This window comes from Castanea sativa, chromosome 12 (assembly GCF_040712315.1).
Source record: "Castanea sativa cultivar Marrone di Chiusa Pesio chromosome 12, ASM4071231v1".
Lineage (NCBI taxonomy): Eukaryota > Viridiplantae > Streptophyta > Magnoliopsida > Fagales > Fagaceae > Castanea > Castanea sativa.
The window spans coordinates 19,642,540-19,714,628 of NC_134024.1; the positions used below are offsets into that span (position 1 = coordinate 19,642,540).

Sequence of the window (72,089 nt, forward strand, 5' to 3'; positions counted from 1 at the left end):
AAAAGAAAGAAAAAAGAAGGAGGTATTTTTATTTTTTAGAAAGAAAAAGAAAAAGAATTCCAGGGCATCTTGGAAAAAATCCATGACTCCCTCCTATCTGCTTTGCTGAAAAGCAGGGTCAGCTTGGAAGACAATACAGAGGGCCCCTGATTGCTTCTGAAAAAGTTACCTATTACCTTTGACAGATTAAAGAAACAACCAGGGGGCACTTTTGTACATACACATGCACCTGAAAAATAAAAATAAAAATAAACCAACCCTCTGAGAAGAAAAGAAAAATATACAGAGAGAGAGAGAGTGAGTGTGTCTGTGTGTGGCCATTTAAGAGACAGGAAAACCAACCTAAATAATTTGGTTTCATTTCTGTAAATTCCTTTTCTTCTTCTTCTTCTACATCTGGTTCTACTTATTAACCCCAACTATCCCCATCTTCTTCTGCTGTTTCAGAAACAAAGAAACAAATTTATAATATCTTATGCTGATCCTAGAATTTGCACATTTTCTTACAATGTCAGCACTCTAGCCTCCCCTCAATATCCAACCCAACACACACTTCTGTCTCACTTTCTCTTCTTCTATTGCAAACAATTCCACACCACCACCAACCATGTCAACCAAATCCAAGTAAGTTCACTTGCCCATTTTTTCTCTCTAAATTTTCTCACTTTAGCACTTATCTTTAAAGATCTGATTTGGGTTTTTAATGTTCTCTTATATTTTCTATTTGGAAGAGTTGTGGGTGTTAAAAAATTGTGTTTTTTTTTTTTTTTTCAAGTTTTAATTTTTGGTTCTTATTTGGAAGATTAGTGGGTTGGATCTATTTTTTGTGGTCTCTAATGGGGTTTTTCCGGCTTCTTTGATTCAATTTTGGGCGAAATTCTTTCTCTATGGTGTCTATTTCTATCGTCTTTCACAGTTTGTCAGGTTCCTAATTTGTTTTGTTAAATGGGTTTTGTTTCAGTTTCTTGATTATTAGTCTTGATCTTGGCTCATTGGTGTTTTTTCTAGTGAAGTTGTACATGTTTAGTTGGATCTATTCTTAAACAATTTGTGCCCTGATCAACATATGTAGTTTCTTTCTCAAAAAAGAAAAGAAAAGTAGTTATCTCTGTGTACATGTTATCTCTGTGTGCCCGTGCGTGCGCTTCTATTGTTGTAGTAAGAATTTCATTGCTGTGTTTCTGATGCATAATTTATGCACAAAGTTTCTCATTTTTGGCTTAGATCCATCTTTCTTTTTCATTCCTATTTGGTTTACCTTTACATGATTAATGTTTATGTATATTTCATTGCCTGTCTCATTTAATGTATTTTTTTATATTTTTTTATATATACTATGGTTGCCATATTTATGAGACTCTGCATTTGAACAGATCCGCTTTGTCCGAAACTCCTAACAAGGCATCACCAGCAACTCCTAAAGTGAGTAAACCAGGCAGGGGAGTGGCTAAATCAGATTCTAATTCACCCTCTCATTTGCAAAATTCACGGCTTTCAGTTGATCGGTCCCCACGAACAGTTACCTCCAAGCCTGCCATTGAGCGTCGATCACCCAAAATTGCTACCCCACCTGAAGTAAGTATTACAAATGCACTTCAAATGCTATTTATCTTTACTAATTCAGTGCATAATTTGTTCCATTTCAAAACTTGGGATTTTGAACTTCTCAAAAGCATTGAAAATAAGGAGGAAAATTATTGCAAGATGTCATCATTAATAATTTGGGTCTTCTTAGACAGATACTGAAAATTAAATCCTGGACAAATTTGTTTTTGATATATTCTGGAATGAACGGTTAAAAAGGCAGTTTCCTAAAATAAACTTTCAAGTGTGATCTTCATCACATTTTCAGTTTGTTTGCTTCTTGAAACAGAAAGAGATGTTCCCTTTTTATGTTGTCTTGTGATAGGTGATTTGAGTTTTGATATGCATTGTTAATTTATCTTGTTTTTCAGAAACAACCTACGCGGATTGCGAAGGGGTCAGAACTGCAGGCGCAATTAAATGCTGTTCAGGAAGATTTAAAGAAAGCGAAAGAACAGATAGCTTTGGTTGAGAAAGAGAAGGTGAAAGCCATTGATGAATTAAAAGAAGCACAAAGAGTTTCTGAAGAAGCAAATGAGAAGCTCAAGGAGGCTTTGGTAGCTCAGAAGCGAGCTGAGGAGAATTCAGAGATTGAAAAGTTCCGGGCTGTTGAATTGGAGCAGGCAGGAATTGAGGCATCCCAGAAGAAGGAAGAGGAGTGGCAGAAAGAGGTTGAAGCTGTGAGGAATCAACATGCTTTGGATGTGGCTGCTCTTCTCTCTACCACTCAGGACCTCCAAAGAGTGAAGCAGGAACTAGCGATGACTTGCGATGCAAAGAACCAGGCAATGAGCCATGCTGATGACGCAACTAAGATTGCTGAGATTCATGTCGAGAAAGTGGAGATTCTCTCGGCTGAGTTAGCCAGGTTGAAGGCCTTGCTGGATTCAAAGCTTGAAACTGAGACCAGTGAAAACAACAAGATGGTGATGAAGCTTAAGTCTGAGATAGAATCCTTGAAACAAGAACTCGAGAAAGTGAAAAGTCTTGAAGAGAACTTGATAGAAAAGGAGGCCTCCATTGAACAGCTCAATGTTGAGCTAGAAGCCGCAAAGATGGCTGAATCTTATGCACGTAGTCTGGTGGAGGAGTGGAAAACCAGGGTTGAGGAATTAGAGATGCAGGTTGAGAAAGCAAATCAGTTGGAGAGATCTGCATCAGAATCTTTGAATTCAGTCATGAAACAACTAGAGGGAAACAATGATTTATTGCATGATGCAGAATCTGAAATTGCTGCTCTAAAAGAGAAGGTGGGGTTGTTGGAAATTACAATTGGAAGACAGAAAGGGGATCTTGAGGAATCAGAACGTCATCTTGATATGGCCAAGGAAGAAAGTTCTGAAATGGCCAAAAAGGTAGAATCTCTGAAGTCCGAGCTTGAAACTGTGAAGGAGGAAAAAACCCAGGCTTTGAACAATGAGAAGCTTGCAGCTTCTAGTGTTCAGACCCTATTAAAGGAGAAAAATGAACTTATTAATGAATTGGAGAATTCCAGGGGTGAAGAAGATAAGAGCAAGAAGGCAATGGAAAGCTTAGCTTCAGCCTTGCATGAGGTCTCTGCAGAAGCAAGAGAAGCTAAAGAAAAGCTGTTATCCATTCAAATTGAGCATGAAAATGATGAGACCCAGATACAAGATCTAAAGTTGGTTTTGAAAGCAACAAATGAGAAGTATGAAAGCATGCTTAATGACGCAAAACATGAGATTGATGTTCTTATGAATACAATTCAACAATCCAAGAACGAAATCGAAAACTCCAAGGCTGAGTGGGAGCAAAAGGAACTTCATTTGGTGAATTGTGTAAAGGAATCAGAAGAAGAGAACTCTTCTCTGGAAAAAGAAAAAAAAAGGCTGGTGAATTTGCTCAAGCAAACTGAGGAAGAAGCTTATGCCTCCAAGGAGGAAGAAGCTCAGCTGAAGGAAAGCCTACAGGAAGTTGAAGCTGAGGTAATTCATTTGCAGGAAACTCTTGGGAAAACAAAGGCTGAGAGCATGAAATTGAAGGAAAGCTTGCTGGACAAAGAAAATGAGTTACAGAGTATAATTCAAGAAAATGAGGAGCTCCGAACTAGGGAAGCTGCTTCCCTTAGGAAAGTTGAAGAGTTATCTATGTTGCTTGAAGAAGCTACGGCCAAAAAGCAAACTGAAGCAAATGGTGATCTTACAGACAGTGAGAAGGACTATGATATGCTTCCAAAGGTAGTTGAGTTCTCTGAAGAGAATGGACACGGAAGAGAAGAGAAGCCTAAATTGGAGCTTCCACTTAATCAATGTGAGGAACCCAGAAAAGAAAATTCACAGGAAGAGCATATTTTCTCGTTTGATGAGGCTGAAAAAATGGGTTCTGCCAAAATTGAGAACGTGAATGGAAAGCTGAAGGAAGATGAGAGCAAAGAAAAAGAAGATGACTCAGTGGAAGTTGAATTTAAGATGTGGGAGAGCTGCAAGATTGAAAAGAAAGAATTTTCACCGGAGAGAGAAACAGAGCAGGAAAGCTTTGAAGAGGAAGTGGACTCAAAGGAGGAAGGTGGTGAGAGCTTTGATCAGATAAATGGGGTATCTTCTACAGAAAACATTAACGATAGTGAAAACCCACCATCAAAGCAGCCGCAACAGAAAAAGAAGAAGAAGCCTTTGCTTGGAAAGTTTGGAAGCCTACTAAAGAAGAAGAGCACTAGCAACCATAAGTAGAGAAATAGACCAGTTTGGCCTAACTTGTGCTCTACTAGCATACAGGTATATTTGGTATTATTTTTCACCTAAATGTGTTTGCTTCATTGTTTATGCTTCCAGAATGCAGAATAGGTTAAAGAAATGAAGAGGCTTGTATTATCTTTTTAGTTTTTCCTTCTCTCTCTTTTGTTTTTTAATGTGATTCCTCATGGAGGACAGTATCTTGTATGTGATGGAGAATTTTTTCCCCCTTCATTTTCATTGTGTTCATTGCCCTTCTTAGCTAGATTTTATGAAAAGGAGTGGTAATTTGATTTTGTATCTTGACGTCTTGCTTCCAAGTCTGTATTCTAAATGGATATGATAGTTGTTGCAAAGAGCTGCAAAATTCTATCTCGATATGCAGTCGTCTATTAAATGGATATCACCTATCACTGTTAGTTGTTGCAGAGTATTTAAACTTCTTTACTGCATAGAGTTACTGTTTGCAAAAGGAAGCACACAATTTGATGCCTTTTGCTGAAACTGAATTTCATTTGATTTGGAAACAGTCTTATACATGTAGCCTACTTTACCATTCAAGTTATTTAATTGAAGTGTGCCAACTGATATTGGAAGTGATTTTCTATGTTGCCAAGTTCTGATGTGCCATGCATAAGTTTAATCTTAGGGAAATAGCCTTCTCCACCTCCAGCTGATTAACATTATCACATGGTAGGGAACAGCCACTTACCTTGCAAGTGCAATATCTTAAGATCAGGGCTGACTTGAGTTTAGATGGTAGCCTAGTGTCATGTCAGACTCAGAATCCAATAATTTTTTTGCTTTGTTGAAATTTAAAGAGAATTTCTCTGTTAGTTGTTGAGCTTGAAACAAGCGTGAGTGCTTCCTTTGTTCCCAACATATATGAGATATCCACAAACTGTCTTGTGTCAGCCTTTCGATGTATTGGAAACGCTGATTGCCTAAGTATTGGTGTATGAGATTGCTTATTTCACAAGTTGTGGTTAGTCCAAGAGTTCTGCAACATTGCTAATGTTACATGGACCTTTTTTTGTTGTTGGATGGAGTGTTACATGTACAGCTTGTTACTTTTTTGCTAAATGAAAAAGGGGGTCTCATTGTAGGGCCTCTGGGCTCATTGACCTTACGTCACATGACGTGACGATAATGAGTAATATCACGTGTACTATACGGGTTTTGTTGAAACTATCGCTCGAACCACTTCTTTCTGACTGTTGGAACAAGGACTCTTTACCATCAAGTCATACCTTGCAAGGTACATGTACAGTTTGTTGTTGTTATTGTGGTCAGCCATATAAAAAGTATACTGAAAATAAGTGTTGTGTTAGTATTATAAATAGGGAAATGTTAACAAGCACCGGGCGGTACTTGTTAAGGTTTTATTTTTTGTGTTTCACTTAAAAAAAAGAAAAAAAGTTGTCAAAAAAATTGTCAAAAAAGGTAAAAAAAAATTGCCAAAAATTGAAAGACTGCCAAAAGTTGAAAAAATTACTTAAAGTATGTTGTTAATGGGCGGTGTCCGTTAACACAACCCTTATAAAAAAGTATACTGAAAATAAGTGTTATGTGTTAGCATTATAAACAGGAAAATGTTAACAAGCACCGGGCGGTACTTATTAAGGTTTCATTTTTTGTGTTTCACTTAAAAAAAGAAAAAAAGTTATCAAAAAAATTGTCAAAAAAGGTAAAAAAAAAATTGCTAAAAATTGAAAGATTGCCAAAAGTTGAAAAAATTACTCAAAGTATGTTGTTAACTGGCGGTGTCTGTTAACACAACCCTTATAAATAAGTGGTCCCAATGCATACTTATAGCCGAAGGAAGGGGAAGCTTAGGTTAGTGGGAGACATGTTTTTTAGTACTGAGCCAGTGCCATTTTACCCAACAAAATTATCATTTGTAACATGAGGCACCTAGAAAGTCAAATTCTTAACTAATGGTTAATTTCACTTCAAGAAAAACAAACTAATGGTTAATTTTAAAGAAGCTTTGCTTTGAACAATCCCAAGCGTATAGATTTGGGTCAAAAAGAAGGGGACATGCTTTGGAAATTCTCCTCGGGATGAGTAATCAAACTCTTGCTAGTAAGTACTGCCTAGAAATTTCCAAAATACTAATGAAACAAAAATTGTAACAGTAGCTTGGTGATATTTGCACAACTTTTAATGCCATCATCAATTCGTTTCTCACGGATAATATTACTCTCTAGAGCATTCCAATAGCTCGTGAAATTTTTTATTTTTATTTTTATATTTTAACTTAAGAATTTGTTTCCCTATTTTACATAATTAATTTTCAAAAACACCTATATTACTTTTAAAAATACATTAAATTATCTATTTTACATTACATTTTATTAAAATATTATTTTTTTTATCAATTTTTTTATTACTCTCTCAAATTATCTCTCTTTTTGTGTATATGAGTAAAGAAATATAAAAAATTAAATTTGCATGTGAATAGTAATTGTGGGTAGGTGATCCAAGCACATTTTTAGGCTACGGGTCTTGTCCGAGAATGATCAAATACCTGAGGATGGCTAAAAGATACATACATACACGATCCGGAAGGCCGAAGAGCAAAGAGGAGCCAGACGTGGTAACCGAGGTTCTCGAGGAATAAATGCACCTCGGGAGCACTTTAGGAAGTCAACCACTCTGAAAGGATGAGCTCCAGGGGAAGTAGTAGAGCCGTATCAGTAATGGAAAGAAGAAATATCTGGGAAGATGACTCCCACTACCACATTAAATGTACTGTACCAACTGAATTGGCCACATTTATGGAGAAATGACACTTGGACAGTATTTTCCCAAGTCACAATCCTTCCTATTATCTATAGAGAGGCCTTGATGAGACAAGCATCTAAAGAATTTCCTAGAGATTGAATAGATGGAAGGCTGGGATGTATTAGGGGACTATATAAGGAAATTGCCTTCAAGAAAAATAGGCATGCAAGATTGAGAAAAAAAAGGAAGGAGAGAGAAAAGACTTATAAACAGAAAAACTTGATCAATATAAGAACACATTGTCCTCAGAGTGACCCGAGGAAGATGTTTTATTGAATTTGTGTGTCTAATTCTATCAGCTTGAACTTATGTGATTTTGTAGTTTGCTTATAAGATCTATTCTCTAACAAATTTATTGTTTTGGGTTTATTGGGCTGACCTTCACTTTTCTTAGTGGGCTTAGGTCACCACATTCCAGTCCCTACAGTAATCATGTATATTTATATGGTTATTGTAACTCACATCTTATTTTTAACAAGTTTACATGAATTGATGCGAGTGATTTTTAGAGTTAAATGTGCTAAATTTTATCCCTTACGCTATTTAATGACGGATGCAAGTAATCTAATATAATCATTTTGGATAAACTGGTTTATTAGACTTAGACTTTGTAGTACATGCAAACTAGTTAGGGGTGTGACCAATCCAAGAGATAAAGCTTTTCGGTTAATACTTAATAATAGTAGTAGGAGTACTAATAGAATTGACTAGATAAACTACATATTATAAGAAAAAATGTAATGTTTCAATCTTTTGCCAGAAAATTTGTTTCTCAAAGCCCATTGAGCTATTTCATGTGCTGCTCCATTTATATTTAACAGAGTAATGCTACACACACACACACACACAAAATTGCACACTAGTTGAATTGGTAAGATTTTATTGGTTTATCATTTGGGTCAACCGGTGATATCACTTTTTTTGTATACTATTAACCGTTTGCTACATTAGCAGGTGTCAAGTTATTTTTCTTTTTTTTACTTATTTATTTATTTATTTTTTGTATATCACTTTCTCGCACTTAACCTAGCAGAAGTTACAACTTGATAGCTTTGATTTTAAGCATTTGATTTTAACATCTTGAAGAATTGTTTCCAGCTCCTAACTGGGTAATGGTCCTGGTTTGTGTGTGCAATCATGTATTTTTGTTATTCTGAGGTCAAATGATCCAAGCCCACCTCATAGGTTCTCAGCGTGGCCCATTGAACAGCTTTTGTTTTCTGCTTCTTCTGGCTTGCAAAGAGGAAAGAGCCTATACTCTATAGTACAACACATGCTGCAATCAGGTCCTTAGACCTTACCAGTTACCACAGCTTCATTTTTCCCCAACTGCTGCATTACAATTAAGTTCGACAGATATTCTTCAAACATTTGGATGTCATGTCATATAGGGAATTCAGTGAAAGCCCTAATATCATATGACTGTATGCCTACTAGACATGGCTTTTGCTTTTGTTATAGTCAAGTTTTCCGATTCAGAAAATAAAAGAAAATTCAAGTAAGTTGAAAAGCATGTCCTAATTTACACCCAAAAAAAAAAAAACATAAAATACCAAGAAGATTTGGGGTTAAAAATCCTGTGGTTCAATGACTCTATTGATTATAAGTTGATTGTAATGAAATAAAATAACTCTTCATCCCGAGATTGTAAGGTGTATAGATTATTTTTAATGATTTATTTTATTTAAAAATAAGTTAGATAAAAATAGACTAAAGTACTGTATATTCTCAGCTCGTTCACTAAACTACCCATTATACTTTTGAATTTTACTATTGTACTTATGACATAAAAGTTCCACTTACTAAACAACCAAGTTGAATTTCATTGTCCCCCTCCCCTAATGTTTTTTTTTTTTTTTTTGATAAGCCCTCCCCTAATGTTTATTGGGAGTCATAACTCATAAGTTGAATATCAAATATATTTCAATGTTAATATTACTATCATCTACTAATAAAAAAATATTGGTGTAGCTAATAATACATTTATTTGTTAGCTTAATTACAATAAACAACGTCAGTTGTTAGGAAAATAAAAGAAAAGCGTTACATTCATAACATTTTCTCAATAAATCATAAGTGATAAATTATTATTGATTATAATTGAAATCTACAACTTAAATTACTTTTTTACTCACTTCTAATAACCAATAGCAACCAATACTTAAATTTTATTGTGAAAATGGTGTGAACATAGCATTTCTCAAAAGAAAAATCACATCACGTAAAAGATTTAAAAAACTAAAACCAAACATTTAAAAAAGCTAATCTCAAAAAAAAAAAAAAAAAAACTAATCTCCTTTATTTTCCTCCATTTTTTTGATAGCCAAAAAATATGAGAGCAAATTTAAGATGAGATCAAATATCCAAAAATTCAACTGATTATACATTTTTCTTTCTTTTCATTTTCAATTTTTGTTTCTTTTTCTTCACGTATCTTTTTTCATACCCTAAGTTAATTACTAGAACCATATTTAAGAATAAAAGAGAAGAAAAATATCATCATATATTTGTTTACTTCCATTATTTTAGATAAATATCCGCAATTTATAATATAAAAATGTCTAAAATGTAAAACCAATATTAACCCAAACGTGTTTGGCTTTCAAAAAAAAAAAAAAACACAATCTGACAATCTCTCTCCGTGTGTCTTTCGTTAGAGGATGTCCCAAAGGAGAAAAGCATGACCACCGATGATCCTCCGACGTAGGACAAACCATGATCTCCCGGACGAAATCGTGCTGGAAATACTAGCAAGGTTACCCGTGAAATCAGTCCTAAGATTCAGGTGCGTTGGCAAATCCTAGTACTCTTCCATAGCCAACCCCTATTTGATGATGCTTATTTCATACACAAGCCCAACCCTACTTCGTTTCGTTCTCACAGTCATGAAGTCTGTACTCTCGCTTCCAACTGCACGTTTGAAACCATATCTGAGTTTAGAATTCCATTCACTTTTCATTCTCTGTTTCCCAGAATACTGGGTTCGTGTACTGGCATATTGTGTTTCTCTGATTTTTTTTCATGTTAGCGTGTAATGATATTTACTTGCTGAACCCCAGTATTAGGAAATTTAAGAGGTTGCTAGATACTTGCTTGACCCAGTTAAGTAATGTGGCACTCGGATTTGGGTATGATTCCCTCCCTGAATAATGACTACAAGGTTGTCGGGATTTCACTGACTTGTGCCGAACCTATGGTTCCCCCTAAGGCTGAGGTGTACTCGTTAAGCTTGGATTCATAGAAAAGAATTGGAGTTGGATTCTTGTGGAGACCCAATCGTTGGCGCTCCAACTTTAATTATTGTTTGATATTCCCATTTGTTAGTGGACATGTGCATTGGCTGATAGAATTGGTAAAAGAAGGAAATGGGCAAGACAGGCATTATACCGATATGATTTTGTCATTTGATGTCAATAGTGAGAAATTCAAAGTGCTACCACTGCCTGATGAAGGAAGTTGAACCATAAAATGTCTTATGTCATTCAAGGAAAAACTGGCTTTGATTAAATGTGATATTCACTTCTCAATATGCAACATTTGGGTGATGAGGGAGTATAGTGTGTTCCATTCCTGGAATAAACTCTATGTTGTACCAGTTAAAAGCTTTCTTAATATCACTGGTTTCACCAAGTATGGTTTACTTCTAATTTGAAATATGCCCCCGCTGGTCTCCACCAACAGTCACTACAAAAAACGCGGGCTATAGCCGTGTTTTTTAGCCGCGTTTACAAAAAAAACACGGCTATACTTGATCTATAGCCGCTTTTCTAGGAAACGCGGCTTTAGACCTAACCTATAGCCGCGTTTTTTAAAACGCGGCCATAGGTTTGGTCTAAAGCCGCATTTCTAAGTGCCTTGAGCTGCGTTTTTATGACCGGCCTATAGCCGTGTTTTCAAAAACGTAGCTATAGGTCCTGCCAAAAAATATTTTTTAAAAGGATGGCATGTACAGCTGACCAAATATTTTTTTATAAAGGAGGAGCTATAGCTGCGTTTTTAAAATGCGGCCATAGGTTAGGTCTAAAGCCACATTTCTAAGTGCCTTGAGCTGCGGTTTTATGTCCGGCCTATAAAACGCGGCTGTGGGGAGTAAAAAGACCCAAATGGGCATATGGGCCTTTGGACTGTAGCATGAAGGGCCGACCTGCTCCAGAATTAAACTCTACGAATCGGCCTATATGCCAAGGTTCCGAGGATACAACCGAGGATGAATTCCTCCTCGGACCGATCCAAGAGAACTCAAGATTTCATTATGAAGGTCAAAGCACAACTCTGGAAAGACTAGTGGTTAAAGGGGGACACCCTGAACCTTCTAGATGTACCAGTGTTAAAGAAAATATCAAGGGCAAAGGCTGCCACCTCCGCATTAAAGGCACTGCACCTACCTCCCTGGCCGCATTAATGGGGAAGTGACCCCTGAACAGTAGGGCTGAAACTTCTAGTCACTGTCCAAAAAGTGTGACAAAAGGAAGTATTTAAGGGGGATGGAGGCCAGAGAGGAGGGGGATTGGTAACTAAGAAAGAAATTAAGAAATTGTAATCTTTAAGGAAGAAAGAGAAATAATAAAGAAGTAGTCCTCGGCTCGAGTCCGAGGAGATCCATTTGCAATTATCGTTCGTTATTTACCTGTATTTGTTTATAAAAGCCTGTTATCAAGCTCCCAGTACTTCTAACCTAGGTTTCAGGCCCACACTCTACAAATTTTATTGTTTAAGGTTCATTGGGCCTGAGCCCGTGATTATCTTTGGGTCCAGGTGCAATTGTGCACTTACAGCGGCTATAGGTCCTGCCAAAAAATATTTTTTAAAAGGATGGCATGTACAGTCGACCAAATATTTTTTATAAAGGAGGATCTATAGCCACGTTTTTAAAACACGGCCATAGGTTAGGCCTAAAGCCGCGTTTCTAAGTGTCTTGAGCCGCGTTTTATGTCCGGCCTATAGCCGTGTTTTCAAAAACGCGGCTATAGGTCCTGCCAAAAAATATTTTTTAAAAGGATGGCATGTACAGTCGACCAAATATTTTTTTTTATAAAGGAGGACCTATGGCCACTATAGCCTTTTTGGGTTTGTGTTTGATTTTGAATTTTCTGGGTTTGTGTTTAATTTTGAAATTTTTTTTGGTTTGAATTTTTGGGGGAAAAAAAACACCCAGAAATTTTTTTTTGTTTTTAAAAAAACATATTGCCGCAGTTATAAATGCAGCTTAAAGCGGGTTTGTAGCCGCGTTTTTACAAAACGTGGCTATAGGTCTCAGACTATGGCTGCGGTTAAAAACGCGGCTATAGGTCTGACCTTTAGCCGCAGTTATAAAAACACGGCTATAGAAAACGTGGCTATATCCTATAGTTGCATTTTTGGGGTCTATAGCCGCGTTTTTGAAACGCGGCTATAGACCCTTTTTTTTGTAGTGAAACTTCTATTTCAAAATATTGACAAGTTGACAATACACTTTTGCAAAGACACAAGTCACACTTACTTAGACTCACATGACAACTCTATTTTTGCCTTTGCACTTTTCCTTCACTTGACCTTTTATAAGGCACACCAACTCGTACAACAAACACACCAACTCACATAAATATACTTGCACACACCTCACTTCTGGACACCTAGGTACCGACACTAGCTAGGACTTCTTTTCTACTTTGAGACTTTGCTTCATACTACTCTCTAATTGAGCTCTAGCACTCCCTACTTTTGCATGGTTGAAGTCGGTTGAGTAACTGATTTTGAACTTCTAGCATCATCTATTACTGACAGTAAAAAATGTCTTTCACCTTGCCTCTAGACAACTTAAAAAGAAAATTGTGGCTGAAATTTACTTAGGGAAGGAAGTCTCTAAAAGAAAGATGAAAGATAACCCATAGAAAATTCTAGTGGAAGAGAGAGGGAATTTTTCTTGAATGAAGAAAGAAGTTTCTTTCTAGAGAGGGAGAGAGAAAATTGGGGGGAGGGGGGAGAAATGGTTCAGGAAATGTTATCTTTCTTGGAGGGGGAGGTTTGGTGGGAGAAGTAGTGGGGCGACTTGGAACGCGATCCCCTAGTGTCTTGTGGGGTGTTTATGGAGAGAAATGAATGCTTGTTGCTTTGACGGGTGGGAGTTAAGTGTGCTAAAGTTGAATTATTTATTGTTAAAGACCTTATATGATACTTTGTCTCCCATGTCCTCTCTCATTGGTCTTCTGAATTATCTGGATTCTCTAGTTTTACATTAATCCATTGTAGTAGTTTTTATTTCCTCTTTTTCCAAAGTCTCTTTTCTCTTCTTTTTCCCCCCTGTTTGTAGTTGTTGGGGTTTATGACCTAAAATCCAATTTATTGACATGTCATAAATAATTAAATTGTTTAATTATATGAGACTATCTATAAATGAACTAATGGAATATTATCTTAGTACATGAGATGCATTGTATGTGATTTATGTGATTTAGTCATAGAAGATGTAAATCACAAGTTCCTTGTAAACTCAAAATGTAGTTCGTAGTCGGTGATGAAATTGGGCGTTTCATCTGCGAAGACTATAACATATCAACTAAGATGATTTGTCTTGATCATGGAAGTGGAGACTTCTAGTTGATATGTTGATATGTTTTAAGAGTTAAGACATATTGAACTGGATCGCTGTGAGATTTATTATTTTCCTAACGACTGTCAAATGAATAATAAAGCTTACGACTTCTATTTACATCGACTCTAAATCCTGAGAAAATAATGGACCTGATCATGAGATGTAGGTTGCTTTGATATATCAGGAGTGAAATCTATTAGTCACGGTCAAAACCTCAATATGTTGGGCAGCCGCATTTAGTATTGATGGAACATATATTCTCAAGATGGAATTCATAGTCTCTTAACAGAGATATAAAATATTCCCTTGAGATAAGTTTAATGAGTTTGGTTATTCAGAGTATTGGGCCCAACCACTTTAGTAAGGAGTTATTAATGTATATATTTATGAAATTGGATTTCATAAATATATGATGAATAACATAAAGGATTAAACCGGGTACTCAAGGATTAAGATGTAGTAATCTTCAAAGTGGCAGTCAATATTCATGACTTTGTATTACTACGAATATTTTAATGAAAGGGTTGCATATATAATAAAGTCTTGAGATATAATTTATAGATAAGGCCTAGAGTGCAACTATATTTATATAGTGATATTAAATATAGTTAATGGTAACTTTGGATTTGTCAAGAGTTGACAGAAAAGTCCAAGATCCATTGGAGCTAGTGTCTTATTGGTCCCTTTTGGTCCCACTCCAAGCCACGCACAAAATCCCAATTGGAATGGCCCAAAAGGCTAGCCCAATTAGATAATCAGTTATATATATATATATATATATATATATAAGGAGAGGAACATACAAATTTTTATTAAGGTTTTCATAAGACATTTCATGAGGGTTTTCATGAAGATCATACAAGAAATGAAATGGTTTGTATATGAGTGTTGGACACTCTCTTATTCTCTCGTTAGAAACTGATTGAGAGACCACACTTCTTGGGCATCAAGTGGAATTGGAGTGAAGATTAAGAGTGTTCCCAAGTACTTATACTCAGATTGTTTTGAATTTCACCATACTAAGGTACGCTTTCTTGTTCTCAGATTCTGAAACTTACATAGCACATGTTATCAATTGCGAATGAAGTAGATTAGTTAATTTTCCGCTGTGTATGTTTAGTATGCGATACAAACATGTATTTTTCCCACAATAGCTATGCCCCATGTACACTTCCCGTCATCTTGTGTACTCAAGAAGTTTTACTCACTTTATTTTTAATGAAGTATTCACTTATCACTAAGATTACAACTATAATTGACTGATAATTGATTTGGTCCCAGTTTTTGTTCTCTTGAAAAAATGTTAGTTTTACTAACTTTTTCCGTATAACTGACAAAAAGTTGCTTTTTTAGAGCTTGATCTAGTTGGTGACATTGAGAGAACTTAGAGCTTAATAGAATTTGGAGAATTTGAGAAAAGGATGAAGGGGAAGAGTAAAAAAAAAAAAAAAGCAGAGAAAAAGGTTTAGTGTGCATTTGGATTGGGATGGAAAATTAAAATTATTTTACTATTCAGCTTATTTTTACTACTATTCATGGGCTCCACTGCACTTTTTGGTACTATTCATGGGTCTCACTGTACTATTTCAACTAACTTTTACTTTTATCTACAGTATTTTCAACAATAAGTTTTCAGTTTCAACAAAATAAGCGGTATTCAAACACACCCTTACTTGCCCGATTGTTGTGTGATTTTTAGAAGAGGTGGATTATGTGCCTTTCTACCATTGGGCCATCTCCAAATGCCATTGTCCATAGTTGCTGTCAACCCCATAGTAAGCAAGAGTGAATTATTCATGAGTAGAGAGCCAAAAATAAAACCCCCTTTTTGTATATCTCTCTCTCAAATAATTGTCAAGATTACTTTATATGCAAAATAAAGAAAAAGAAACCTATTAAAAGAAATTTAAAATAATAAATTTTATCATATTAAATAAAATTTAATATAAGAATAATAATTTAAACTTTACATTATTATTATAATTCAAAAATTATGGTAGGTTAGTCAAATAATAATTATAATATAGAATAAACACTAAAAATTATATTAAATTTCTAGAAAATCTGGGTTGTGTAATAATAAAATAATCATTAGAATAAGCCTATTAAAAAATATATAATAAGTAATAAAATGATTTTTATTGTATATTTTTCTGAAGGAAGATGATTTCAAAGAAAAAGATGACTGGGTAGAAATTGAATTTAAGATGTGGGAGAGCAGCAAGATTGATATGATGAATGGGGTATTTTTGCTAGAGATAGAAGCAGAGCGGGAATGTTTTGAAGAGGAAGTGGACTCAGAGATGGAAGGTGGTGAGAGCTTTGATAAGATGAATGGGGTATTTTCTACTAAAGATATTGACTGTGGCAAAAGCCCACCATGAAAGCAGCAGCAACATAAGAAGCAGGAGAAGCCTTTGCTTGGAAATTTTGGAAACCTACTCAAGGTCACTAGCAGCCATAAGTAGAGAAATAGACCTGTTTGGCTTAACTTGTGCCTACTAGCAGGAAGGTATATTTGGTATTAATTTGCACCTAAATGTGATTGAGATTTTTTTTTCCCTTCATTTTCATTGTGTTCGTCGCTCTTCTTATCTTAGATTTTATGAAAAAAAAAAGTAGTAATTCATGTCTGTATTTTGATTTGTTGCTTCTTGTTCTCTATTCTAAATGGATATGTTAGTTATTGCAAAGAGCTGCAAAATTCTATCTTAATGTGCTGTAGTCTATTAAATGGATATATCACATATCATTGTCAATTGTTGCAGAGTTTAAACATTATTATTGCCTAGGAAACTACTGTTTGCAAAGGGAACCACACAAATTGATGCCTTTTGCTGGAATTGAATTTCATTTGATCTGGAAACAGTCTTATAAATCTAGCCAAATTTACCATTTCATGTTATTTTTTTGAAGTATGGCCACTGATTTAGGAAGTGAATTTTATGTTTCCAAGCTTTGATGTGCCATGCATACCTTAAATCGTAGGGAAATAGCTGCCTCCATCTGCAATTGGTTAACATTATCACATGGTAGGGAACACTCACTTACCTTGCAAGTGCAATATTAAGATCAAGACTGACTTGAGTTTAGATGATAGCCTAGTTGCATGGTAAATAGGAAAAAGAAGATGAAAAGTGACTAGTTCATTTGGTATGAAATAATTACCTCCAAACTTCTCTCGATTCTTTTGTGTAGACAACATTTTTGTCTGATATCATTCTAACATGATTATGTATCTTATATGCTCTTCCTTGACTCTTATAATTTATTTTGGCTCTTTGGAACATTTGGGTAGCTTACAATAAATTGATTTTCCAACAGTTAAACAACTCTCTCCCAACTCGTTTCTCAAAAAGAATTTTACTATTATGCTTATAATACAAAAGTTTCTCCAACTAAATAGCCAAGTTAGATTTCATGGTTATAACACAAAAGTTTCACTCACTAAACAACCAAGTTGGATTTCATGGTGAAAGCTAGAATTTGTGTTAAAACACAAGAGCTTGTTTAGACCCCAAATTAACAAATTACGGCTAGATTGCTTTTATTCTAACTTATCTAAGTGTGGAAACAAGAGTAAATAAAGCACAAACAACTGATACTACTCTAGTGCATAAACATGAACAACAAGTAATAAAAGTAAAGCACAAGAGTAAGGGAAGAGAGATATAAACACAAGATAATACGCCGATGTGTTATCGAAGAGGAAACTGAAGAACTCGGCAAAAAACCTCTCCGCTGCCCTCCAAGCGGTAAATCGATCCACTAGAGAATGAAGTTGGAGTACATGAATAACAAAAGACCCTCCAAGCCTAGTCTACCCAATATACTCGAGCCCTCCAAGCTCCTGCTACCAATGTACTTCACAGAGTCATGTCTTCTCTAGCTTTCCGGATCCCGCAATACGCCCGATTGCATCCGCCAAGCCTCACCGACTTCTTTTGGCAAATCCCCAAAACTTCCCAATCTCCAAAACACTCTCTACACTCTGAAAGAGTGTGGGTTGTGTTTGGGTACAAATCTCCTCTCAAGGTATGACAATGGGAGAGAGAAGGAGAAGAGGCTAATATGATTTCTCACTAAGGATTAGTAGCTCTCTCTCTAAAAGATGAGTATGTGTGTTGTAGAAAATCTATCTAGGGTTTTTCTCTCTGAATGACCTCTCATACTTTTGTTGGAATGAGAGTATATATAGTATGGGTAAGGGTAATAAAATCACACTTAAAAATTCTCTAGGTAGAGAGTTTTGCTGGTATCTTGCGGGAATGCCTTACCTGTGAAATACTCTTGAAATTGACAGCCTAGCACGACTTTTCAGCTTCTAGTTATGTGCTTCTCACATGCCCTTTTCGTGGGAACCCTTCTCGCGAACTTCTTGTGAGCGAGTCGCAAAATGCATTGATCTTCAATTAAGCTTGAGTCTTCACCAACTTAATACTAAATCCAATACAATAAAATCCCACAAAATACAAGGAACAAATTAAAGCGAATATAACACTTTTTGTCATGGAATAAGGCCAACATAAAACATAGTTATAAATCACAACTTTACACATGGTTTCCTCCCCCTGTTGGCTATTGGAAATCATAAGTTGAATATAGATTGTAGCTCCAAAGAAATCCGTGATTCTTTGCGAGCTAATGGTATATTAAAGATTAATTTGGTTATTAGATTGTTGATTTCTTGATTAACATAGGATGTCAAAACAATTTTATGGGATTGGTGGTGGTGATTAACTGTGAAACAATACAAGTGTGGATTAATGGCTTTTATTTCAATATCTTAATTGATTGATGATATGAAATAATTTGGTCTTATTATAGAAAAAAAAAACTCTTCATCTAATAATTGTAATGGTTTATTTGGTATAGATTGTTTTTATTGATTTTTGTTTTTACTATTTATAAGTAAGCTAGATAAAAGTATGAGGTTGAAAGGTGTACATTCACCCTTAGATGGGGAAAATCATATGCTTTTTCACCTCAATTTTGTTGTTGTTGTTGTTGTCAATTTGGTACTTAATGTTTGCAAACATGTTTCAATGATATCATTACTGTCATCCACTAATAAAAAATTTATTTTTTTTCAATAAAGTAATAAAAAATATTGGTGTAGCTAGTGAAACATTTATTTGTTAGCTTAATTATAATAAACAATTTCATGTAAGTAGCTGGGAAAATAAAAGCCACATCAACTAAAAAAGATTTACTAAAAAAAGAACTAAAATCTCCATTCTCTTGGGTCTTAGTAACCAAAAAGTATGAAAGCAATTTAAGTTGAGATCAAATATAAAAAATATCAACCAATTCTTAGATCTTTTCATTTTTAGACATTTGTTTTTCTTTTCTTCACATTTTATTTCCTTACAACAAAGTTAATACTAAAAGAATATATATTTTTTGACTGAAAAGGTAGAAAATACTAAAAGAATATTTAAGGGAAAAAGAAAAGGAAAATAACCACAATTGATGTAAAAAAATTAATTATATTTTCAAAATTTACCCATTTTAATAAATGAAAGTGAATCTATATATAAATAGCGTGAATGCACAAACAGTGATTTGCTACAGTGTGTTTGGTTTGTTCAACCCGCACTGTTCATCAGCCTTTCTTTCTTTTTTCTTTGATGGTTTTGTTTTTGCTTTTTTGTCTTTTATTTTAAATATTTATTATTTAAATGTACATATACAGTTACACCGACTTAAAAAATTATTATAATATTTTCACAATTTTTTGACAATCTACACTGTTCATTAGCCTTTTTTTTTTTTTTTTTTTTTTTTCACAATATGCCTAGTTTTTTTACAATATTTTCACAATTATTGAAATGTCAATTTTTTAAAGATCAAAATAAAATATTAAAATAAGAGACTGAGAATTACTACCATCTAAAACTCAAAATATGTGAAGAAAATTTTTGGGATGTTAAAATTTAGTGGGAGTACTTTAGACATTACACAATAAATATTTTAAGAATTATAAGTTTTCATTACGGTTTAACTGAGAGAATAATAATATGACATATTTGCTATTTCCAAAATATTAAGGAAAAAATTGCTTGATTTTAAAGTTTAAGGAGTAATGCTATGTCCATAACATTTTCACAACAAATTTTATGTGGCAAGAAATTTTTGGTGGGTAAAAGAGTGATATCAGTAGCGGGCTTTGTTTAAAACCAATAACAACTTGTCATTTAGAAATTGTTCTAAAAATATTATGGATATAACATTTATCTCAAATAAAATAAAAAATATCTATTCGGATCCTAAAAATGAAAGTATTGTGATATTTTGTTGTATTCTTAGACTTCTTTTTTAGTATATAGTTAAATTGGGTAAGCCAAAATTCATGGTTTCACACACAATATTGTGTAGTCTTTTTGTTTGTTTTTTTTTTAATGCATAATTTTAAAACCAGTAATAATTTTTCATCTAAGATTTGTTGTGAAAATGCTGTGGACGTAAAAAATAAAATAATAAAATATCAAACTGAGACACACCACAGCTGGAAATAAAAAATATTGCGAAAATGTTGTGACATTTTGTTGTGTTCTTAGGATTCTTTTTTGTGTGACATTTTGTTGTGTTCCTAGGCTTCTTTTTTTGTTTAGTCAAATTTGGTGAGCCAAAATTCACTGTTTTAGGCGCAATTTTCTTCAATTGGCTTTTTATTTGTTTTTTTAATGCACGGTTAATAGTGGTTAGCTCAATTTAAAACCAATAACAATTTACCACCTAAGATTTATTATGAAAATATTGTGAACGTAATATTACTCTAAAATAAAATAATAAAATATCAGATTAGAATCCACCATAGCTATTGTAAAAATATTGTGAAATTTTGTTGTGTTCCTAGACTTCTTTTTTGGTTTAGTCAATTTGTTGAACCAAAATTCATTATTTTATGCATAGTTTTTTTAGGTTGATTTTTTTAACACATTGTGTCAAGTTTTTTTATTTTTATTTTATTATTATAAAAAGAAAAACACATTGTTTTACACACACACACACATACACACAAATTGACGAAGTAGCACTTTCCTCTTTTATGTTTGGGGTAGTTTCATTCCTCTCTAAACTAAAGTTGAATAATTCCCTCCTTTATATATATATATATATATATATATATTGTAAATGAGCATATACTCCTAAAATATTTTATTATGCAATGTCTAAAATACTCTTACTAAATTTTAATGTCCCAAAAAATTTCTTATTTTGAATATTATCTGGTAGACTGGTAGTCATGCTTAGAAAGTTAGAATGATGATATATGGTATTCTATTTGTTATCTAGAGAATACTAATTTATTAGGTTTAAATCTTCTAGACTTATAATCTATATATCTATATATCTATATATATAATAATAGGTAAAGTTGAGAGAAAATCCAATTAGATTTCAAATTGGAATTAAATTAGAGTCTAATTTTACACCATGTGTCCTATCTAGTCTAAATTTTTAAATTTTTCTACCAAGTGAATGAATTCAATGTAAAAATTGAATTTCAATTAAAGTTTAATTTTGTGCCATGTGTCCCATTTAATCTAATTTTTTTTTAAAAAATTTTTGTATCAAATGAGTTAATTTAGTGTAAAAAACGAGGAGTCCAATATAAGTAAACCATAAAAATATAATTTTTGAATGATTTTATATTTATGAGCCTTTATTTTTTATAACTAAAAACAATTCAAGTTTATAAGTCATATATATATATATATGTATGTATGTATGTATGTATGTATGTATGTATTAATAGCCAAAACTAAGAGAAAATTCAATTAAATTCTAAACTGGAGTCTAATTTTGCGCCATGTGTCTCATCTAATTTTTAAATTTATGTGTCAAGTGAATTATTAGGTACAAAAATTAAAGAGTCTAAATTCAATTAGTTTCTAAATTGAATTTTAATTGGAGTTCAATTTTGCGCATGTGTTCAATCTAATTTTTTAATTTTTGTGGCAAGTAAATTATTGAATGCTAAAACAGAAGAATCTAGATCTAATTAGATTCTAAATTATATATATATATATATATATATATATATATACACACACATATATATATATATATATATATATATATATATATATATATATATATATATAATTGAAATTGTTTTTAAATGTATTCGTGCATATGCACAGTGTTACACACTATTTTTATCTAATAGAAACTTTGATGATAGATGTCTTTTGTTATTTTGTTCTTTTTTTTTTCTTTCTTTTCCCACTTAAAAGAGTGTTCATTAAAAATAAGTAAGCTATAGTTAGACTCATAAAATAAGATGATAAAGAATGAAGTATGAATAACAATTTTTTTTTTGAGAAGGATGAATAATAAAATCTTCATTGTAGATGGTTGCAAGTATATAATTTGATGAAGATCTTCAAAAAAATTGTAGCATATATCATCATTCATTGCAAAAATTTAAATATTGTGGAAAGATTATGACATTCATTATAAATCTTTGTAACATTTTTTGGTGAGTAGATATTACATTTAGTAAATAGGTTATAAGAAATTGTCATAGTAAATAGATATTTAAATAGCTATTTTAAAGTTAAGTACATGATTTCATACTTCTTCAACAAAAAAAGAAAAAATTATATTAATTTTCTCACGAAAGGGCAGCACGTGCCTTGCACGTGCAATCCACACTAGTCTATATATAAAATGCCCCAATGCGCAAATAGTGTCTCTTTGGTTTGTTCAAGTGGCACTGTAGCTACAGTAGCTACAATGTTTTTATTTTTTATTTTTTTTTATTCAGTCGTCTGTTTGTACTTTTTTTCTTTAAATATTTATATGAATTGGCATATATATATATATATATTGTTATATTGACACAATAAATTTTACAATATTTTCACAATTATTAAGGTGTCAATTTCTTATAAGTCGAAATAAAATAATAAAATATGAGATTGTGACTAACCACAAATAAAAATAAATGTTTTGTGAAAATGTTGTAACACTTATTATTATCACAATATTTTTACAATTTTTGAGGTATAAGTTTCTTATAGATCAAATAAAAAAAATGCTAAGTTCACAACATTTTCACATTAATTTCACAACAAATCATAGGTAAGCTACTATTGATGAATAAAAAAGTGATATCAGTCGTGGGTCTATTTTAAAATCAGTAACAACTTGCCAACTAGAATTTTTTATGAAAATATTATAGAGATAGCATTTCTATAAAATAAATAATAATATATCAGAATGAAACTTAAAATGGTTGAAAATAAAGGTATTGTGAAAATATTGCGACAGTTTGTTGTGTTTTTAGACTTTTTTTTTAGTTTAGTCAAATTTGGTGAGCCAAAATTCATTGTTTCATGCACAATGTTCTTTTGTTGATTTTTTAATGCATAGTTTAAAGTGGTTGTCCCAATTAAAACCAATTACAATGTATCATCTAGGATTTGTTATGAAAATGTTGTGGATGTAACATTACTCTAAAATAAAATTATAAAATATCATATCAGGACCCACCATAGCTAAAATAAAAGTATTGAAAAAAAATGTTGTGACATTTATGGCATTTCTGACTTTTTTCTTTAGCCAATTTGTTGAGCCAAAATTCATAGTTTTACTAACACTTTTCTTGGGCTGAACATTTTTTTTAACACATTGTTTAAAGTAAGAAACACATAGTTTTACCAACAAAAAAGAATTATAGAAAAAAGTATTTTCTCCCTTTATGTTTGGAGTAGTTTCATCCCCTCCAATTTTAAAGCTGAATGATTTCCTCCTTTATATTTTGTAGATGAGTATATAGTTTCTACTATTATTCTCTTAGTTAAACCCTAACAAAATCTTATGATTCCTAGAATATTTCATTGTGCAATAACTAAAATGCCTCATTAAATTTTAATGTCCCAAAATTTTTCATGTATTTTAAGTTTTATATGTTAGTCATACTTAGAAAGTAAAAATGATGATGTATGGTATTCTATTTGTTACTTAGAGAACACTAATTTATTATTGGTTTAAATCTTCTAGATTTATAATTTTATCTAATAAATACTTTAATGACATATGTCGTTTGTTATTTTGTTCTTTTTTTATTTGTTTTCTTTCTTAAAAAGGTGTTTATTAAAAATTAAGTAAGCTAAGCATTGTAGTTAGGCTCATAAAATAAAATGATAAAGAAGGAAATATGAATAATAAAATATTCATTACAAACAGTTGTAGGTATTTAATTTGATGAAAAGTTTCAGTTGTAGCATATGTCATCATTTATTGCAAAAATTTAAATATTGTGACAATGCTTTATCAAAACTTAGTTGTTAATTGTTGAAAGATACTGACATTTGTTATCATTCTTAGTAGATTTTTTTTTTTTTTTTGTGAGTAGATATTGTCTTTAGTAAATAGGTTCTATGAAATGAAAAAGTATCTTGTATCAAATGAGACCACGTCATCTATATCAAAATTCAACAAACAAAAGACATGTGTGCAAAAATAACTACCCACTAACACGTCTTTCAATTGTTAGTAGGTTAATTATTTTTTGCTGACATGTCTCATATTGATTAGATTTTGATACCGCTGACATGGTATCATTTGATACAAAATACCTTTTCCTAAAAAATTACCATACTAAATAGATAGTTATATGTTAAGTGATTATTCTCAATTTAAATACATGGTTTGATATTATTTTTTTAAAAAATTCTATCTTAAAATTTCTCACTTAAGGGCAGCACATTGCACGTGCAACCCTTACTAGTCTAGTAAATGTGTAAAATTTTATCTTGGTGTGCAGTAGTCTATTAAATGGATAAATCACATATCAGTTATCATTGTTGGTTGTTGCCGAGTTTAAACATCATTAAAGCATGAAGATGTTTAGAAAGGGAACCACGCAATTTATTAGTGTCTTTTGCAGTAATTGAATTTCATCTGATTTGGAAAGTCTTATTAATCTAGTGAACTTTACCATTTCAATTTAGTTAATTGAAGTATACCGACTGGTTTAGGAGGTGAATTTCCATGTTGCCAAGTTCTGATGTGCCATGCATTGGTTTAATAATAGGGAAATAGCCTCCTCCACCTCCCACTGATTGACATTATCACATGGTAGAGAACACCCACTTACCTTGCAAATGCAGTATCTTAAGATCAGAACTGACCTGAATTTACTTGGTAGCCTAGTTGCAAATGTCACTCAAAAAGCTAAGAAAGTTATTTATTTAACTGTTTGTTTATTCCAATACATGGAAAGGCTGACACAAGACAAAGTTTGCAAATGTCAGGCCCAACAACTAACAGAAAAATTCTCTACAGATTTCTATAAAATATACTTCCATATGTGCAAAACAGAAAATTTCTGTCTTACCCAATTAGTATATTTAACTTAAAAGTATTACTCACTTCCCTTATACCAAACAAGGTCTGCAAAATCAACTTCTAAGGTTTATGAAGGGAAAGTATCAAACTAGCAAAATTTATTAAGTCTAAATTTTAGGGTCTTTACTAGCTAGGTCCATAAACAAAGCAAATTTGCTCAAACATAAAGCAGATCTTCAGTTTTGTCAAATAAGTACACTATTGTTCTACTCATATATTCCAAGATTACACTAGATTAAACAAAACAATCATAGGCTGGATTTTAGGGTTTCCAATTGTATGAACATTTCTAGGGTTTCTAGCTTATTTATGGAAACAAAAGTGCATGTTTCAAAGTATGGTGCAGCAATTCAAAATTGACAAATCTGTCACGCCAAGTCCCATATCTTCGATCATATAGCCGAAGGCCGCTGACTGAAGGTCATCAGTTTCTTGGAGAGACCATTGCTTGTTGTATATATTCATGTCTAGAGAAGACATGGAATGAGAAGCCTCTTCATAGCTGCAGCCATATGAAGCATAGATTTCTTCAGGGATGTTTGAATTTCCATTGTTCCCCATAGAGTTTAACATGGACATGTTCTCTTGGTATGGCATTGTTGAGGCATTATTGTTGATGTTTGGATTGAATTGTTGCATCATGTTTGAAATTTCTAACTGAAACCAACTTTGAACATCTTGTGGATGAGAAGGGTTTCCATAGTACTTTTCATTAGGGTTTGCACTAGCAGAGCCATTGAGAAAGCTTTGAGCTGCTTGTAATTCTTTAAGAGATGCTAGTTGAGCTTGTAGATTGACAACCTTCAGAGAACAAAGAAAAATACCATGGATTGAGTCAGGACCAAGAAAAAACAAATTAATTAGGGTTTGAATACTCGAATGAGAGAGAAAGGAAAAAAGGGTACTAAATAAACCTGCTGTTGGAGAGCTAAAACATGTGAAACACAGCCATAAATAGGATCTTGAAGCCTAGCTTGAGCTTCATATGAGATTGTGACCGCGGCTTCACTACGATCACTCACTGGGAGGTGAGCAAGAAGCTTTGATACATTGCTTGCACCAAAAACGTTGTGAATGGTAGCAAAATGGGTGGCTCCCTGTTCATGACAGAAATAAGGAGCAAAAACACAACCCCTTACACATTTCCTTCTCAAGAACTTGCAAGCTCCACAAGGAGAACCAGAACCTGTCATCTTAATTATCTTTTGGGGTTTAATTTTGATATTGCTTGTTGGGTTTCTTAGCTTTGTGCCAGGCATTATCACCATGTTTATAAATACCAGAGGAAGAGGGGGGGTGGATTATATTATAATGAATAATTAATTACATTAGGTTCCCTTAATGGCCTACAGTTTTCATTATTGTTTTATATAAAACTGGATGTCACCCGGGTGAGATCGTATGGAGGGGGGGCCCTCCATACCAAATTCTTATGCTTTTATTTGAGATTCCATTCATCATTCTTATAGGACAAAAGAGCTTTCTTTTCTAGTTTTCTTGATGATTAAATATATTATAGCTCATTTTCTGAATGTATTAATTGGTCCCAAATGCGATAACTACAACTACATTTACAGATTGGTATGGGCCCCCCTCCATACCAAATTTAGTTAGAAAGATGTTTGTTACATTTAAATATTGTTACACAATTAAAACAATCACCACCATAAATTGAACTCTGTGTAAACTTCTTTATTAGTCTGTGTGATGCAGAGTAATACCCACTATTAGATGTATCACCTGGAAGCAATCTCTCCAGTGGAAAAAGATTATTCATATTACTTCTTTGAACTTGTGTTGTATGCTCAGCCTACAAATTTGAGACATACATCATGCTTTTTAGCTTGAAAGACATACATCATGTCAGATGGAAATGGGTAGGACTCATAAATTGAGAACTGATATTGTTAGGTTCTAAAACCTTAGAGACTAATGTATTAGAATTTCAATATGTAATGTGTTGGTAAACCATGATCAAAGTATAGAGTGTAGGTTTAGGCTTGCTCAAAGTATGTTTAATTGTAAAATTGAAATCGAGTGATTGCATAAATTATTGTACAAAATTTGCAAAGCTTGATCGATCGATTGAGAATCGTGCTGATTTAATTTTCTGCAGAATTTCTAATCCAGCCCTAGCTACGTTTTAGAAGTCTTTGATGTGCTGTGTGTTGAATCTATTGTGAGATCTAGAGGTCTTTACCTTCATACACACTTAAGGTTATCAAGATCAAGATTCATGTCAAAAACTTGGTGATTACTTCAGTTGCTGCTTAAAGAACTTAAAGAAGATCTGAACCTTTGAGTGGAGTCTCAAAGTCACAAGTAGGAGAACTTGTAGTTGCAGCAGATCAAGGAAAGAAGTAGTCCATGGACTCGGAGCTGTCATGTGGTCGTGCTAGTAAGTTTTCTACACGAGGTAGCAATAGGATGTTAGTGGTCTAAGTCTTATTGTACAAATTTCAATTCTTTCTTAGTGGATCAGTATTTTACCTTGAGAATAGCTAGGTTAAATTCTCCTTAAGTTTTTTTTACCGGTTTGGTTTTCCTAGGTTATCAAATCTTTGTGTTCTTTACTTTCCACATTATATTTATTTTACACATACCTGTTTAACCTAGTTTTAATTAACAAACTTATTAATCAATTTGGCTTAATATTAGGTTAAACATATTGTGTTAAGGGGTCTAAAACTTTACAGATATAACCGAGTTATTTGCCATAGGACGTCTTAAGTCCAACCTATATTACCTGACTCCATTTACTCATCTAAAACACTTCACATGAATCACATTACAATTGAATTTATGTACCTTTAAATGTAACATCATTTAGGTTTTTGATTGTCATACTTGTTATAGTTTGAGACTTTTATTTTGGATGGAATCTAGTTTTTTTTTTGGGTGGCGATACACTATTTATGAAAACCTTGGGTGATTTTCCAACTCCCTAGTGAAAAATGTTGTAAGTACTTGGATTTTTTTCCCCAATAGGAGGTAAAAACTTGGCATTGAACCTTAATTATGTGCTTAAATCTACTTAAATTGGTAACAACAAATGGCAGGCTCTTATGGAGGATGGGTGTTTAATTAGAATATAATCCAGGATGATCAAAGATGAGAATTATCTTGGGAAGGATATTAGATTTCATTTGTACTTATGATGGATATGGAATATCCAAATTTAGATATTGTTAGTCTTCCATCACATTTGTCAATACCAGTAACTTCGCAGGGCAATTGAAAATCTTATGGTTAAAATATTAACTTCAAAAAAATACATTTTTTTAATATGGTAAAAATAATAATTTCATTAAAGAATTGAAAGAATAATGTCAGATATCAGAAAATCTAAATATTTTAACTTCATAAGAACCTATTGCTGAACTACTCTACAGTTGGAATAAGGTCAGAGATCCCTATAACATATGTTTCATACATTAGTTACCAATTAAGGAGATTCAGGGGGTGTTTGGTACATGTGTTTGAAAACATGTGTTTTATTATTTGAAAACATGTGTGGAAATGCGTGTGGGTAAAAAAATGTATGAAAATATGTGTAATGTTGTTTAAAAATTGAAAATTTGTGTTTGAGTGGGTGTACCAAACACCCCCTTAGTTTTTGCAAAAAAAATTGGAGATTTAGTTAAGCTAACTTTATTATGAGATCTGAAAGCTAATAACTAATAGTCAAATCAGTTTAAGAGTCAATATTGTGGATCAACCTAGAAACAAATGGGGCTGTTTGGTAGTGTATTTTGAACAACAATTTTCAATGTTTAAACAATAATACACGTATTTTCACACATTTCTTCATCCAATTATTTTCAAAAAATATAAACAACATTACAAGAACAACATTACCAAATGAGTCCTAAAACTTATACATCATTTTATCTAGAATACATTTTCTGTAAGGACCCTACCCTAAAGTCTAGCTGCTATGGTCCTCCTAGAAGTAGACTTTATTCTTCTGAAATCTCTAGGTCATGGGAACCCAAATCCAATAGTGGATTTTATTAGAGATGCGAAATTTATTATAAGCCTGATATCTATCTTCCCTACTGGTATAGTACTACTGTGGTCCAATTGTCCAAAGTTGAAATTGGGTTTAGGCCAATATGTGAAAAGTTTGAAGTATTTAATAGGCAAATCCGAACCCAATTAAGCTCATGGCCCAGGCAACTTTATTTATTAAGATGTATTTAATGCTCTATGATATAATATTTTTTATATATTTTTCAAAGAATGAGTTTAAATATGTATAAATATTAAGAAATTAAATTAATCTCAATTACAAGGAATTTATGCATACAGACCAATATATTATTAGCAAATGTATTTTTTGCCTTTTGTTTGATAAAGATTTATATTGCAAAGTATGGCAATCTTGTCCATCTATGAATTTAAGGGTTAGATTTTTTTTTTTAATGAAAAAAAAGGGTAGAAGAGAGCAATTAAAAGTGGTTTCTCTACTTTTTCTCCCAAAAAAAAAAAGTGGTTTCTCTAACTAGGGGTGACCACTGACCATAATAACAAGGTTTAGTGAGCCATAACTATCCTAACCCCACTAAGGTATCACTAAATACTAAACCAATATTTCACCAATAATTTATAGGTGCTTCCTTTGTAGAAGTCAGACTCAGGAGGACATAATATCCTCTAACTATTTGGGAGTAAGGCTACTGACCATTAAACCACCACCCCTTGGGTCAAGAGTGCATGGGAGAATTGCCCTTCAGGATTGGTGATAGGTAGGTATAATTTGTATTAATATTATTGATATTCCCTTTGTGGATCAAGCCAGGAATTTTCCAAAATATATAATTCACGTTTATTGATAGAAAATTTCATTTTGTTTATATTTTTACTTTTTCATGTTGGGTTTTGTGGAGCTTAGTTGCATTTGATCTTGATAGGCCAAAACTTTTTGACCCCTTTGGTAAAATTAATCAATTAATTAATTAAATTAATTAATTAGATTCAATTACATGCAATAAGTGTGGTAGCACAAACAAATAATCAACTAAGTTAAATGCAGCGGGAAATAAATTTGAAACATGTGATTTGTTTACGAATGGAGACAACCATTGAGGCAAAACCCCACTGGGTGAATTTAAGGTCACCACTCCCGAGAATCCACTATTATCAATCACAAGTAGTTATAAGTATAAGGAATCTTACCAAACCCTTTGGCCTATCTCGAAATACCAACCTACAGTTGAACCCTTACCGCAATACCTAATTGGATTTGTATTGTAGCGGTAATCTATCCATTCAATACTCGAATTTCAGTACGTGACTAACCAATAATACACGGATCCCAGTACGTGACTAACTCCACAACAACCCTTTGATTGTTGTAGTTGATTTGCAGCAGCTTCACATAGAAATACTAATAAGATCTTCAATGTTGGTGCAATAGACTTTGCTTGGTTATAGAACCCAAAGGTGTACAAGAAATGCAGCAAGAACTCTTTCTTTTGTAGGAGGAGGCTAGGGTTTCAAAAAGAAAACCTTATGAAGCTCTCTAGGTTTTGGTTTTTCTTTTTCCACCTCCTTTAAATAGGAGCTTAATGGCTCTCCTATTCCAAACAGGTTTACACAAACCTTGGGCTTTCTTAGTCCAATAAGAATTATACAAACCCACAAACCTTGGGTTTTCCTAGTCCTATAAGGATTATACAAACCCATAAACAAATAGTCTTTTAGAATAAAAACATTGCTAGCTATAGTCTGAATCCCGTAAGCTTGATAGATCGAAACATGTGTCGAGCTTTGATGAATATCGACAAATCAAGCATTTGTCGAGGAGGTATTGAGACCCGCAGATTGCACTTTTCTTAAGCAATTCTTGAGTAATATTCATGTCTTCAATGTAACCACTTATAATGATCATTTTGAACCTACTTAGATTTACCCAAATACAAGTAAAGTGCATTTTGTCAAAGGATATGCCAATTACATAAAAATATATCCCTTACAGATTCGTCTCATGACCCAACTCGAAATAATATTATTACAGTTTTTAATGGGAGATTTTTTGAGGCTTAGTCCATTGTGAATCTTGTGTGCAAGATATAAAAACTGTTATTTTGAAGATTAAGGTTTTGATGTTGTTTTTTAGAGAGAAAAACTGTATTGCCGCACTCTGTATTTTTCCTTAAGAATAGTGAAATCCCTGCAACTCCGTGGACGTAGGCAAATTGTCAAACCATGTAAATACTATCTTGTGTGTGATTATTTTTTCTTTGGAGTATATTTTTCCCTATTTTTGCATCTCACAAGTCTGGGAATTTCGTACAAATTCCCATCAATTGGTATCAGAGCCTAGGGTTAGGTTTGAGTGGGAGCAATGGCAGAGGAAACAGAAAAGACGTCTAGAATAGAAAAATTCGATGGCATAGACTTTGAATCCTAGAGGATGCAAATCAAGGACTATCTCTATGGGAAGAAGTTGCACCTGCCGCTTTTAGGGGAGAAACTTTCAACTTTGAAAGATGATGAATGGACTCTTCTTGACAAACAGGTACTGGGAGTTATCAAACTAACTCTGTCAAGGTCTGTTGCACACAATGTCGTGAAGGAGAAGACCATGGCAGATCTGATGAAGGCTTTGTTTGGTATGTATGAAAAGCCATCAGCAAACAACAAGGTGCATCTAATAAAGAGACTATTCAATTTGAAGATGGCAGGGAATGCATCAGTAGCACAACATCTGAATGAATTTAACACCATCACAAATCAACTATCCTCTGTAGAAATTTGATGATGAGATCCGTGCACTGATTGTTTTGGCTTCATTGCCAAACAGTTGGGAGGCTATGAGAATAGCAGTGAGCAATTCTATTAGAAAAGAAAAGCTGAAGTACAATGACATATGAGATCTAGTTCTGGCTGAGGAGATTTGCAGAAGAGATGTAGGTGAAACCTCAGGGTCTGGTTCTGCCCGAAACCTCAGGGTCTGGTTCTACCTTAAACCTTGAGACAATAGGTAGAGGTAATGACAGAAATTCAAATTGAGGCAGATCAAAATCCAGAAATTCCAATCGGAACAGAAGTAAATCTAGATCTGGCCAATTGGTATAATGTTGGAACTATGGCAAAGCTGACCACTTTAAGAGGCACTGCAAAAGTCCTAAGAAGAAGAATGATGATGATTTTGCTAATGCTGTAACAGATGAGGTACAGGATGCACTGCTTCTTGCAGTAGACAATCCACTTGATGATTGGGTTTTGGACTTAGGAGCTTCGTTTCATACCACTTCACAGCAAGAAATCATACAGAATTATGTTGAAGGTGATTTTTGTAAGGTGTATTTGGCCGATGGAGAAGCCTTGGATGTTGTAGGTATGGGAGACGTTTGGATTATATTGCCCAATGAGTCTATCTGGTTATTGCAGAAGGTTCGACATATTCCTGACTGGAGGAGGAATCTGATTTCTGTAGGACAACTTGATGATGAAGGGCATGCAATACTGTTTATTGGTGGTACCTAGAAGGTTACAAAGGGAGCCATGGTATGGGCTCGTGGAAGGAAAATTGGTACTCTGTATATGACCTCAAGTCTAAGGGACACAATTGCAATTGCTAAAGCAAGTACTGATGCAAGTATATGGCATCGCAGACTTGGTCACATGAGTAAGAAAGGAATGAAGATGCTACTGTCAAAAGGAAAACTACCAGAACTGAATTCTATAAATCTTGACATATGTGAAAGTTGCATCTTAGGAAAGTATAAAAGGGTGAGCTTCTTGAAAACTGGTAGGATACCAAAGGCTGGAAAATTGGAGTTAGTACACATTGATTTGTGGGGGCCTTCTTTGGTTGCATCCCTTGGAGGTTTAAGGTACTACATTATTTTCATTGATGACTCAAGTAGAAAGGTAGGAGTTTATTTTTTGAAAAATAAATCTGATGTATTTGAGACCTTTAAGAAGTGGAAGGCCATGATTGAGACAGAAACAGATTTGAAAGTAAAATGTCTGAGGTTAAACAATGGAGAAGAGTACATAGATGGAGGGTTCAATGAGTATTGTGTTGCACATGGAATTAGAATGGAGAAGACCATTCCTGGGACACCACAGCAAAATGGTGTGGCTGAGGGCATGAACAGAACTCTTAATGAGCGTGCTAGGAGTATGAGGTTGCATGCTCGATTACCAAAAACTTTCTAGGCTGATGCTGTTAGTACTGCAACTTACCTGATAAACCAAGGATCATCAGTTCCCATGGAGTTCAAAATTCCTGAAGAGGTTTGCAGTAGTAAAGAGGTAAAGTTTTCCCATTTAAAATTTTTTTGTTGTATTTCTTATGTTCATATTGATTCTGATGCTCGTAGTAAACTTGATGCAAAATCTAAAATATGTTTTTTTATTGGCTATGGTGATGAGAAATTTGGCTATCGATTTTGGGATGAACAAAATCGAAAAATCATTAGATGCAGAAATGTTATATTTAATGAACAAGTTATATACAAGGACAGATCAACTGTAGTGCCTTATGTTACAGAGATAGATCAAAAGAAATATGAGTTTGTCAACTTAGATGAATTGACTGAAAATATTGTCTAGAAAGGGGGTGAAGAAGAAAAGGAGAATGTAAATTCACAAGTAGATCAGAGTACACCTGTAGCTAAAGTCCGTAGATCTTCCAGGATCATTAGACCTCCACAACGTTATTCACCCGCTCTAAATTATCTCCTGTTGACTGATAGTGGTGAGCCAGAGTGTTATGATGAAGCCTTGCAAGATGAAAATTCAAGCAAGTGGGAGTTAGCCAAGAAGGATGAGATGAATTCTTTGTTGGGGAATCGAACATGGGAACTAACTGAATTGCCAGAAGGAAAAAAAGCTTTGCACAACAAGTGGGTATACAGAATAAAGAATGAGCATGATGGTAGCAAACGCTACAAGGCCAGATTAGTTGTCAAAGGGTTCCAGCAGAAGAAGGGCATTGACTACTCAGAAATATTTTCTCTAGTTATGAAAATGTCAACAATTAGACTGGTATTGGGAATGGTGGCTACAGAGAATCTACATCTTGAGCAGTTAGATGTGAAGACATCATTCCTTCATGGTGACTTGGAGGAAGACATTTACTTGAGTTAGCCATAAGGGTTTTGTTGTTCAGAGACAAGAGAGTCTGGTCTACAAACTGAGAAAGAGCTTGTATGGTCTAAAACAAGCTCCAAGACAGTGGTACAAGAAATTTGATAGCTTTATGAATAGAACTAGTTTCTAGAGATGTGAAGCTGATCACTGTTGCTATGTTAAGTTCTTTGACAACTCTTATATCATTTTACTGTTGTATGTGGATGATATGCTCATTACAGGGTCTAGCACTGAGGAGATTAATAATCTGAAGAAGCAATTATCAAAACAGTTTGCAGTGAAGGATTTAGGAGCTACAAAACAAATCCTTGGTATGAGAATCATTAGAGACAAGGCTAATGGTACATTGAAGCTTTCTCAGGCAGAATATGTAAAGAAGATTCTCAGCAGGTTCAACATGAATGAAACTAAACCAGTGAGCACACCCTTGGGTAGACATTTCAGACTAAGTAAAGAATAGTCACGGAAGACAAAAGAAGAAAGGGACCATACGAGCAAGGTGCCCTATGCCTCAGCTATTGACAGCTTGATGTATGCTATGGTGTGTACAAGGCCAAACATTGCACAAACAAAACTTCCTTGTATTTTCTAATTCCTTAAAAAAAAGGATACCCACCCTTTTATATAGTTGAACCAATGACATTATCCTCCACTCTCTACTTATAAGAGGAGTTTTTTATTTTTCTAATTAGAGGAGAAGTTATTTAATTCAAATTCATTGGCTGTTATTTCTTATGAAATAAGAGCATTCTCATCAAAGATGGTATAAATCCTAAATGCTATTTTTAGCAATTGAAACCACAAAATACACGCTACATCAAGAGTAGTATATGTAAATTTTTTAGCAACTTAGCTACAGTAGACTGTCAAAGATGATAGCCTACTGTAGCTTAAGTCTTATAAAAATAATAATATTTTATTAACCTTTCAATTAAAATATCATTTCTCTCACTCACTTTTTTCTCTCTTTTCTTCTTTGGTTCACTGGACTCTCTCTCCGTTCCTCTCTCGTCTCTCTCTCCCTTGTCATCTCGTTCTGCTTCCGAGATGGGCATTGCCTCATTATTTTGGTTCTGAGATGGAACCTGTCTCGTTTTGTCTCTCTCTCTCTCTCAGCCAAATCTTTCATCTCTCCCGATTTGCCATTGTGGGTATGCGATTTGTGAGGTGGGTTGGTGATTTGTGATGTTTGTGGGTTGGGTTGTAGGTTTTGTGGGTTGTGGTGGAGGTTGTGGATTGTGAAGGTTATGGGTTGTGGTGAGTTGTGGTGGAGGTTATGGGTCTTGTGGGTTGTGGATTGTGGAGGTTTTGGGTTGTGGCGGAGGTTGTGGCTTGTTTTATGGGTTTTGTGGTTGTAGGTGTGGTTAGATCAGGACTGGGTTGTAGAATCAAGTCTGGGATGTGGGTGGGTTTTGGCAGCCTTGGGTGGTTTTGCTAGTTCTGGGTGTGAGTTGATTAGGGTGGCTTTAGGTTGTGTGTGGGTTGATTGATTCAGTGGTTGGTTGTAGTGGTTTGTTGTGGTTTGTGCCATGGATTAAGGCCATGGGTTGTGCCTTGTGGCCATGGGTTGCTGGGTGTTAAGGCCGTGCTTGTGGGTGAGGGTGGTGACATTGAGTGGGCGGTGTCTGGTGGTGGCCATGAGGGGTGGGTTGGTTGTTTTTACTTGGAGAAGAGAGACACACAGAAAGAGAGATAGATATGTCTCATAGAGAATAAAAATAAATTATAAATAATAAATAAATAATATTTTAATGAAGTGGTAAGAAAAATAAAACTTTTGATGTTAGGTGTATTATAAAGTGAAGTGTTAAAATTGATAAAGTAGTGTTTTGAGATGCTAAATGTTATATTTTTTTACAAGTTTGATGGGAATGCTCTATGGTAGTAATTTTTTGACAATAGAGTTTGTTAGGCCAAATAGGCCCAAGCACATTATAGCTAGATTTATTGTACCAATATAACTGTAGTACATTGTATTATTGTACCTTTTGTATTGTACAATGGTACTTCTGTACTATTGCCCTACGTCGATAGGCTTACATAATGAATAGCTTTTTTCATCATTCAATACACAATTTTACCATTCAATTGGCACATTCATACATACAAAGTGTTTGAGAGGTTTAGAGGATAAATGGTTCGAACTAAGGGATTAGCAGTATATTTTAATTATCTCTAAATAAATACACAATTTTCTTCAATTCTTACATGGTATTAGAGCTGGGGTTCTAAGAATCTTTCTTCCTCTTTTCTGGTGCCTTCTATTCATCATTCTAGCACTATTCTCTCAAAACTTCAGCCTTCCATAAATTGTTTTGGGTGATCAACTACAACCTAAGAAAGATGAACTATAATGCTCCATTTGTTTCACTGTAAAATACTTTACGAAAACATTTTCAATACTTTATTGTGTTTATTTCTTTGTAAAATTTGGTCAAACTTGAAAACATTTTCAATATTTTATTTGTGTTTATTTCATTGTAAAATTTGGTCAAATTCTAAAATATTTTCATTATTTTATTAGTGTTTATTCCAGTGAAGAGTAACCTTTGAATCTTAATACTTTTTATAAAGGAGACTAAGTAATATTGCTGAACTTCGTTTTTACTCAAATCTTGTTTGTTTGGTTTAATATTCTATTCATTCATGGTTTCTATTTTTAAAAAAGTTGAGGATTGGAAGGTAGGGCTGTGCAAAAAAACCACATATCCTGCCAACCTGCCTAACTCGCACTAACCCGACCCAACCTATGCGGGTCATTAAGTAAGGCTGGTTAGTTGGGCATGTTAGATTATTTAGCGGGTTGAGATATTAATAACACGCCACAACCTGACCCTCCCACCTACACACACACACACACACACACACACACACACACACACACACATTGTCATCTTGCAAACTTTATCTCATATATGCACCCACTTTATTTCTCTTATCTCTTTCTCTTTCTTTTTATTTTTTTCATTTTCACATTTCTCTACCCTAATAAACTCTAGCCACTCTCTCTAAGATTTTGTTATTATTCGTATTTTATGTACACGTCTAATTTTAGATTTTGATGAGATGTTTTTCTTTTTAGTGTGATAATATTTGTCAATCTAATAAAAAATAATGTAGTATTTGTAATTATTTTTAATAAAAATTGTAATTTTTTTTTCTTTAAGGGAGAAAACAATTATCTAAATTAATTAAAATAATTTTATTTAGTCAATTCAATTTATCAACTTGATCAAATCACCGAGTTGAAACCGTTAAGATTTTCAACCATCCTGCCGATTTATAGATTGGTGGGTCAGTGGCGGATTGTAATTTTCTCAACGTGTTATTGAAAGGTTGGTTAAAAATATTGCCCTCTATCTACCTCACCCAACCCGTACACACCCCTAATAGAAGGGAAATAAGTAAGCAGAGCGAACCACAACCTTTTATTTGATTTGTTCATAAGATCATGCCTAATACTACAAAAATATGATTGTGACCTAGACTGCCCATTAACTATCCTCTTCCTACCCTTCTCTACCTGTGCACCAAAAAAAAAAAAAAAAAGAAATAACAAAAGGGAAAAGGAATAATTCTCACCGGTCATAATTATCTTCAAAATGGTACTTAGTATAGATAGCAAATATTATTAAGAAAATTAGATAGAAAATATTTTTTTCCTTTCTTCTCTCATTTTCAGTTTAAGTCTTTTATGTCCAAAGTTGATTTATTGTAGTCTTTGGTTAATCTTAAACATCAACTTAACAACAGAGAGAAGTAGGGGGAACCTTCTAATCCTCTGATAAAGATGAAATTCAAATTGTGATATGAGATATGTAGTTTAACCAAGTGTAAGGCGTAAAATAAAAGTGAGTATATGGGATACTACATTGAAGATACCTTTGTTGCTAATATAAGAAAATTTAACCTAAACAAAGGTATTTGCTAGAAGTTTAACCTCATCTACAAGATAACCATATGAAGCAAAAGAAATCTCATCGCTTAACAGCGATTTGATGACTATTTTAGAATCACCCTCAAGATAGAAAAGAGGCTGGGTTCCTAAGAAAAGAGTAAAGCTCTAAATGCACCATTGCTTTAACTTCATCTACTGTTTGAGGAAGAGCAACCCTATCAGACATGGAGGGAAAAATGGGCTTTTGCCTTTATTTTTTAGAGGCGAAAATACACTTTTGGTTCCTATATTTTGAGTTGATTCTCATTTTGGTCTCTAAATTGATTTTGCTACTAATGTAGCCCTAAAAATAGAAAATCGATTCTATTTTGGTCCCTGCCATCAACCCACTAATGGAAACCTCCTACATGGTAGACGGAGTACTATGCTTGCTGACATGGCCATTAAAATATTATTAAAAATAATTATTTGGCATTTTTAAATGCCACGTCAGCATTTTAATTTTTTTAAACAAAGCCACATCCATAAATTTATATAAACAAAGAAATTAAATTAAAAAAACTTAAATCTAATTTAATTTTAAAAAAATTGTTACTTTTCATTATTATTTTTCATAAGAACATTACAACCTGTTCTTCATGTTCTTCCCAGATCAAACCCAGCAAGAACTTTTTATTATTATTTTTCATCAGAACATTACACGAACTCAAGAACTCAAACCCAGATTATTATAAAAAAAAAAGTGTTACTTTTCATTATTTTTCATAAGAACACAAGAACATTACAGCTTGTTCTTTATGTTCTTCCCAAAATAAACCTAGCAACCAATAATTCAAACCCAAATCACAAGAACACAAACCCAACAACCAAGAACTCAAACCCAGATCATAAGAACACAAATGAAAAAAAAGAAGAAGAAGACCAAATACAAATAGAGACCAAACACAAACAGAGACCCAGACCACAAACAGAGATCAAATACAAACGAAACCTAGATCACAACCCAACCAAAATCATCAACGGACTCAACCGACCAAACAGAGACCAAGTACAAACAAACCAATCGACCACACCAACAACAAACCTCGAAGATCAGCCTCTTGATTTGCTCGCCGTTGGTCGATATCGAGTGTAGAAGAATCCAATTGGACACCAAATCATCCATAAACCCAATCTCCTCTGCCGACCCCAGCGAGTCCACCTCTAACACCGAAGCGGCAGCGCTCTTTTTCACTGAAAAATGCAACCTCAACGCCTGAGCCAAATCGGCACGGTTGAGATTAACATGAACCAACTCAAAGAGTGGGGTTGGTTCCTCTTGGATTGCTGGGGTTTGGATCGTGGGATGAGTTTTATGGGTCATGCTGTTTGAGTCTTGTTAGGTTTTGCTGGAGTTTGTCTTGTGGGTCATGCTGTTTAGGTCTTGAGATCGAGAGAGTTGATCTTGATTTTGAGTGGTCATGCTGTTTGGGTATTGAGACCGAGAGAGTTGTTCTTGTTGGGAATGAATGGGAGAGTTCGGGTTCAACAATGAAAGAGTGAGAGATGATAATTTGTTTTTTCTTTTCTTTGTTTACCCAACCAACAATGAGAGCTTTAATCTTTAAATCTAATTTTTTTTTTGTTTTGTTTTTTTTAATTAAAATTAAAATTGAGAAATCTGGAAAGAACATGAAGAACAAGTTGTAATGTTGTTGTGTTCTTACAAAAACTAATGAAAAGTAACAATTTTTTTATTAATAATCTGGGTTTGAGTTCTTGTAATATTTTTATGAAAAATAATAATGAAAAGTAACAATTTAAAAAAAATTAAATTAGATTTAAGGTTTTTTTTTTTTAAAAACAAAAAAAATTTAGTTTCTTTGTTTATATAAATTTTTTGACGTGGCTTTGTTTAAAAAAATTAAAATGTTGACGTGGCATTTTAAAATGCAAAATAATTATTTTTAATAATATTCTAATGGCCATGGCAGCGCCATTTTAGCAAATATAGCACTTCGTCTGCCATGTAGGAGGTTTCTGTTAGTGGGTTGACGGCAGTAACCAAAATAGAATCGATTTTCTTTTTTTAGGAACTACATTAGTAGCAAAATCAATTTAGGGACCAAAATGAGAATCAACCCAAAATGTAGGGACCAAAAGTGTATTTTCGCATTTTTTAAAAATATCTAGCACAATGTTCCTATTTTGAAACTGTTAAGCTCCATGTCCCTATTTTGAAACTCGATTTTTTAAAAATCGAGTTTCTAAGTAAGTTTCAATCATCTGACAGGTGCTCCTCTAGCGTGGCAAAAAGTTACCAAGAACTCGATAATCAAAAAATTGAGTTCTATAGGAAACTCGATTTTTTTTAAAATCAAATCTCAAAACAGGGTCACGATACTTAATAGTTTCAAAACAGGAACAATTTACTGAATATTTTAAAGGCGTAAATGCACTTTTGGTTCCTACATTTTGGGGTCATTTCTATTTTGGTCCCTACATTTTCATTTCACCACTTTTAGTCCCTAAATCATTTAACGCGTTCCATTTTGGTCCTTACCGTTACTTACTTAACAGAAATTGCTGACGTGGCAAACGGCACAGTAAAATAATAATTAAAAAAATCTATTTTGGCATTAAAAAATTGCCACGTTAGCATCTAAATTAAAAAAAAATTAATTTATTAATTTTAATTAAATAAAAAATTAAAAACAAAAAATCACATTAATTGAGATCTAAGAGTGCTTGAACAAGAACAACAAGAAGACAAACCCATATCTAAGATCACAAACCCAGAAATTAAAAAAAAAAAAAAAAACAACAACAACAACAAACAACCATTCAAGATTGTCAAAAACGCAGATCAAAAACCAGATCAAGCCCACCTGACACAGATAAAAAACCACACATTAAATCAAATCAAATAAAAAGTCGGTATGATAGTCAAGAAAATGAATAAATCTCTTTTATTCAGCTGAACCAATATTCATCATCTGCTTCCAATACCCAAGAATTCATTTTTCCATTTCTTTTCATTGTTCTTCGGAACCAAACAAAGCACAACTAGATCAGCACACAAAAAAAAAAATCATTCTTTCGAAAACCAAATAAACCCCATCAATTAATTTTCTTTCTAATCATTCTATTTCCCCAGCAAACAAACAGAACACAAGAAACTCAACAAAACCAAAACTTTAGCTAAAAAAGAAGAAACCCAGATTGAAAAGAAAAACCCAAGATGAATTTACAGATGGAGACGAGTGGACTGAGGATTGACTCGGAACCGGCAAGGGAGTACTCAATTGGCCCGCCGTCATGGAGCAAACCCAGAACATCACATGAAAAATCAAACCCTCCATACAAACATCAAACCCATTTCCCTTTGAGTCAGAATCCGATGCCGGTTCTTGCACTAGATGTCAATCTTACGTGGCTTGACGCCGTTTTGACAGTTGTTGACGGTGTCAGTGACTTCCTTCATCGTCGTTTTGACGGTTCTTGCACTGGATGTTCTTCCCACGCTTTGATTAGAGTCTCCGTCACTCCTTCGCTCCAACAGTCCTCACGTCCCTCTCCTCCCCCTCTGCCACCGGATCCAGATCTGGATCTGGGGTTGGGTCGGGTGGCGTGGCGCAAACCTGGGCAATCCATTTAGGGAGATGGGTTGGAGGTTTGAGTAGATTTGGGGATTGAGAGAGAGAGAGAGAGAGAGAGAGAGAGAGAGAGAGAGAGAGAGAGAGAGAGAGAGAGAGAGAGAGAGAGAGAGAGAGAGACATGGGGAGAGAGAGAGAGAAGCGACGGATTTGACTCAAAGGGAAATTGGCCGTGCATTGTGTTTTGAATCTTTGGTCTTTGTATTTTGTAGATTTGTGACTTTTTGATTTTGGGTGTTTCATGATTTTGGTGTTTCATGTTGGCATGTTCTTGATTTTGAGGAAGAACTCATGAGGACTGGGAAGAACATAATGTAATTTTTTTTAAATTTAATTAATTTAATTTCTTTTTTAAACCATCTGTTTTTAATTTTTTTTATTTAGTTAAAATAAATAAATAATTTTTTTAAATTTATAAGCTGACGTGGCATTTTTAATATTATTTTATTGGCCACGTCAGCATTTAATGTGCCAGCAGTGGACACCGTTTGCCACGTCAACAATTTCTGTTAAGTGAGTAACGGTAAGGACCAAAATGGAACGCGTTAATTGATTTAGGAACTAAAAGTGGTGAAATGAAAATGTAGGGACCAAAATAAAAATAACCCCAAAATGTAGGGTCCAAATGCCACGTCAGCAATTTCTGTTAAGTGAGTAACGGTAAGGACCAAAATGGAACGCGTTAATTGATTTAGGGACTAAAAGTGGTGAAATGAAAATGTAGGGACCAAAATAAAAATAACCCCAAAATGTAGGGTCCAAAAGTGCATTTACGCCTATTTTAAAAAATAAGAGCAGAAGCCAATTTTTCCCCAAACATGGATGCTATGTGACCAAACCCCATTAGAATTGTAATGGTAACACCTGTTCTTACATATTAAAGCACAATTACCATATGATATATGAGTTGATTAGAAGTTAGCACATGCCCAATTAGTAGAGGTTAGTTATAGTTAGGCATTACCATTTAACACATGAAATTCAATAAACACGTGTAACGAGTTAACCTATGAGAAATAAGTTTGTAAATATATATATACCCTTGTAAAATGTTGGAACTTATCATGGAATAGATTGAAGAAATAAGATGCAACTTCTCAATTTGCTTGTTCAAGATTTTCTTTCTCCATTTCCCTTTCTTATCCTTCTTCTCTTTTGGACGGTGACAACCTCAAATTAAGTTAATTCTCATTCTTTTCGCGTAGAAACCAACAAATTCTTAAGTTAATTCCATTCAATTTTATTTTATTTTATTTTTTATAGAACCATGGGTTTCTTACAAAATTCTTAATTGGGTAAATTACTGATAAAGGTCATCAAAAATCAAAGGATGACTAGCCATGAGCACAAATGACACAAATTAAGTTGGAAAATGTAGTGGGGTCACCTTGGAAAGATATGGCAAGAATGATGGTTAGTGATTCGAGTGAGGCAGCGAAAGCTTGAGTTGGTTTCAAGACAACTTCTTGTGTTTGAGAAGAGGAAATTGTTTTCCTCCTCTCTAGTAAAAGGTTATTGTTTTTTGGTATTAATTTTCCATGTGGTGGAAAATGCTATATTCCGCAAAGCAGATTGAACTAGCCTTACATTACCAAATTAAGGGGCCATGACTCAACTCAAAGGTGGGCTCTAATAATTAAATAAAAACAAAAGTAGAACGAATCTGCTCCCTAATCAGTCACGATATGTGGAAAACGCAAAATGTGCCAATATTAGCCGAAGGGATGATGACAAGGCTAACCTACTGACGCACAATTGGACAATACAGTTCGACATATCAACAGGAGTTTGCGTCATCTCAACCTCATTGGCAGCCATTATCGTTTACAATGGAGAATTGCGTTTGAGTCATGTGTACTTGCTGGCCACTGAGCTAGCATGAAAGGAAAGAAATTGAGATCAGGTATTGCACTAAATGCAATTGCTTTTAATGGCTGAGATTGATAGTTGCAAAAAGCAACTTTCAATCTTAACCATTGATTAAAAAAAGTTAAAAAAAACTTTATAAGAAGTAAAAAATAAAAGTTGAAAAAGTAGAAGGTAAAAACAATTTGTGAGACAAATGAGGTGAATTGCAACCGATTGCACCGGATGCTCATCCAAAGGAAAGAATGATCTTGGAGACAAGAAAGCATGTCAATAAATGGGGCTTATTATTATATATAATAATATTCACTTTAGACAATAATGTAGGATGGGTTCAGCTAATCTTTAAAGGAGCACACCATAACCACTCCTCTGTCATCTCACCTTTATTCTAGCTTCTAAAACACCGTGAGAGGCCTTTTTGAAATCCAAAGGTACCTTTTGGTGTATTTCTTTTCTGGAAAGGAATAAAAGACCTACACCGATTCTTCAATAAAAACCATACTATATAGCTCAAAACTTTGTTAGTTTAACCACAATTATATGTAGGGTTTATTTGAGATCTACTTATTTTGTTAAAATTGAATTTTTTTTACTGAAAATACTGTAGATAAAAATAAAAGTTAGCTAAAATAGTACAGCGAGAACCATGAATAGTATCAAAAAATGCAGTAGGGCTTATGAATAGTAGTAAAAATAAACTGAATAGTAAAATAAGCTGATTTTTTAATTTTTGCCAAACACATACACATAGTTGCTCAATTACTTACCATTTAAATTAGTTTCTATAATAAAACATGATGACTACGTATTAGCCTGCTTTTGCTTATGTGACATATATTTCTTCCATTTTCGAATAACTTTACTAAACACTATTTCGAAGTTTGAATCTTTAGAAAAAACATTTTTGCTAGTAATATTTGTGGGATGGTTTGATGTCCTCCTATTTGAAGACACACGAATTCAAATACTATTTGAGCAACTTATTTTTATGTGACTTCTCTTATTTTTAAACTTATTTTTCCTTTTCCTTTTAAGTGTGAACTCACATGATCATGATCTGAGATGGTTCACCATGGCGTGGATCAAAACATTAACAATTATGTACCTTAAGAGACCACCACAAATTAATAACATGACATTTAATACCTAACATGCATGTATTAGGAAGTTTGTCTTACACCCAATTAGGGTGAGTTTGTTTCCAGCGGTGCATTTGCGTTTCCCTCCCTTGCATTTTTTTTTTGCTTGTCCATGGCACTGTTCATGGACCAGCCAATTGTTAAAAACGGGTGAATAGTAATTTGTAGCAATAAAAAATATTTTGCTACATTATTTTCAGCAATATTTTCAGTTTTCAGCAAAATAAACGATATCTAAATGCACCCTTAATAGTCGGTAATTCAAATGTTTTAAAAACTTTTATGTCTTAAATCATGATCCAAAAAATGAAATTCTGACTTACACATATGGTTTAAGATGCTGGCAACATCCTTGATATATGGTTATGCACATCAAGCATTTAGTATATATTCTTGCTCTAACCAATATACATTACGAACAATTAATCATTACATTGAGCAAGAAATATAGGTCATTTTCATGCATCTTTTGTGTAATTTTTGTTGATAATAATCATGCTAATTCCAATATGCAGCTTCGTGGACATAATAAAAAAACAGTAGAACTTTTTAATAATAGTGATCAGAGGGCATACAAACTAGATGCTTGAAAAGTAAGAGAGAATGAGCAAAAGGGTCCTACATATATAGCTAAACAGACACAGGAAAAAAAATGGATAATTTCACATTGACTAGTTTGCAAACTACAGATTGAACTACCATTCACCATTTTTTTTTAAATCTCATTCCTCCAAATCCAATCCTAGATTAGAAGTAAAATCCGTGTAAAAGTAATGGCATTGGGGACTTTTGATGCAACATAAACCCTATTAATTATAGTATATCTCGAGCTAATAAACAGTGCCAAAACCCAATTGAACCACCCGATCGAGCTGTGTCCACTAAAACCTCTTTACCAAGTGGTTTAAGAAAATTAGTCCAAATTGTAATGACATAAACTAAGCCTGCAGGTGCAGCATGTCTATTGTCTGTGTTATGTGTGTGTCATTTGTTTAAATTTGCATGCCCCACCCTCCATTTGGTCTCCACGAAAATACTTGTTGTCCAATCAAAATGCGTGGTATAGATATATAAACGGTCCACCAACTTCATATATTAACATATTTGAGATCGACGAAGAGAGCGTCTTGTTTAAAATTTATAGGGTAGGGACTTGCAGATATTATTATAACTTCCTCTAGAAATCAAGCAATACCCAACTCTCTTTGGCATTATATGTGATCAATGAAATACTCAGTCTAGCTCCCTCAATTGGTGGTTCGCACCTTTTGTTGATGTCATCACGGTTCAAATCTCGTCTCTTTTGTTATAATTATGGATTTTTTTTTTATAATTTTTTTTTTTGCATTTTAAGGATTTTTCTAGACTATACACATAAAAAGGTTAGTCAGTTACTTGAAAACTTCTCCACACCCATATCAACAAAAAAGGGGGGGGGGGGGGGGAATCTAAATGTACCATGCAAAAAGAAAAAGAAATCATATAGGAAATTTCTAACAGTCTTCCCTCTTATGTGAATTTTTTTTTTCTTCAATATCCTTAATAAGAAGGACTTCAAAGTAAAAACTCTTTTTTATTTTTAAGTTTTTCGTAGTTTGTGTGTTTGGATGCATCCTGGTCCTCGTTTTCTCGAGATGAGCATGAATTATTTGGTTTTTCTTAAGAATTATGCACCCTCTTGATTATGTAAACATCTTTTTTTTTTAATTTAAAAAAAAAAATCAATTTTCCCTTTCTGTTTGCAATATTATATAAGCCACTTAAATCATTGTCAAAAAACGACAAAGCACTTAATGGACAATGGATGAATGGACAGGCATTTAGAAAAGAAACTTCTAATCTACCCTAAATCTGGATAAGCTGGTTCTTAAATCATTGGCAAAGTTGAGTCCCTACATGGATACACTTTCAAGTTTCAACAATTAATCATCCAATTTTGAATCCTAGCTTTTCACCTTCCAAGAAGTTACTTTTATATATATTGAAAATTCCACCATCAATTACATGTTTTATATATTTTTAATATTCTTGCCAATTTTCATGTCAATTGGATGTTATTTATTATTCGATTCATAAGCTTATATTTTATGCATTATTTTAAACTACAAAAATTTGAATTTAAACAATTGATTGATAACATGACTATTAATCTTTGATCACCATAAAAATTTGAAAGCATAAAGAATATACGAAGATAATGTAATCTAACGGTAGATTTGTCAAAATTCATATCCAATTAAAAAATATTGAATGGTGTAACATTGTTTAGAGTTACACCAAATGTAACTTGAACCCAACCCTATATATATATATATATATATATATATAGGTTCAAGTTACACCTGATGTAACTTTACATGAGTTATACCTTTTTTTTACCGAAGATTTCCATTAGATCCAATGGTCAATAACATTCTATTCCTTGTAATTAATATTCTAAATATTGCATTAATGAGTTACCAAAAACCTCCATTTTATTTTATTCTTTAAAATTAAATGTCTTCTCTGTCCAATTCCAAAGCACGCACATTCTCTCTCTAATCTCATCTCCTTCTCCATGGCTTCACCCTTTCCACCACAAGACACATGATATCTCATATATTCATCTCTGATAATAAAGAAAAGAAATTAAGCAAGTGCCAAATCACTCCATTTGTATTGTGTTTAAAGGACAGCCTAGTTTTTCTCCCTCTCTTTGCCCTTTTTTTTTTATTATTATTATTTTTTTAATATTTTGCTTGGGCCACTATGAATGTGGATCTAGCAAATTTCAGTCGGGGATGTGAAAATGAAATCTTAACCTACCAACACTTATGACATTAAAACTCCAATTTTTAAATTGGAACATGACTAATAGTTTGGTACAACCACTAACATTATGAGATTTTAATGAAAGCTTCCATAGTTCCACCACAACATTGGATATCAACAATTCTGATCAAATTAAGTGTTTATTTTAAAGGATTTGGAGGTAAGAACATTTAAGAGAAAAGTTGTCAATTTGATGGCTTACAAACTCAGAAATTGCAATAGCCATATCATTAGCACTTTTTTTTTTTTTCTTTTTACTAGAATTTCTTTGTCATCCCAATGACTGAAGTGAAAAACACAAAAACATATTTTGCAAACTTCAAATACCGCCTCAACATTTGATTTCTTATAATTGAATAAACTGCTTAATTTTTAAGAAAGTCTATAACAACTATTCGTAGATGAAGATATGAGATATCATGCATCTATTGTGGAAAGGATTAAGGCGTGAAGTCATGGGAGAAGGAGATGAGTTTAGAGAGAGATGTGTACTTGGTGATTAGAGAGAGAAGGCATTTAATTTTAAAGAATAAGGAATAAATAGAAGGAAGGTTTTTGTTTTTTGAGAGATAAAAGGAAGATTTTTGGTAACTCATTAATGCAATATTTAGAATATTAATGATAAGGCATGTATAATTTTTTAACCGTTAGATCTAATGGTAATCTATGGTCAGAAAAAAGTGCAACTCTTGTCAAGTTACACCAGGTGTAACTTGAACTCATCTCATATATATATATATATGTGTGTGTGTGTGTGTGTGTGTGTGTGCAAGATAGAAATTTTATAACCTAATTTAAGTGTATATGTGGGTAAAGCTCGCTCTTAGAAACTTGAATTTCGGCTCTTGCTCTTAGTGGCGGAGCTAGGATTTTAGGTTAGGGGGCAAGATCAAAGAACAAGAACAAGATTGAGTGTTATGGTGGGCCTTTTTGTATTCTGGACTAGACTGTTCTTGTTGTATTGTGGCCCAATAGTTCTGGAGTAGGAGAGTCGGGACTGGCTCAATTGAAACTCACCTCAAATCAGTTTGTGCATAAGCTAGGACCCCTTTGCAAAGATCTTGGTCATGTGCCTATAGAAGGGGATGCTGTCACAAAATGTTATAGCAGGAGACACATAATATAACAGGATAATAAAAAAGATATTCTAACTAAAGTGTTTACTATCAACCAAAGATAATATTTAAACAATTTTCGCAATAGGAAAACATGATGATGTGAGTATGGCAGAAATAAGTTATCAACAATGAAAAGAATAATGTTAATGCTTAATCGATCATGATAAAAGAGGGGAAAGGAGGGTTAGTCTGCTGAACTTGGCTCCTTAGCAGATTTAAGTCCAAGAAGGGAACCAATCTCTAATGTGGGCAATCTCACAAGGAAATCCTGCCATAGAAATTGTCTGCTTTGAAAGAACGAACCTAAGTGGCTTATTCTCAAATCCCTTAACTTGCTAGAGAGTAGGCTACTAAGAGGGAGAGAAGGGAGTAAACTATTGGTGCATGCCTTATCACACTCTTGTAAAGTGGGGTTATATCTTTATCATTAAAATTAAGAAAATAATTATCAATTCATAGTTAATAACAGACAAACCAAGTGATAAATCTAAAATACACACAATTTAATTATGTAATTTGATTTTTTAAAATAAATTGATAAAAAATATCAACTTAAAAATATTAAGAATATAGAGATATATACCTATGAAGTTGTATAGGTATCTCAATCATTGAATGCTTTTAAAAAACTATGTACAATTCGGCCTTTTTATCTTCATCTTTTAAGTAGTTAAAATCTGTTTTATAGCAAAATTTCAGGGTTTGAGAGTTATAGAAGACAGAGGCACTAAAGTGAGTGAAAGTAGGGTTTTTTTTTCATGTTTCTATTCGCAAAATAGCGGTGGAGAAGTAGACTATTCAGTATAAGTGGTTTATTTTATTATAATAATATTTTAAGGCAGGACCCATTATATTTTATTAAGAGTGTTGTAGCGGCCTGTGGGAATGTGAAATTGTTTTCCTGTGATAAACTAATACACAATACAATATGTATGTAAAAAAGTTGATTGTCCTTCTTGTTAAGGAGTTAAATAAGTCCTTGTACTGTGTAACTACGAATAGAGATTGAGATTTAGTGCAATACTTAGGGTATTGTACCTAATGTAATTGTAATGAAGGGTTGAGATTAAAGCAACTTTCAATCTCAACCGTTAAATTAAAAAAAATTAAAATGAAGTAAAAAGTTAGAGTTAAAAAGTTAAAAATGTAAAAAAATTTGTGAAGGAATGAGGTTAACTACATGGTGCAATTGCACCTAATCTCAATCCTTACGAATAGTAATATTACCTGACAATTTTTGGGGAGGTCAGGGGGCAATTCCCCTACCCCCTTCCCTCTGCCCTTATTTGCCCTCCACACCCCACAAACACTTATACTTGTAATTTGACTATCACGCCAAGGGTGCGCAATGGTCCAAGAAGTTACTTGAGTACAAAGTCAATTGCTAACTAAGAATTGAATTAATTGTGCAAAAATAATAGAAGACGCTACTTTATTTATTTTCTTTTTTCTTTTATTCCGATTAACAGGTGTGCTTAGAGCATTTATTAATATACCAATTTAAGAAATTTTTAGTACCACTTTTATAAGAAATATAAAAAGTTGTCAAAAAAATTAAATTATTTTTTCTTTTTCCATAAAAAGTTTTTATAAATATTTCTTAAACCAATGTTGTTACCTTTTCATTTTTTTAGAATAAATTAGCCTATCTATTTTTCAGTAAGGCATACGCACGGTATACATCACATTTTAAACTAAAATTTCTTATTATGGTATTTTTAACAAAGATATTTAGAGTGCAAATCTTATCTCCTCCATTATAATAACTAGTATGTAACCCGTGCTACCACACGGGAATGGATATAATTTAATAAAATAATGAAAAAAAATTGCATTTTATTATTTAAGTGATACTATTGGTTTTGTTTTTTTTTTTTTTTATTAATCATGAGTTTATTCATGTTTAAAAGGCTTAGTTAAGTCTAAATTCATGTTTAAATATTAAACAGGAATGGATATCATTTAATAAAACAATGGAAAAAAATATTACATTTTATTAAGTGATACTATTGGTTATTTATTTATTTATTTATTTTATTAATCATGAGTTTATTCATGTTTAAAAGGCTTAGTTAAGTCTAAATTCATATTATTAACCAAAAAATTTCATTAACAAAACTTAGCATTATGTAATTTTTATACAATTGCATGGATAGACTTAAAAAAATACACATTAAGATGCATAATATAATTCTTAAAGATATAATGTAAATACTATTGATAAATAGTTATTCTTATATTCTGTTAAGTCTTTAAAAAATGTTGTAAGGATATTATTAGGTAGATTTATTCATGTTTAAAAGGCTTAGTTAAGTCTAAATTTATATTATTAACCAGAAAATTTTGATTAACAAAACTTTGCATTATGTAATTTTTTTACAATTGCATGGATATGCTGTAAATACACATTAAGATGCATAGTATAATTCTTATATATATAATTTAAATACTATTGATAACTGCATAGGAAATAGTTAATTGTAATGATACTATTGGTCAATTTCTTTTTTGTCTTTTTGGGTTTATCACAAAGAGAGTAGAATTATATAAAACAATAAAAATATATATTGCATTTAACTACAAATTTTTGATAATCACAAGGATAAGGTTGATTACACTTTGAATTTTCACAATCTATAATCATTGATTTTGGCAAACCATTAAGGAAATCATAATTGTAAAACTTTTGCAAAGCTTAAAAAACAATTAACAATGGAACATAATATTACATCTTATTATTTAAGTGATACTATAATCAGAGTAAAAAAATACAATAAAAGAGACTTAAAGAAACCTATGCACCAACTTAAACATTTCAAGGTTGATTGAGCATCTTTTGCACGTCACTACAAATTTTTCATAACCGTAAGGGTAAGGTTCATCTTAGTTCCAATGTCCCATTCCAATTTTGTGGCATGCTTGAAAGTTTGGAATTTTGTACATGTCGGTTCTTGCAGAAAGTAGTCAAAGCATTTTTCGGCATTTGACAAGCCAATACTTCCCATGTTCATCATTTAAAATTTCCAAAAGGTTATCATTTAAAACTACCAGAAGTAATCCACAATTAGAAAAGTACACTAACAAATGTAATTGAAATTTGAGACCAAAAAAAAAAAAAAAAAACTTTAGAACTTGACGCATTTCCTTATTATACTTTTAGATTTCACAATTTAAACCCATTAAAATCCAACATCAAAAACAACAAAATTAAGACTTAAAAATATTTTTTTAAAAAATATATAGAGAAAGTTATTCTATCAGATTTCAAAATCCCACAATTTTACTCCCCTTAAAAAAACAGTACAGGTAAGAGGCCAATAAAACTCAGATAGGATTTTCATATTGTGAGTTTTTTCCTTGATTTTAACAAATAGAGAGGAAAAGGGTTATGAATCCAAATTCCTAAATTGATAGCAAACCATAATCGAAGAGAATATAAGGAAAATAAATTAATACATTTGCTCTAATTAAATTAGAGACTCTAGATTTGTAGAGAAAGAAATTGAATGATTTAAATCCAAAAAAGAAGAATTCAAACAAACCATTACCAAAGATATTTAATAAAAATAGTCAAATATCATAATTCTGATTTCCTTAACCCTAATTTCAGGAAACAAAATCTCATTGCAATTGTATAAGTGGAATACATATAACAAAACTAATTTAACTTCAAATATGTGGAAAAAAAAAGTTAGAGAAAGAATAGGGATCCGTCGAAGGCATTGTTAATCAAAAATCAGAGGGAACTCTTGTTAATTTCTAAGTTTTAATCAGGAACCAAAACGTAACTTTGAAAATAAATAAAAGCTCAAATCTTCCTTCTAAATTTGGGAAAATTTTGAAAGAAAAAGAATAGGTACCCATTAGAGGCATGTCATAATGGACGAGGTAGACTCCTCTTCATTCTTGATGCTTCATCTTTCTTACTTCTTTTCCAGGGAAAGAAATTAGCAGACAGTTAGATGAAGAAATCTAACAGGAAGTGAGAGACATCTTTTCATTCTTGATTGCAAAGTAATAGTTTAAATCCCCAAATTATCAAATTACAAAATTTTAAATCAAAGAACCTTACAAATAAAAATTCACAAACAATACAACTATACACACAGAAGCAAATAATCAAGATATGTAATTAGAAGAAAATTCTCATCACAACCACAGGTTCAACTATTCAAGTTTGGAATACCAATCTTATATATGTATGAGTTTTGGGATCAAAGATCTATGAGGAAAGATCCAAGAAGTTGTGGTTCAACCTTGTGAAGATTTCATATAAGAGCCCAATCCTCAAGCCCAAAGAAAACCTAGACATGCAAAGCCTATACATGCAAACAATCAAAGAAAACCTATACATGCAAAGCCTAAACACTCAGCACACTCCAAATCTACATACCCAAGCCCAAAGAACCAAAGCCCAAACACAATTCTTTTCAGTCAATTCAAACATTATTTGCTGCTTCTTCTTTTTCTTTTTCTTTTTTTGTAGAGTAATAAAACATTATTACTTTACAAAACAAATAGATGGATCAGATGAAAATAGTGAGAGCTAGATTGTAATCAACCCCATAAAACTTACCACACAAAAAAGAAAAAAGAAAAAAAAAGGAATCAAAGAAATTAAGTAATAAAAATGATATTTTTATTCTTTAACAATTACCTTGCTTGCTGTGTTGAAGGCTGCCTTTGCAAAGAATGAAAAGATCTATGCCTAATCTGCAAAACAGAGGGAGAGAAGAGAGATTAAATGAATTTTGCAGAGAGAGAATGAAACCATATATATATATATATATATATATATATATATATATATATATATATGATCTGCAAAACAGCTTGAGTTCATGTCTCCGCCAATTGTATTTAAGTCTGAGTTTTGATATCCAAGATCTATGAGTAAAGATCAAAGAAGACTGTGGTTCAATCTTGAGAAGATTCTCATATTTAATAATTAAAAAAAAAAAAAAACTATACATCCAAAGCCTACCTTTGTGATAAACACTATATATCTCTTTAACACTCCACAAAGAAAAAAAAAGAGCCCATCATTAATCCTATAAACCAAAAATTCTTGAGAGAGAGAGATTGAGGAGAAATAGAGAGTGAGAGCTAGATTATAATTAACCCCATAAAACTTGCAAACAAATAATAATAATAATAATAATGATGATGATGATGATGATGATGATGATGATGATAATAATAAAAATAATAAATAAATAAATAAATAATATCTAATTAACAATTACCTTGCATATGAAGCCTGCCTTTGTAAAGGAGATATATAATTGATTTGCAAAACAAAGCGAGAGAAAGATAGATTAGACTGAATTTTGCAGAGATGGAACGAAACCAAAAAGAAAAAAAAATCTTGATAAAACAGATTTAGTAGAGAAGTAGAAATTGAATTTTGTAGAGAGAGAGAGAGAAAGAGGAGGTTCGGATGAATATGAGTGGTGGAGGCATGTTTTTTTTTTTTTTTTTTTGTTGAGAAAAAATACATCAAATCAAAAAATTACAATGGGAATCTATGGAAAACTATAAGGTTGAAATTTATCAACCATTTTGTTGGCTTTATTCCGTGCCAATTTGCTTGTAATTCAGCACTTAGAAACCCTGTATTTAGGTGGGATTCATGTAAGGGTAGTGTGTGAGAAAGTGTGAAGAAATGCTCAAGACTGTGCAGTGAAGCAGAGACTCGTGGCTGGATCTCACGGGTGGCTCGCGGCTTGCAAGCCGCCAAATGATGCACACGAGTGAAGCATGCAGAGAAGGCGAACAGTCACGCCAGCTGGAGCACTACAGGACAAAAAGTCCAGTCTGGCCATTCTATTTGTTCGCGGCTTGAACTCGCGACTCAGTCAAGTCGCGAGGCCAAGTCGCCAGTCAACTCTGTTTTAAAAAACCTGACTCTTCGCATTCCATTCTCACCCCAGTATAAATAGTTGTTATATCCACGAAATGTAGAGAGCTTCCAGAGAAAATTTTGAGAGAGAAACCCTAGAGAAAAATAGATTGACTCATCCACAATCTTCACATAGAGACTCTTTAAATTTCTCTACTCTCTTCCTCTCCATTGTTACATCCTTAAGAGGTACATTACCAAAATCTTTTCTCACCATACCCATATCTATGAGAAGGCTATTTGGTGCTTTGGGAAGCAGTTAGGAAGGAACCAATTTCATTATTGGTTGATGCTATAGGCTATAGCGGAATCCGGTAAGCTAAAGAAGAAATACGTTCGGCGCAACCTCGTTGGAGTAGGAGCTTGGAGGGCTTAGGTACACTGGGTAGATTAAGCTTGGAGGGTCTTCTGTTGTCCATGTATCCCAACTACATTCTTTAGTGGATTATTGACCGCTTGGAGGGCGGCGGAGAGGTTTTATGCCGAAGGCTTCGGTTTCCTCTTCGATAACACATCGTTGTGTTATCCTTGTGTTTGCATCTCTCTTCCCTTAATATTTGCCATTTAATTTCTACTGTGGATGTGATTTTATTTGGTTTAGATTTTGTTATCAATTCTGTTTTAGCTTATTTACATTTTCCGCACGTATATTGTTTGTTAATAAGCTTGAATTTGTATTTTGTAATTTGGGGGTCTTAAAGTTCAAAGTGTTTTACACGTTTTTTGAACTTTCAAAAACTTCTTCCTATATAAGATACAGAAATACCCAAATAAATGCATCATTGATACCGAGAAACTCTTTTCAAATTCCTTATCAAATTCCATAGCATTCATTGAACAACATTGGAGAAGGGGAGATGAACCTTGAAATATGCAGGTGTGGGAAAAAAAAAAAAAAAGAGCTCACCAAAATTACAACTGATCCACTTAAATTTAGACAAATGGAACCACATGAATCTTGACACATGGCACAAAATTAGGATTCTAATTTAGAATTGCAATTGGAGTTTCTCTCTACTTCACCTATTATATATATATATATATATATATATATATATATATATATATATATATAGAGAGAGAGAGAGAGAGAGAGAGAGAGAGAGAGAGAGAGACTAGTGTGTAACCACGTGCATATGCACAGGTACATTTTTTTTTTAAAAAAAGCACAATTATACAGTTTAAATTATACATGGTATTAGCTTACATATTTTTTAAACCATACATTTCTAAAATATGTAATAGTTTCTCATTATACATATATACATATATATATATTATTTAGAATTTAATTAAATTTAGACTCTTCGATTTTTGCACCTTATAATTCATTTGGCACAAAAATTAAAAAATTAAAATGGACACGTAGCAGATAACTGGACTCCAATTGAAATCTAATTTAGAATCTAATTGGATTTGGACTCTTAGACTTTTACACTCAATAATTCACATGACACAAAAATTAAATATATAATAGGACACATGGCGCAAAATTTAGAATCCAATTGAATTTAATTAAATTTTCTCTCCGCTTTGACTTTTAATATATATAGACTATCAAATTAATTATTAATTATAAATTAAAAAAAAAAGTTTCTTACTATGGGATTTTGAAATATTTGCTTGACTGTAATTGAAAATTAACTAGTCAAAAATCATGATTCATATTTCTTTATTAGATCATTTTGCTTCAACCAACCACCTACAAATAGCTATGGCTTTAATGGAATCCCTAATATGCACACTAGTCAGTAGTCAGCACAAAAATGAAAAGCATGGTGTAGGGATGAAAGACCCAGGGATGTATATTGGGCCATGAGCCTTGTCTGAGGACAGTTGGATGTTAGAGAAGGTGTACAAATCAGTAGGTTATGGAAGGATTCTGGTCATAAAGGATTGGGAAGGCAGTCTGAGGAGAAATGCCTCCGAGGCTAAGCAAAGTAGAGGTTAGAAGGTTTAGTCTACTATTAAGAGTGACACTCCGGACAATTCTACTGGTAAGGATAAACATCAGAAGGGAATAGGACAAAGGGAAGCTGAGAAATATTTAAGAGAAAGCTGCTACCACCGCATTAAATACTCTGCAACTAACTCCCTAACCGCATTAATGCGGAGGTGATACCTAAACAGTGATATTTAGCCTTACAACTACTCCTAAAGACTTCAGGAAGGTGCTGATGGGAGAAGGATCAAAGTCAGTAGCTTGATCTACACGTGGAAGGCTGAGATGAAGCAAAACAGGGTAATATAAAGAAGAAATGCCCCATTACAATAAGATTTGGGGGGGGGGGGAGAATCTATAGAAAAAAGACTGTAGCAATAAGAAATGCAATTGTAACCAAATTTAAGAGAGATATATATACAAGAACTACTCTCATCGGATTCTGCCGATGAAGATTTTCTTTGCGCAAAACTTGTTTATCTTTGTTTTCTTGTCATCTTTAACCTATTATGATTGTTGTCCAACTCATTGAAGTTTAGTTTCCAACCAACTCTCTACAAATTTATTGTGTTGGGCTCTTTGAGCCTTAATCCTTCTACCCTTTTGGGCTTAGGAACCAAAACGTGCCCTTACACATGGCATGCACATAACATGTAGTAGTAGTAGATCAAACTCAAAAAAAAAAAAAAAATGTAATTAATATTGCCAATTAAACAGTAGAAAATAGGTTGGTAAAGGGTTTCTTTCAAATTTCTTCATTAATCAGTTTATTCGAATCCAAACTCAAATCTTAAACTCATTTTCCCAATGATGATAAGCTTAGGTTACTACATTTAATCTAATTGAAAAATCAACTCAAACTATTGTATACATTTATTAGTATATCTGATTCTTTGACCATTACTCATGGTTTTTAAACTCGGATCATTCAATAAACCGTAAAAGAGAGATGTTCAAAGTTTTTGAGGTTGGACCGAGATCGAACTGTAATGACGTCATAATTAGTTTAATAATTATTTAAAATATATATAAATATATTAAATTAGTACAAAATAGAAAAATTAACTAAAATGGTCCAATTAAAACTATAAATCCATATTTTAATATGTCTAGCATATTCATCCCAAGCCCAAATATTAAATATCTACCCAATGATAATAATAATAATAACCATTTTTTATTAAAAGAAAATTAAAAGTATCAATTTGTACCGACACAAGTGGACAAAAAAGGATAATATGGTGTATCATCATATGATGTGGGGCTCAAGACTTTGTAAGAAGCAAAGTCTAGGAATTGTCTTTCCAATTTCCAATTTCCATTTTCCATTTTCCAATGCTCTTGTGACTAGCTCACAAATCTAAAAAAGCAATACAAACAAAAGCGAATGAAATTAAAGGAAGAGAGAAGACAAAGTAAGAAACGGCTCTAGAAGGTAGAAGCTGAAAGAACAAGAAGAAGAAGGAGAAGCTGGTATCTAGTTGAAACAAGAAACAAACCTGAGAAGATATAAAATAGCGAGTGGTAACGTAGCTCTATTTTATTTTTTCTCTTTTTCGATTTCTTTTTACTTTTATTCAAATTTGTTACTGGTGGATTTTTTTTTTCCAACCAAAATATAGATATATTTTGGTACGATACCGTTCAAGGCTTTAATTTTTTTTAAAAAAGGGACCTGTAAGAACCGTTCACGGTTCTCAGAGTCGTGAGGTCCAACCGCGTTTCGCACAGGGTCCTGCTTTTTTTTCATAGAGCAGTTCTTGAGGTTAAGGGTCTGTTTAGATACCGTTTATTTTGCTGAAACTTGAAAATTTATTGCTAAAAGTACTATAGATAAAGGTAAAAGTTAGTTGAAATAGTACAACGGAACCCATGAATAGTACCAAAAAGTATAGTGGACCCATAAATAGTAGCAAAAATAAACTGAATAGTAAAATAATTCTAATTTTTCATTGGTATCTAAACACACACTAAAAGAACCACAGAATTCAGAGGTTTGTGGTTTTTCTCGTCGGACCGTACGATCCAATCCTAGTTTCAAAACCATACTTGCATCAACAAAACACCAAAATAATTAAATCAACCCGGTAGAAATAAAGCAATTAAAATAATAATAAGACACAGTCGTTTTATTCCTTGGGATCTAGGCACACGTGCGGAATACCTTATCTTTGCCAAAGACCTTTGTATCTTTTCGATTTTGACGATGACTCACCACTCGTGTGGCAATAGTTTTTTTTTTTTTTTTTTTTTTTTTCTTTTTTTTTGCGTTGCGGGTCCTAAAGAGGCTGCGTGGCCCACGTCCACGTCCCTACCAGCTCGAAATTCGGATGTGTTGGCAAAACGATAAAATAAGAGTCATACTCTATCACTCTTATACCAAGTTTGTGTTTATATAATTTTATTTTATGAACTATGTTTAATTATATGATTTTATAAATAAAAAAAATCTTCATATAATTTTATAGACCAACAGACAAAGCCGAAAATGTCAGTAAGATCTGAAAAGTGAACTAAAGAAACCTACAATACAAAGACTTCAGTCACTAATCGTGTGCTGTGTGCATATTATGTTTTTTATTTTATTTTTAAAACAACAATAATTAATCTTACAACAATAATTAATCTTGTAAATAAATAAATAATTACATTCCAACTTTTTGATATTTGAATATAATTAAGTTCGAAGGGAAAAACAAAAACCGCAGTTTTAAACTTTAAAATAATGGATCTTGTGCTTTACAGTTTACACCATCATTGTGGTATTTAAATGATTAGATGGTGTCTGTATATTGTATGACAGGTGTTGTAACTTGTAAATTGTAGTATCTAATATTCTCTCAATAAATAAACACTATACAATCAGATAGTTTTACTATTTTGAACCAAACTTTATAATTGGAAAAGAAAAATGAGTTAAAATCCTATAAATAATTTGAATGATACGCTCTTATCAGTTTGGCATTAGAATATTGTCGATAAACTCATAAACTAATGGTCATGAAATCCAAATCAATACAAATATAAAAAAAATTAAAAAGAAAGACTCTAGAATTAGAAATGAAGCATGCTTTGTTAAAAATAACTAGGGTTGGCTGCACGTGCAAGGCATGTGTTGCCCCCAATTGTGAGAAAATTAATATAGATTTTGTGTTTGAAACCGTGAATTTTGGTTCACTCAATCTGACTATATTAAAAAAGAAGTCTAAGAATACAACAAAATATCACAATATTTTCACAATATCTTCATTTTTAGGATCTGAATAGATATTTTTTTATTTTATTTGAGAGAAATGCTACATTCATAACATTTTTAGAACAAATTCTAAATGACAAGTTATTATTGGTTTTAAACTGATAAAATTGTTATTGTTATTCTTAAAACATTTATTTTTAGTTGTGGTTGGTCACAGTTTCATATTTTATTATTTTATTTCGACTTGTAAGAAATTGATACTTCAATATTTGTAAAAATATCGTGAAATTTGCTGTGTCGGTATAACAATATATATGCTAGCTTACATAAATATTTAAAAGAAAAAAAAAACATAAACCGATTACTAGGGAAAAAAAATTTTAGGCACGGTAGAAATTAATGTTAAAATGTTGTGGACTTAGCATTTTTTTATTTGATCTATAAGAAACTGAGATCTCAACAATTGTGAAACTATTGTGATAATAATAAGTGTTGTAACATTTTCTCAAAACATTTATTTTCAGTTGTGGTTAGTCACAATCTCATATTTTATTATTTTATTTTGACTTGTAGGAAATTGACACGTCAATAATTGTAAAAATATTATGAAATTTGTTGTGTCAATATAACAATATATATGCCAGCTTACATAAATATTTCAAAAAAAAAAAACACAAACCAATTACTGGAAAAAAAAAAAAAAAAACTTTAGGCACTGTAGTTATAGTGCTAGTTGAATAAACCAAAAACACTGTAGCTCCAGTGCTATCCATCAATAGTAGCTTACCTATGATTTGTTATGAAATTAATGTTAAAATGTTGTGGATTTAACAATTTTTTATTTGATATATAAGAAACTGAGATCTCAACAATTGTGAAAATATTGTGATAACAATAAGTCTTGTAACATTTTCTCAAAATATTTATTTTCAATTGTGGTTGGTCACAAGCTCATATTTTATTTTTTTATTTCGACTTGTAAGAAATTGATATCTCAATAATTGTAAAAATATTGTGAAACTTGTTGTGTCAGTATAACAATATATATGCCAGTTTATATAAATATTTAAAAGAAAAAAAAAACACAAACCGATTACTGGAAAAAAAAAATTTAGGCACTGTAGAAATTAATGTTAAAATGCTGTGAACTTAGCAATTTTTTTATTTGATCTATAAGAAACTGAGATCTCAACAATTGTGAAAATATTGTGATAGCAATAAGTGTTGTAACATTTTTTTAAAAAATTTATTTTCAGTTGTAGTTGGCTACAATCTCATACTTTATTATTTTATTTCGACTTGTAAGAAATTGACACGTCAATAATTGTTAAAATATTGTGAAATTTGTTGTGTCAGTATAACAATATAAATGTCAGCTTACATCAATATTCAAAAATAAAAAATAAAAAAGCACAAACCGAATACTGAGAAAAAAAAAGTGACTAACTAAACCAAAGTACTGTTGTAGCTATAGTGCCACAATGTATTGTGATAACAATAAGTGTTGTAGCATTTTTTTAAAACATTTATTTTCAATTGTGAAATTTATTGTGTATCATCACATTATTGAGTGTCCATTTGGCAATAAAAGGTCTATTTGGTAGGAGATTTTTAGTAACATTATTTAAGTGTTGTGAAAATATGTGTGGGTGAAAAAATATTGTAAAAATAAGTGTACTGTTATTTAAACAACGAAAACTATTATTTAAACAACAACACAAAACAAGCCTAGAGCTTTTCGCTAAATATAAGATAAAAAAATTATAATTTTTATATTAAATATGTGACAACAAACTTACACTTATTTTATTTTTTAAATTGAGACAAAAAGAAAAAGTAAATAAGAAAATATGAAAGAGTTTCGAATGGACACTGATTTTTATTTTATTTTGACTTGTAAAAAATTGACACGTCAATAATTGTAAAAACTAAACCAAAGCACTGTTGCAGCTACAGTGCTACAGTGTATTGTGATAATAATAAGTGTTGTAACATTTTTTTTTAAATATTTATTTTCAGTTGTGGTTGGCTACAGTTTCATATTTTATTATTTATTTCGACTTGTAAGAAATTGACACGTCAATAATTGTGAAAATATTGTGAAATTTGTTGTCTTAGTATAACAATATAAATGTCAGCTTACATCAATATTTAAAAGAAACAAAAAAACACAAACCGATTACTGAAAAAAAAAAAAAAAAACCAATCTCATATTTTATTTTATTATTTTATTTCGACTTGTAAGAAATTAACACGTCAATAATTGTGAAAATATTGTGAAATTTATTGTGTCTGTATAACAATATAAATGTCAGCTTACATCAATATTTAAAAGAAAAAAAAGACACAAACCGATTACTGGAAAAAAAAAAAACCCACTAAACCAAAGCAGTGTTGCAACTGTAGTACTGCACAGTGCCAATACATTGGATGCATAGTGCGAAAGTACTGTAGTGGCATTGCCAAATTTGTTGTGTCAGTATAACAATATAAATGTCAACTTACATCAATATTTAAAAGAAAAAAAAAACACAAACCAATTACTGAAAAAAAAAAACCAATCTCATATTTTATTTTATTATTTTATTTCGACTGGTAAGAAATTGACACGTTAATAATTGTGAAAATATTGTGAAATTTCTTCTGTCTGTATAACAATATAAATGTCAACTTAAATCAATATTTAAAAGAAAAAAAAAAACACAAACCAATTACTAAAAAAAAAAAAAAAAACTTTAGGCATGGTAGCTGGTTGAATAAACAAAAGGATTGAATTAAAAAAAATAAAATACTAAACCAATACACTGGATGCACTGTCAGAAAGCACTGTAGCGGCATTGCCGCTTTTATTATAAAGAAAGGAAGGACAAGTTTGGTTGTATAGACAAAGATGGTGCTGGAAAATGATGGTGACAAATGTTCCACTAACACTAAGACCAGTCAAGCCGACACCATGGTTGCAGATGGGGCCATTTCACGTGTATGGATAATTGCCAGATATCTGGGGTTTTCTTTTCTTTTTATTTTTTTGCTTCTCCAATCTAGAGGAGATCTAAAAACCTCCATTGTTTACTCCCAGACTTCCTGGTAATATTCACACAACTTATGAGATAACACTCATGTAACTTTGAATACTACAATTTTCCTGCTAACATTCAAAAAAGATAACACATGTTAGAATATATTGGGAATATATTAAGATATTAAACAGTGACAAAAAGCCTGATTTTTTTTTTGGGGGGATAAGGTATAAAAAAAAAAACAAATCACCGTTTAAGAATGAAAGATTCAATACTAAATTAATACATGAAAAGATAAAAGTAGCATTTATCATATATATATATATATATATATATATATATATATATATATCTTAAATTAATCATATATTAAGATGTAAATCGAAATCCTTTTAAATCTTAAAAATCATCTATAATAATTTCTGGTGGTGAACTGAAAACATAGCAACTCCAATTCGTCCATGGGTGTCGTCCAGGGCTAAAAGACAAGAATGACTATACCTTGCGAGACAGTCGTCCATAAACAAGTGGGTCGTCCAAAACGGTCGTCCATGAACAAGTGGGTCGTCCATAAGGAAGGCACATGAACACCAATACTTGGGAAAATTTCAAGGAAGTTTATCCACACAAACTAGTAAATTGAACCACGTGTTATTATTCCAAGGCATGAGTAAGACCTAGGTTCATCACTGTATCTTCCAATTGAGTACTTAACTTCTAATGACAGTTATAGAAGATAAAGATGAAATATAACTCCTGTAGCGGTTGTGAAAGTTATCCTTGAACCTTTTGACCTCCTTAAATACAGGAGAAGTTACAAATCAAATAACCGCTTTGAGAGCACACTATATAAACACCCATTCAAACCAGATTAATGAAAGTTTTGAACAACTCCTAAAAAAGTTGGAATTCTAGAATAAAAGAAAGAAACTAACTTTGGTATCGGAGGGTCCTTGGCCGGTCTACCGCGGTCACCTTTGATCTAGTTTTCTTTTTTTCGGGCCTTCCAATCAATCGCTAGCCCTTTGAAGCCCGAAGCATCCAACCTATTGATTTCGTTGCATCATCAGTTGGCGTCGTTTGTGGGAAAGAAGAAATTTTGTGTTTTGCAACATTCTTTCTTCGATAAAAGGCTGTATGGTTTGGACAAGATCATGGGCCACTAGCCCAGGCCACTAAGAGAATAGGGATGCTTCTAGTAATTCCCATTGCGAATGTCAGTCAGCACTTGTCATGCAATCACCTCTCATCCAACACATACAGTCCATGGCAGCCACCATGATGGAATTAACCCGTTAGAACCAAGAGTTGACTAGGGAGATTGGTCTAAGGAGGCAGTACCATGAAAGACACGCGGGAGGACAAGCCCAGAGTCAAGAAGATAGAGGAGATAATGCTGAGCCCGAGAACCAGTTAAGGGGAACCACTTCGTGAAGGGTTCCACATTTGGAAAGAGAGATGGACTAAATGAGGAAGGCTATGGATGAGATGAGGGAGAATATGAGAAGGGCAAACCCCGTGGATGATTTGGTTTATCGAACAGACTCCCTTTTCACTGCTTCCATCATATGATGGAACGCGCAACCCGCGTGATCATATCGCCACCTTCAAGACTACCATGCACCTCTAGGGGTTCCAGACGATATTATGTGTAGGGCTTTCCCTACCCTCAAGGGGCCAATGCGAGTGTGGTTCAACAAGATACCTCCAACACTGTCGGCTCGTTCGAAGAATTGAGTAAGTTGTTCGTTAACAATTTTATCAGAGGACAACGGCATAAGCGTTCCTCGTCTAGCCTGTTAACCATAGAGCAAGGGGAAAATGAAAGCTTGCAATCCTTCATTACTCGGTTCAACAAGGAAGACCTGATGGTTGACGAGATGGATGACAAGTTATTATTGGTAGCCTTCCATAATGGAGTTAACCCGATTTATTCATTCATAAACTTTATAAGCAAGAGCCACAAACCATGGCTGAACTCGTCCATTCAGCCCAAAATTTATGAATACGGAGGATGCACTCATAGCCAAGAAGAGGAAGAAAGCAGAGCACATGGAAGCAGATCTCCTGCGCCATCCTAAGCAAGGTCCTCGTCTAAAGAAGGCTCAGGCAGGAGAGGAAAAAGATAGAGATAGCAAGAAGGCAGGTTCTTCAGTAAGGAGTCAGCAGTACACGCCCTTAAATACACCACTTGAGCAAGTGCTTTTGCAAATCAAAGATGACCCATCCTTGAAGTAGCTAGAGAAAATGAAAGGAGATCCTAACAAGCGTAATAGGAACAAGTATTGCCGCTTTCATAGAGATCATGGGCATGATACGAACGAGTGTTTTGATTTGAAGTAGCAGATAGAGAATCTCATCAGGCAAGAAAAATTGAGAAATTTTCTTAGACAAGACCACAAGGATGAGAAATTGAAGGCAAAGGTGGAAGAGTCGTCACGACCCCCACTTAGAGAAATAAGAGTTATTATAGGGGAAATCTCAACAGGTCAATCTACCAAGTCAAGGAAGACATACCTAAAGGTGGTGCAAAACGTCCAACTGTTTGGATGATCTCCAAGGACGAGGGGAGTTGACGAGCAAACCATTATGTTCACGGACGAGGATGCTGAAAGGGTTCACCACCCACATGACAACGCAATCGTCATTACCTTGCTCATTGCTGATTATACGACTAGAAGGGTGTTGGTAGACAATGGGAGTTCAGCGGACATCTTGTATTACCCCGCCTTCCAACAAATGAGGCTTGGGCAAGATCAACTCTGTCCAGTAAACTTGCTTTTGGTAGGATTTGGAGGAATGAAAGTGCATCCCGTGGGTACCATTACATTACCTGTGGTGGTCGGAGCATATCCACAACAGATAACCAAAGAAGTAAACTTCCTTAATGTTGATTGCTCATCGTCATACAATGCCATCATTGGAAAACTGACTTCAAATAGTTAGACGGCGGTAACATCTACCTACCATTTGTCTGTCAAGTTCCCGATTGAGTATGGAGTAGGTCAAGTGCGAGGAGACCAATTAGCTGCCAGAGAGTACTATCTAGCCATGTTGGCTATGGACGAGCACGTACAGACAATGAGCATAGACGAGAGAAGGATTACTGCGGAGCCCACGAAAGTACTGGAAGACATTCCTTTGGACGAGAGCAACCCCGAAAAGTTTACTAGGGTTGGGGCGAGCATGGAAAAGAAGACGAAGCAATACCTGGTCCAATTTTTAAAGAAAAGCCTTGATGTGTTCGAATGGAGTCACGAGGACATGCCAGGTATTGACCCAAGTGTCATTACCCATCGTCTAAACGTGTATCCTTCCTTCAAGCTTGTATGTCAAAAGAAAAGAATTTTTGCTCCTGAACTAGACAATGCCATTAAAGAGGAAGTCCATAAGTTGACCACGACAAAATTTATCCAGAAAGTTTATTATCCGAATTGGTTGGCTAATGTAGTTATAGTCAAGAAGGCTAATGGCAAGTGGAGGATGTGCGTGGACTTCACTAATTTGAACAAGACTTGTCCCAAGGATAGCTATCCATTGCCATGCATTGACTAGCTGGCGGATTTGACCGCGGGTCATAAACTGCTAAGTTTCATGGATGCCTTCTCAGGTTACAATCAAATAAGAATGGACGAGGTGAATCAGGAGAAGACATCCTTCATCACCAGCCAGGGATTGTTTTGCTGCAAGGTAATGCCCTTCAGTTTGAAGAACGCGATGGCGACTTACCAAAGGCTAGTTAACCATATGTTTCGTCCACAAATTGGACGGAATGTGGAAGTTTGTGTAGATGACATGCTAGTAAAGAGTTTGGATGAGGAAAAGCACTTGGACGACCTTTAAGAGACTTTCGATACACTTAGGCGGTATAACATGAAGTTGAATTTGAGAAAGTGTGCTTTCGGAGTTTCGTGAGGTAAGTTTCTTGGGTTCATGGTTTCGCATAGGGGAATTGAAGCAAATCTCAATAAAATCCAAGCGATACCGAATATGGAGCTACCAAGGAATATCAAAGAAGTCTAATCTCTCACTGGACGAGTTGCCGCCTTTAACAGGTTTGTCTCAAAAGCTACTAACAAGTGTTTACCATTCTTTAAAGTTCTCAAGAAAGCATTTGAATGGACGGATGAGTGTCAGAAGGCCTTCCAAGACCTCAAGACCTACCTCACCACAGCACCTTTACTAAACCCGTCCATACCAGGTGAAGAATTATATTTGTATTCAGTGGTGTCCCCACATACAGTGAGCTCGGCATTGATCAAAAAAGAAGGGAGGATACAGAAGCCGGTTTACTATACGAGCTAGGCACTAAGAGGAGCGGAAGGACGATATCCAATGATGGAAAAGCTAGCCTTTGCTTTGGTCACGGCTTCTAGGAAGCTAAGTCATTATTTTTAGGCTCATGTCATTAACGTCCTGACGGATCATCCCCTAAAGAAGGCAATGAACAAGTTGGAAGCTGCATGATGACTAATTCAATCGGCTGTAGAGCTTAGTGAGTTTGATGTCAAGTACCAACCAAGAAGCGCGATAAAATCACAAGCATTGGCAGATTTCATTGCAGAGTTCACTCACAGTCTGGACGAGTTAGGCAAAGAGGAAGGGGCTTAAAGGTGGGTCATCAATGTAGATGGCTCATCCACATTATGTGCAGGGGGGATTGGGGTTATACTCAAGTCCCCGGAGGGAGATAAGTTGGAATACGCAGCCTGTCTACAATACCAAATCACCAATAGCGAAGTTGAATATGAAGCTCTCCTTAAAGGATTAGAATTAACTAAGTCTTTAGGGATGGAGTCAGTAGTCGTTCAAGGAGACTCTTAGTTGGCTATCAATCAAGTGAATGGAATATGTGAAGCAAATGAAGATCGAATGAAGAAAAATCTCAGTAGAGTAAAGTGGCTTATCCAAAAGTTTAAGGAAGCCAGTTTTGTTCAACTCTCGAGGGAGGAAAACATGGAAGCGGATGCTTAGGCAAAAGCAGCTTCGATAGGAGGAGTTATGGATGAGTATGACAAAGTCCAATACGTGCTAAGCATTGATCTTCTAGAGGTACAACAAATAAGAGGGGAAGAAAATTGGATGACTCCGATAATAGTTTATCTCAAGGATGGAAGGCTTCTAGAAGACAAGGACGAGGCTTAGAAATTGAGAATTAGGGCCACCAAGTATGTCCTCATAGACGAAGTACTGTACAAACAAGGTTTCTCTCAACCTTACCTAAGGTGCCTAGCTCCGAACAAGTCAACCTATGTGTTGAGGGAAGTTCATGAAAGAGCATGCGAGAATCACTTGATAGCAAGATCACTAGCCCATAAAGTTGTCCATGCAGGCTACTATTAGCCAACTATTCAAGCAGATGATAAGGCTTATGTCAAGGTGTGTGACCAGTGCTAACACTTCAGCAACGTTCCCAGACAATCGTCGGAGTATCTAACCTCGATGATGGCCCCATGGCCCTTTGCGCAATGGGGACTGGATATCTTAGGTCCTTTCCCACTAGGAACCAGGCAAATGAAATTTTTGGTAGTAGGGATCAACTACTTTATTAAGTGGGTAGAAGCCGAACCCTTAGCAAAAATTACTCAGCAAAATTTCAAAATCTTTATTTGGAAGAGCATTATATGCAGGTTTGGGGTACCTAGGGTACTAGTAACTGACAACGGACAACAGTTTGACAACACACCTTCCAGAGACTTTTGTGAGCAATTTGGAATTAAGAATCATTATTTCTCACCCTCTCACCCACAAGTGAACGGACAAGTGGAAGTTGTAAACCGGACCTTATTGAAGATCATAAAGACCCGGCTTGAGAGGGCAAAGGGAGTATGGCCAAATGAGCTACCAGGTGTTCTATTGGCTTATAGGACAACTGTGAGGACCCCCACAGGATAAACTCCTTTCAAGTTAGCCTATGGAAGTAAAGCAGTGATACATGCAAAAGTGCACATGGCAAATCACATGGTGATGAAGTATTAAGATGAGGCTAATGAAAAGCAACTTTGTCTTAACCTTGATCTGATAGACGAGGTAAGGATGGACGCGGAGTATAGGACAACAAGGTACAAAAAACTCATGACCAGACAATATGATGCAATGCTAAAACCCAGGCGTTTCAATATAAGGGACCTTGTCTTGAAAAGGGTCTTTTTGGCCAACAGAAACCCAACTCATGGGAAACTAGGACCTAATTGAGAAGGACCCTACAGGGTTATCAATTGCAAAAGACAAGGCTCGTATTACTTGCAAGCCCTGGACGGGAGAAAATTGGAGCACCCCTGGAATGTTGAGCACCTAAGAAGAAATTATCAGCAAGATATCAGCCTAGATGAGCATTATCCTAGACAAGATCATTCGGGATCGTCACTCTGGACGAGCCAAAGTTTGTGTTGCATTGTGTTGCCTTCTGTTACATGTGTTCGTTGTTAGCATTATATGTTGTGTTATGTTATGTTTTAACTCCTTAAGAGTGTATTAGTTTTTGACTATGCGCTATGAACTATGGACGAAGTCATGGACTTGGACCATATTTGTTTGTATTTATAATTCCTTAAAAGGCACTAGCTTCTAAGCATGTACAATACTTGTGGACAATGTTTATATTATAAATGTGGTTTGGATTTCCAATGTATATGATGCATGAATCTAATCTCCATAATTCCACCCATAAGAAGGCTAAAGCCTAGTATGAATAAAAATCTCTAGACGCAGGGATGTAACATCTATAAGCTTTCCTCGAAATAAGGATAAAGCAAAGAAAAGCAAACTCAAGGCACGATCGTCTAAACAATGGACGAGGTAAAGCCTGAACTGTATTTGTTTAGCCCATGGACAAGGAAATACTTGTTTATGAAAACATTCAAAGTCCATAGGATAAGACGCTAGCTAAAACAATCCAATCCTTGGACAAGTAAAAAGTTGTGCCTTGATAATTCTCATGGACGAAAAATAGAACCAGTTGTCAAGTCTTAGAACGAGTAGAGTTGGAAAAACCAATACCATTCGCAAGACGAGCTATACTTGTAAAAAATTTTAAAGAATGGTAAAAGATGTTAGGCATGAGGAAACTCTTGTCATGGACAAGCCATGCTTGAAATAAATGTAATGGATGTGTTCATCCATACAACATTAATAGTAAACTAAAAATTAATGAAAATAAAACATTCATTCATGACGTTTAGGAAAGGGTGGACGACCATCGTCCAAAAACCTTTATAAAGTATAACGTAACAATTGTTTGAAAGCTCGTCTAAAGTGATACAGACGAGTAAAAAAAAGAAAAAAAAAGAAGGGAAACAAGGTAAACAGAAAATAAGATTAAAATTTTCTTTTCTTTCACTGTGGGGGGGTCATCTCCAGCATCTTGGGTAGGCTGCATGGTAGCATCGTCCTCAATATTAATATCTTCTGAGCTAGCCTGGAGGAAGGAGCTTGTAGCAGGACCAAGTGTTATTATTCCAAGGCATCAGTAAGACCTCAGTTCATCACTATATCTTCCAACTGAGTACTTAATTTCCAACGACAGTTATAGAAGATAAAGATGAAATATAACTCCCGTAGCGGTTGTGGAAGTTATCCTTGAACCCTCTGACCTCCTCAAATACAGGAGAAGTTACAAATCAAATAACTGCTTTGAGAGCACACTATATAAACACTCATTCAAACCAGATAAAGGTAAATTCTGAACAACTCCTAAAAAAGTTGGAATTCTAGATTAAAAGAAAGAAACTAACTTTGGCATCGGAAGGTCCTAGGCCGGTCTACCTCAGTCACCTTTGATTGTGTGTCCAGCAAATCAGTGAATTGTTTGGATGCTTTGAATTCCACTACAACGTCTTCTTTTGCCTTCTTAAGAAGGGTACTCAACTCGTTATTCCTCTTTTGGAAGTGGTCAAGATGAGTATTTTTCTCAATAGCATCAGTCTTCAACTCCTCAACTAGGTTCTGCAACTCCTTGGCCTCTTCTTTGGCCGTAGCTGCCACCTCAGCCCAACCCTTGTAGTCGTCTTTGACCTCTTGGATCCTCTTCTCAAGTAGGATCCTCATCTTGTCCATCTTCGTGGCCTGCCTAGATGCAGCTATGAACTTTGACATGGCCTACACAAGTGATTAAAGAGCTCTATAATAATAATAATAATAATAATAATAATAATAATAATAATAATAATAATAATAATAATAATAATAATAATAATAATAATAATAATAATAATAATATAAATGTTACTAAGACAAGATGAGGTAAAAGTGTTTACCTTGAAAATATCATGAACACCAGAATGCTCAAATTCTCTTAAGGACATGTCATAGCACGCAACCATGTCCTCACCAGTTATAGTCGTTCCAACCTCTCCCAAGCCAAGTCTTCATTTTCCAGAATGTTCATAGGGACCTTCTAGGAAGGTTCGGACGAGGTGGGAGCAGTGGTCTTGGCCGAAGTGACATCAATGGGGATGGACGAGTCAACATCAAAAACTGGGATGGACGGCTGGGAGGAGGGAGGATTAGGCTTAACAGTCTCAAGCTTAGATGATCCGTGCCTTGCCTTCTTCCCTCAACAACTGGGAAGGTTTCCTAAGTCTAGCGTCTTGGGCAAAGTTTTTCTTTTGTCTCCAGCAGAAGGACGAGGCTGGGATTGAGCCTCAGGCTTGGTTGCCCCCTCCACCACCTCTTTCTCCTTATTCTCCTTCATAGTTGCCATCCCTAAAAGAAAAACACAAAGTGTTAGTCAGACAGTATAAGTCAAATAATACTTACAAAATTTCTAAGTAAAAAAGAAGACTCACTTCTGCGAACAGTAAGCTCGTGAGCGAGGGCTTCACTAGACGGCTCAGGACCAAGTCCCCACGTAGATAGACGTTGAAGGGTCACCAACGAGTGGAAACTCCTATCAGTGTGTAGACGAGCTCTGTGGACGCGATCACGGTGGAATTTACTTAAAGAGGGTCTTCTAACAGCTTAAAAAAAAGGAGAGAGAGAGAGAGAGAGAATAAGTTTAGACGATTGCAAGCAAAAGATAAAAACACTTAAAAAAAAAAAACAACAAAGCAAAACAAACATACCTTCAAGACGAAGGTTCCCTAATTCTCCAATGTAAGGAGCAAATGGATCCCTACCAACCTCAACAGGGTGCCCAACCCAGAAACCAAAGACGAAGAAAAACTTCGTCTTCCAGTTTCTGTCAGATGTAACCAAGGACTTAATCAATCTACAGTCATTGTCCCTAGCCCTAAATTGATAAAAGCCCAAGGATTGACTAATCTCTGAGGGTTTGTAACAGTAAAGGAACTCGTCCACAGTGAGAGGACAGTTCCCTTTAAATACTTCCCTCCACAAAACTTGCATAGAGACGACGAGTCTCCACGCATTAGGGTTAAATTGGCAAACTCCTAAGTCTAATCTAGTAAGTAATTCTCTAGCAAAGGCATTTAGGGGTAACCTAAGACCCCTAG

General features: G+C 33.8%; 4 protein-coding genes and 1 pseudogene across 4 annotated transcripts; 4 read left to right on the forward strand and 1 right to left on the reverse strand.

The window, feature by feature from the left end:
* The first annotated feature begins 267 nt into the window (after positions 1-267).
* On the forward strand, positions 268-4,710 carry LOC142619602 (WEB family protein At5g16730, chloroplastic-like). The gene is made up of 3 exons (XM_075792762.1): positions 268-624; positions 1,374-1,575; positions 1,956-4,710. The coding sequence occupies exons 1-3, from the start codon at positions 608-610 to the stop codon at positions 4,272-4,274; spliced, it is 2,538 nt and encodes an 845-aa protein (XP_075648877.1). The 5' UTR covers positions 268-607; the 3' UTR covers positions 4,275-4,710.
* Positions 4,711-9,689: 4,979 nt separating this feature from the next.
* LOC142619608 (F-box/kelch-repeat protein At3g23880-like) lies at positions 9,690-10,740 on the forward strand (annotated as a pseudogene).
* A 14,561-nt stretch (positions 10,741-25,301) lies between these two features.
* LOC142619609 (LOB domain-containing protein 29-like) lies at positions 25,302-26,222 on the reverse strand. The gene is made up of 2 exons (XM_075792766.1): positions 25,914-26,222; positions 25,302-25,800 (listed from the first exon to the last, which is right to left on the reverse strand). The coding sequence occupies exons 1-2, from the start codon at positions 26,190-26,192 to the stop codon at positions 25,330-25,332; spliced, it is 750 nt and encodes a 249-aa protein (XP_075648881.1). The 5' UTR covers positions 26,193-26,222; the 3' UTR covers positions 25,302-25,329.
* A 39,004-nt stretch (positions 26,223-65,226) lies between these two features.
* On the forward strand, positions 65,227-65,583 carry LOC142620327 (uncharacterized). The gene has a single exon (XM_075793715.1). It carries the CDS (start codon positions 65,227-65,229, stop codon positions 65,581-65,583), a length of 357 nt encoding a protein of 118 aa, XP_075649830.1.
* A 2,499-nt stretch (positions 65,584-68,082) lies between these two features.
* On the forward strand, positions 68,083-68,532 carry LOC142620328 (uncharacterized). The gene is made up of 2 exons (XM_075793716.1): positions 68,083-68,147; positions 68,268-68,532. The coding sequence occupies exons 1-2, from the start codon at positions 68,083-68,085 to the stop codon at positions 68,530-68,532; spliced, it is 330 nt and encodes a 109-aa protein (XP_075649831.1).
* The last annotated feature ends 3,557 nt before the right edge of the window (positions 68,533-72,089 follow it).

What these genes read in the sequence shown, in the direction of transcription:
- LOC142619602 (XM_075792762.1), top strand. An exon ending in AAATTGCTACCCCACCTGAA is followed by an intron (nt 1,576 to 1,955) that starts GTAAGTATTACA and finishes CTTGTTTTTCAG; the next exon opens with AAACAACCTACGCGGATTGC.
- LOC142619609 (XM_075792766.1), bottom strand. Translation starts at nt 26,192, where the DNA reads ATGACAGGTTCTGGTTCTCCTTGTGGAGCTTGCAAGTTCTTGAGAAGG. An exon ending in TTTTAGCTCTCCAACAGCAG is followed by an intron (nt 25,801 to 25,913) that starts GTTTATTTAGTA and finishes TGTTCTCTGAAG; the next exon opens with GTTGTCAATCTACAAGCTCA.
- LOC142620327 (XM_075793715.1), top strand. Translation starts at nt 65,227, where the DNA reads ATGTTCACGGACGAGGATGCTGAAAGGGTTCACCACCCACATGACAAC.
- LOC142620328 (XM_075793716.1), top strand. Translation starts at nt 68,083, where the DNA reads ATGGCCCCATGGCCCTTTGCGCAATGGGGACTGGATATCTTAGGTCCT. An exon ending in CCTTTCCCACTAGGAACCAG is followed by an intron (nt 68,148 to 68,267) that starts GCAAATGAAATT and finishes CATTATATGCAG; the next exon opens with GTTTGGGGTACCTAGGGTAC.